The 54,163-nt window shown below is 41.5% G+C and overlaps 3 protein-coding genes across 3 annotated transcripts in view; 2 read left to right on the forward strand and 1 right to left on the reverse strand.

The window, feature by feature from the left end:
- Window positions 1-2,701: 2,701 nt before the first annotated feature.
- frem3 (Fras1 related extracellular matrix 3) lies at window positions 2,702-36,923 on the forward strand. The gene is made up of 24 exons (XM_087841707.1): window positions 2,702-7,855; window positions 8,692-8,781; window positions 18,821-18,967; window positions 20,805-21,035; window positions 21,111-21,236; window positions 21,472-21,723; window positions 27,080-27,229; window positions 27,315-27,524; window positions 27,964-28,161; window positions 28,274-28,438; window positions 28,816-28,998; window positions 29,091-29,221; window positions 30,849-31,007; window positions 31,137-31,440; window positions 31,521-31,652; window positions 31,741-32,072; window positions 32,700-32,892; window positions 32,983-33,087; window positions 33,408-33,535; window positions 33,626-33,760; window positions 33,855-33,981; window positions 34,077-34,264; window positions 34,365-34,511; window positions 35,244-36,923. Exons 1-24 carry the CDS (start codon window positions 2,839-2,841, stop codon window positions 35,799-35,801), a joined length of 9,408 nt encoding a protein of 3,135 aa, XP_087697833.1. The 5' UTR covers window positions 2,702-2,838; the 3' UTR covers window positions 35,802-36,923.
- A 237-nt stretch (window positions 36,924-37,160) lies between these two features.
- smarca5 (SNF2 related chromatin remodeling ATPase 5) lies at window positions 37,161-45,818 on the reverse strand. Its single transcript, XM_006796042.3, has 24 exons — window positions 45,548-45,818; window positions 44,446-44,577; window positions 44,193-44,359; window positions 43,997-44,097; window positions 43,565-43,665; window positions 43,279-43,458; window positions 42,148-42,303; window positions 41,915-42,046; window positions 41,727-41,795; window positions 41,528-41,637; window positions 41,183-41,409; window positions 40,907-41,028; window positions 40,645-40,797; window positions 40,409-40,541; window positions 40,112-40,260; window positions 39,898-40,020; window positions 39,690-39,797; window positions 38,863-38,976; window positions 38,651-38,773; window positions 38,407-38,539; window positions 38,197-38,315; window positions 37,626-37,838; window positions 37,393-37,503; window positions 37,161-37,281 (listed from the first exon to the last, which is right to left on the reverse strand). Exons 1-24 carry the CDS (start codon window positions 45,617-45,619, stop codon window positions 37,216-37,218), a joined length of 3,114 nt encoding a protein of 1,037 aa, XP_006796105.2. The 5' UTR covers window positions 45,620-45,818; the 3' UTR covers window positions 37,161-37,215.
- Window positions 45,819-47,776: 1,958 nt separating this feature from the next.
- The window catches only part of usp38 (ubiquitin specific peptidase 38), a 9,176-nt gene continuing 2,789 nt past the window's right edge, over window positions 47,777-54,163 (forward strand). The window contains exons 1-9 of the mRNA XM_006796041.2: window positions 47,777-48,134; window positions 49,338-50,028; window positions 51,798-51,933; window positions 52,301-52,430; window positions 52,574-52,675; window positions 53,078-53,236; window positions 53,417-53,607; window positions 53,696-53,789; window positions 53,893-53,999. Coding sequence (XP_006796104.2) covers window positions 49,347-50,028; window positions 51,798-51,933; window positions 52,301-52,430; window positions 52,574-52,675; window positions 53,078-53,236; window positions 53,417-53,607; window positions 53,696-53,789; window positions 53,893-53,999 — 1,601 coding nt within the window. The 5' untranslated portion in view covers window positions 47,777-48,134; window positions 49,338-49,346. The remainder of the gene's footprint in view (window positions 48,135-49,337; window positions 50,029-51,797; window positions 51,934-52,300; window positions 52,431-52,573; window positions 52,676-53,077; window positions 53,237-53,416; window positions 53,608-53,695; window positions 53,790-53,892; window positions 54,000-54,163) is intronic.

Below are 54,163 nucleotides of genomic sequence, written 5' to 3' on the forward strand. Positions count from 1 at the left end.
GCTAACAATGTGAGCCCTGGAGCGTGACTAAAACGAGGGGGTAAAGTCAACAGTTTGTGCTGAGAGCATGTCAAACTGTGAAACGTGTTTACTAAAGAGCTTTGCATTCCCTGTTCTCTGAACATGATGACGCAGACCAGGAATTGTGGGAAACTGAGGAAAAAAATCAGCAAATCCTGGATTTTGCCACCGTTGCTGTTAGGGATAAAAGGACGAGTGCTTTGTTTTCCATTTATCACGATGGCATTAGTGCTGCTGTCATCACAGGCTTCCCCCTGGATGAAGAGATGATCCTGGGCACCAGAGGCTGGCATTACACCAGCTTCTTTCTCTGTTTATCTTAGACACTAATTAAAAGCATGTCATGTCTTTAATGTCTAATTTGGAGAAATGCAAGTTAACCAGTTAACCAGCTCGACAGACACCTTAAGCAGCTGTCATCGGGTGATTTATACACGCCTGTTTCATCAGTCATGCTTCCAGCCCAGCAATCAATATCAGGCTTTTCTAACTATCTGAATGGGAAGTTCTTGTTTTTAAGTCTTCACTTTTTTCCTCACTATGGGAGGAACGTGGAGAGTAACAGAATATAAAAAGCTTACTGTGTTTGTTTCTATAGTTACACCATTTGGTGCATGTCCCATTTTTATTCTTGGCCAGTCAAGCGAGGAGGGCAAGATTTATTTAGAGGATGCAATGAAAAGTGTGATACAGAATGCTGGGATGCTTATGGCATCTCTGCTATTTGACCCACACTTAGAGGAAGGTTGCTGAGTGGTTCACAGCGTTGTCCTAAAAGCTTTACCGCCACCGATAAAAAAGCAGCACTTTTGCTGAATAATAATTCTAGCAGCTCTGAAGGTTCATTTTTCACTATATTGAAGCATAAATTGCACTGAAGTTTCCTACCTAGCAACAAATTCTTCCATACAGGCAACTCATTATCAGTCCTTAACTGGATAAATTTACTGGTGTGTTAAACTATTTAAAAAGAAGATTTTTCCTAGTACGTAGAAATGTCACAGACAGCGGTTACAATAAAACGAAACTCAAACATTTCCAGCGTTGCAGCTGGAAGGAAAGTGTGAAAATGCTCGAGCGCTGCACATGGATCACTTCATCAAGTGTCAGGCTCAACTTAAAAGATGACCCATAAAAGGCTACTAGGTATTTTTATCTTAACATGACCTTGTGCAGCATACTGAATACACATTCTCACATTCTCGCTGCATCCAGTGTGAGTGCTCGATGAGTCCACGCTCTGCTTTGTCACTGCAGAAAAAGAACATCAAATTTTCTTCACCTGCTTATTCTGCTGAAACTTTCTTTTGCGCACTCAGTTTGCCGAACAGCAGTGTTCGGTTGCATGAAATATGCAGATGCTGTAATCACAGAGGAGGGGACTTTCCCTCATTTGAATCTTATTTAACCTCAAAATACGCAGCCATTCATTGCAGAGGTTCAGTTATTACAAGCGCTTGCTCAGCAACTAAACTTTATGAGAAATGAAGCCAGAGATGTCCTGTGCTATATTTATGCGGCGTATTATATATTCATTTCCATCACAGGTGGCTTAGGTGGCATATTTTCAGCTGTATAATGTTTTCTCTGTGTGTGTGTGTGTGTGTGTGTGTGTGTGTGTGTGTGTGTGTGTGTGTGTGTGTGTGTGTGTGTGTGTGTGTGTGTGTGTGTGTGTGAGACCAAACAGTTTCCAACACCTGTTGTGCCAGCTGATGCCAGGTTATTGTCCCCATGTTTGGAACAAATGGCCCCTCCGGAGCCGAAAGTTGCCTGAACTTAGAGGCCCTTAACTCTAGAAAAGAACAGAAATATCTCCACACGTCATCATTCTGCACAGACACAGATACTAAACTTTATTCTTGTGATACTCTAAGAATCCTGTTCAGTGTCTGAATCCCTGCTGACTGGCTCATCTAGCATATAATGATAGTTTGTTTGGGCATATTACATTGCATTCTCTTAGTCCGCCCTCCATGGTACTTTAATAAGCAATTGGTCGATAGGATAGGTTACACCCTTAATAATAAAGTTGCATTTGATATCACACAGGTCAGTGATCAAACATCAGAAGACACTGTTCATTTCAAAGTAACTAAAAACAAATCGATGAAATAGCTAAAGAATCATTTTATCGCTGGGTAAAGGCTTTATTACTGTTTTTCTACTATTTCTTAGCTTTAACCCTTTTAAGGGGAACATTAACTGGGTTGCATTCTGACACATTTGCATATTCACACTTGTGTCTAAAAGAAAAAACTTGGAGGAACAAGATATCAAATTATATTCAGTTGATTTTTTTATTAAATGTATTTATAAAATGATGCATCATATGAAAAAACATGGATATCTATCTATAGTACATCACATTTCCTAACCTATACAGTATAGTGTCAGGGGTTTTAACTGTACAGATTCCATATAATCAAATAAGACTTGTTTTTTTTAATAGGATTTTATCCTCCAACCCCCACCCCAACACCCTTTTTTTAGTGAGAGAAGAGGAGAAGGGTAGGTGTTGTTTGGGGCAATCTTGTCCAATGGTCTTTCTTAAATTAGCTTTGGGGGCTGGAGGCTCCCCTCCCTGCACTGACAGAAGGAGGAGCCTGTGCAAATCACAGACTACTGTTTCATTCACCTGCACAGCCCTGCAGCATTCACCACACTTGGGTCTGTGCAGCCACACAAGAAACACACAGAGGAGATTCCAGCCGGCCCAAAGTTTCTTTTTTTATGCTTTTTTTTTCTCATTTAAGAAGCATCAGCCTCCTGCTGCTGCTTACTTGTTTTAACTAAATTACAAGGCAACTAGCAGCAGACATGGCTGCTTGTCTGCAAAGTTGCAAACTTTGTAAAAAGAGTTTCCTTCTTTTGGCTTTTTCTCTCAGCTTCTGTTTTGCCTCAGTATGTGCAGGGCCTTTTGATTCAGCTCACCTCTATCACCGCAGGGTCGGACCTAATGAAGATGATATCATTGTTGCTAACAATGGGATCAGAGTGCCTTTTGGGCGGTCCGTGTTTCTGGACCCTGTAAATGACCTGGTAACAGAAGTGCAGCCTGGTGACCGCTGCCAAATCACAGTCCTGGACAATGATCCACTGGCCCAGAAGCCTGGGATGCTAACCCCTAAAAAGTTTCCCTGTTCATTTGGATCTGAAGAAGTGAAATACACGCATTTTGGATCAAGGAGCCCCAGTAAGGATCGTGTGAAGCTGCAGCTTCGTTATGACTCTCACACAGACACAGTCATTGTCCCCTTCATGTTGGAAGTAGAGGTTGTTTTCCAGCAGCTTGAGATCCTCACCAGGAATATGCCCCTTAATGTTGAAAAGCTCAATGGAGAGAGCAATCCTATTGACAAAAAGGGCCTGGAGTTTTCCTATGAGGATGGTGTCACACAGTGTAAGATCAGCACTCTGGTCGGCGCTGGAGGTCTTCCCAGGTATGGCACTCTTTTGAACAACCCTTCCAATGGCCAAATGGTTGACTGTGATGAGTTTGTGAAGCAGGGTATTCGCTACAAGCACACGGCTAAAACCAACTCACCAAACAGAGACTATATTCCAATGATGGTAGAGCTGCAGGATAACGAAGGAAACATGATAATGCAAGAGCATTTCCAAATGATGGTTAGAATCAGAGAAGGTGCAGAGAACACTGCTCCCAAACCCAGCTTTGTAGCTATGATGATGATGGAGGTTGATCAGTTTGTGATGACAGCTATTACAAGTGACATGCTGTCAGCTGAAGATGTCGAATCTCACCCAGATGACTTAATCTTCAACATCACGTCTCCACTGAACCCTCAGCAGGGTTATATCATCAGCACAGATGATCAGAACTTGCCTATCACCTCCTTCTATCACAGGGACGTCAAAGAGCTTAAAATAGCCTATAAGCCACCCTCAGATGACTCAGAACAAGAGAGGATTTTTCAGCTAGAGTTTGAAATTGTAGACACCGATGGTGCAGTGTCAGATCCATTTGCTTTTATGATTGTGGTAAAGCCTATGAATACACTGGCTCCTGTTGCAACCAAAAATACAGGGCAGCTATTGTTTGAAGGGCAATCTCGAGCTCTCTCCAGCTCTCAGAATTTAGAGATTAGTGATGAGGATAACCTGGAAGACGTGAGAATCACAGTCATCGATGGTTTAAAGCACGGAGACCTTACCATGCTTGGCACACGCAGGAAATTCTTTACACCTGCCGATCTAGACGCTGGCATTGTTGTGTACCAGCATGACGGCAGCGACACCTATAGCGACAACATTATTTTTAGAATGACTGACGGCAGTAATGAAGTGGAATTTTTGTTCCCCATCACCATTGTCCCCACTGATGACGAGCCCCCTATTATTAATGCAAACACTGGCTTGGTGTTGTTCAAGAATGAAATCATGCAGATCTCTCCATTCATCCTAAGTGCAACAGACATCGATTCAGAAGACTCCACTATTGAGTTTGTTGTGGAGGCACCATACTCCACCATAGGGCAACTCCTGCTTAGGCAAGCAGAGCTACCGTCTGACCCATCTCTGTGGAAGTTCAGCGAGACGGATGAGATGTTTGAGCAGGTGGTGACTGAGTGGCTTCAGCAGGACATTCTGGATGGAAAGCTGTTCTATCGTCACATCGGGCCCCACAGCACCACCACTGTAACCGATAACTTTGTATTCCGGGTCCAGGATGATAACGATCCTCCCAATCAATCAGGCGAGCACACGTTCACTATCAAAATCCATCCCGTTGATGACCTTGCCCCAGAGCTTTTCCCAGGCACCACCCTTCACATGACAGTGCAGGAATATGAGCTCACATACTTTAGGAAGAAATTTTTGTGTTATACTGATCTTGATTCAGATGACAGAGATTTGAAGTACACCATTACTAAGCCCCCGACTGACACAGATGAGAACAATCCAGCCCTCTTGGGTGAAATTGTACTGACTGACAGCCCTGACACTGTAATTACAGAGTTTACACAAGCCCAGGTTAATCACCACAAAGTAGCTTATAAGCCCCCAGACCAGGAATTGGGCATCACTCCAAAAGTGGCTCAGTTCACATTCACTGTGGAAGACACAGCTGGCAACACAGCAGATGGACTGTTCACCATTTTCCTACAGCCGGTTGACAACAAACCTCCACTTATCACCAACACAGGGTTTACTGTTTTGGAAAGAGGTACATATGTCATTACCAGGAAGGAGCTGCACGCCACTGACACGGATACAGATGATGACAATATCATCTTCACGGTGACCCAGATTCCCCAGTATGGGCAGCTGCAGTATTTGGGGATTGATATGTCAAATGGCGAAACATTTGTGCTCGAAGACATCACAACCGGTCGTCTAACTTACATGCACGGAGGAAAAGAATCTCTCACTGATGTCATTAAGCTCTCTGTAAGTGATGGTTTCCATGAGGTACCAATTGCCATCAGGATCACAATCGAGCCAGTTGATGACAAAAGGCCCACGATTATGCTCCCACCCGGCCTGCTCGGAGCCTCCATAGATGTACTGGAGAATGGAGCCACGGAGATTACAAGTAACGTCATTCAGGGCCACGATGAAGATACAGATGACCTCATGCTCACTTTTATTGTTGAAGAACCTCCGAGACTGGGTGAAATCCTGGTTAATGGTGCTCCTGCTGAGAGATTCACTCAGGAGGACATAATTAACGGGGTGGTTGTGTATGCTCACACATCTGGTGAAATAGGTCCGACCAAAGAGCACGACTCCTTCAATCTTACTTTGTCTGACATGTCAGAGCAGTGGGTCGTTGGTGGCAACAAGATCCAAGGTGTGACAGTCCATGTGACAATCCTTCCTGTTGACAGCATCCCACCTGTTGTCAGCGTCGGCGAGCAGTTTATAGTAGTGGAAGGGAAGAAGAACGTCATTACTCTGGAGCAAATTCATGCCGAGGATGTTGACACCAACAGCGAGGATATCTTGTGTACCATCATTGTCCAACCAACTTCTGGTTATGTGGAGAACATCTCACCAGCAGCAGGCTCAGAGAAGTCAAGAGCTGGGACGGCCATCACCGCATTCGCCATTAAAGAAATTTCCCTTGGCCACATCTACTATGTCCAAAGCATCCACAAAGGGGTTGAACCTGTGGAAGATCGTTTCACGTTCCGCTGCTCAGATGGTATTAACTTCTCTGAGCGCCACTTCTTCCCCATAGTCATCATTCCAGCCAATGATGAGAAGCCTGAGATTTTTGTCCGTGAGTTTGTGGTAATGGAGGGAATGAGTCTGGTCATTGACACCCCAATTCTGAACGCAGCTGATGCTGACATCCCCAAGAATGAGCTGCACTTTGAGATCATCAAACCACCCAAGCATGGGACAATTGTTCAGCAGCTCAGCACTGGCACCATCCCTGTGGAGAAGTTCAACTTGGAGCAGATCATAGAGGCATCCAACATTGTCTATGAACATGATGATTCTGAAACCAAGGAAGACAGCTTTGAAATCAGGCTATCTGATGGAAAACACAAAGTGGAAAAAACAGTTCCTATCGTGGTCATTCCTGTTGATGATGAGACACCAAGAATGGCCATTAACGATGGCCTCGATGTGGAGATCGGAGAAACAAAAGTGATTAGCAACAGCGTTTTAAAGGCAACAGATCTTGACTCAGAAGACAAGGAATTAACTTATGTTGTGCGATACGGCCCTGGCCAAGGCTACCTTCAGCGTATCAGCAAATTTGGAGACGTTTTAGGAAATATCACCCTGGGAATGAATTTCACACAAGATGAAATTGACAGACAACTCATTCAGTATGTGCACACAGGCCAGGAAGGAATCCGTGACCTGCTGAAATTTGACGTCACAGATGGTATAAATCCACTTATTGACCGTTACTTTTACATCAGCATCGGAAGCATTGATATGGTTTTTCCAGATGTTGTTAACAAAGGTGTGACTCTCAAAGAAGGTGGAAAAGTAACTCTCACCACTGACCTACTCAGCACCTCTGACATCAACAGCCCTGATGAATACCTCAGTTTTAGCATCACGAGAGCGCCTAGTAGAGGGCACTTAGAGTGCACTGACCTCCCAGGTGTTCCTATTTCCACCTTCACCCAGTTGCAGCTTGCTGGCAACAAGATCTACTACATCCACACCTCTGATGATGAAATTAAAATGGACAGCTTCGAGTTTGAGGTGACAGACGGCTACAATCCCGTTTTCCGAACCTTCAGAGTGTCCATCACCGATGTGGATAATAAGAAACCTGTCTTAACCATAACAAGGCTAGTTGTGGAGGAGGGAGAATCCAAACTCATCACACCTTTTGAACTTACTGCTGAAGACCGGGACACTCCAGACCACCTGCTGCGCTTTATAATCACGCAAGTGCCGGTACACGGTTTGCTGCTTTTCAACAACACCCAGCCAATTACGACTTTTACCAAGCAGGACCTGAACGAGAACCTTATCAGCTATAAGCACGATGGCACTGAGACCAGTGAAGACAGCTTCTCTTTCACTGTCACCGATGGCACTCACACCGACTTTTACGTTTTCCCTAACACTGACTATGAGACACGCAAACCCCAAATGATGACTATTCACATCAATACGGTGGATAACGGTGTCCCCCAGATTTTGGTAAATAAGGCTGCCGCTTCACTGAAAGTCCTCCCAACTGGACACCTGGGCTTTGTGATCACCAGCAAGGTCCTTCGATCAGAGGACCGGGACAGTCCCCAGAAGGTCTTGAAGTACATGGTGTCCGAGGCTCCACTGCACGGCTTCATCATGAATACCGCCGTGGGCAATGACAGCATCAAGACATTCACACAAGGTAAGATGATGTCAAATTTTTAAACCTTGTAACAACGTTTTTCAAAGGTAAGATTTACTCATCAGTGTTTTAGAGTTAATATTGGATTAGAGTGGATGCTTTGTGTGGCACAAAGGAAAGAATTTTTCCGAATTCATGATGCCAACAGCTTTGAGTTAGTATAAAGTTGACAGAACGCCAGATATTCTCCCAGGATTTATTACAAAGACTTGTTCTTATAGAATTTATAGATGCATAGAAGCACACATCCAAATCCTGAATGTGTAAAACAGAAAAACAGCTTTTTATAACTGGTGAAAAACCAAAGAATAAAAAATATTCAAATAAATAATATTCAGTTAAAAACAGTTGGCTGCATTCTTATACTAATATAATGATGCTTAACTGGTTACTACAGACCCCATAAAACAATTTTAACCTCCTAGGACCTGGCGTCCACATATGTGGACATCAAATTTTGGGTTGTCTAGACCAAAATACAAAATTTTGCTCTACAAGGGCCTGATTTCCACTTATGAGGATGTTATGCTGCCTCTGTTCTGTCAAAATTTCCAAGCTAATGTCCTCATATGTGGATCTCATTTTTCTCAGAAACAAAAATCAGGAAGAAAAGTCACGTAACTCTTTGTTTTTACATTCATCAGGTCCCAATCAGCCCAAATGGTAAAGACAAATTAAAATTGCATGCCCTGAAAGGGTTCGGGTCTTAGGAGGTTAAATATATCTCTGTAAACTATATTTTCTGACTTTGTATTTATACAACCTTATAAAAGTGGTTTAGTCGTCACAGTTATCATTTTAGCTAATTGTTTCTCCATATTTTTTTATGCAAACAGCTGATATCAATGACATGAAGATCTGCTATGTGCTGTTGGATGGGAGCAATGCCACCAGTGATATCTTCTACTTCACAGTTGAAGACAACGGTAGGACCCCTCTAACATTTAATGTGCAGTGGCTTCAAGCCACTTTGAGTTTGACTTTTAATGGCTGCTTAAAATTTAAACTTCTTGCTCTCTGTCGGTCACCTAAGTGTTTGCATCACAAAGGCTTAAGGCAGTTGGCCATGACTGACACCCAGTACCGAGGCGCCGCCTCTGTTCGCCCCACTGGAAAGGGCAGCAGGTTTAAAGGACAGGGGTCAAAGGGGACTTAAGTCAAACACTGACTGTGGGATAGTAAAAGTAAAAGACTACCACATGCTCTCAACTGTATTGTTATTGAACAATAGGGTCCTTTCCTTTGGGGCGCTTCTCTGGGCTTTCAAACGTCACCTTTCATCATCTGCCTGAAGTGACACAGTGAAATGTGCATAGGTATGCATGCTGATATATCTGGTTCCTCTTACAACAAGTCTCACAAACGTTTTCTTTTATCTTTCTAAGTATCCACTATTCAATGACATGACTTGTGAAATAAAATCTGCAGAATATTTTGACATTATCAAGATTTTCAAATTAAAAGATTCTTAAATTTCTTTTTAATAAATAACCAATTTTATCCAAAATATAAGAACTTCATATTTTTTGTTAGCTAAATTTCTTTCTCTCTCTGTTTTTACTCGCTTACTCTGACATAACACTGAAGCACTGAGGCTTTCTGTAACACTGCCTTACTATTAAAACATTATTTATATCCACCCCAAGCATAATGCGACAATCTGACAGCCGACATCGTTTACCCTAAAGAATTCTCTTAAATGAATTGGATATGCGTGGTATATGATGGGTCAGGGTATAATAAAATCGCTCGTTGCCTCGTCACCGCTAACAGCATTACATATTTATAGCAAATGCAAAGCGATAAAATGCAGCAGGTGGGTTTTACTATTTTAGCATTGGCTGTAAAATATGAAACAAGATTTAGAAAGGCAATCAATGCTGAAGGGAAAGTTTAGTCTATAATTATGCTGTTTTGGAGGGACATGCTCCACCTCCTAACACCACCATCACGCCCATTGAGAAAAAGGAGGACGTGAGTTTGTCTGTTTTCAGTTTAGCTTCGCCTTAATGCCTCCGTATTAACTCTTACCCTCAGACTGTGAGTGATATATTTATTTTTAATGAGAATCAGTAGCACTGACATTAATCAACATAGATTAGATAAAAGTGCCTTAATCCTATAATCTTAATTTAGGCCAACATTTTTCCACATGTGGTTTAATAAGATGCCTAAAGCAAAGAATTTCTGTCTTTAAGTGTGGGTTTTACCACAGGAAGGGAACACAAGGGCTTCAATTAGCTCAACGCTCCCTTTTCTGTTTGCTTACACACTTTATTTAAGCTTCCAGCCAACTCAGCTGAACCAGGTGCGGTGGAGCTTATACTGGGACATAAAACCAGACCTTATTTCTACATAACCACGGCTGACACGTGTGGCAGCCCCACATCATCCGTGTGATGAACTGCATCTGTATCACTGCACTTAATGGATACACTTATTAGTAAAATCATCACCATACGTATACATAACTACACACACAAATACAAAGACACGTCCAGGAAAAGATCAAAGAGATAATACATGAGAGCGAGTCGAGCCAGCTGGCGGCCCACTAATGTGAAGTGTTGAAGAGGTGACCCCTGAGGGATGTGGCTTTATCCTGGACATGTAGGGGCATGTGAGTGGAGAGCACAGTGATGGTCAGGCTCTCTGATAACAAATCTCAGTGGGTGAGCTGCTTGTGTGAGAACCGATGGTGGGTCAGTAGAGATTAGCACCCAAGATAATCCATTTTTCACTGGCCTCAGGGAACAAACTTTTGTACTTAAAAAGAAAATCCAAATGTGTCTTCATTAACCTAACCTAAGGTTAAATAGAAATCTGTGCTTAAACACCACAAAAACACTATTAAACTTCTTTATAATGAATTCTAATCTAATCAAAGTAGTTCTAGATCCAGACACATCCTTTCAAAATCAGTGGGTTTTGAAAACCTCCTTTGTAAACTCCAGTAATTCTTAATTCTGAATCGAGTGTAAACATACCACTTCTAAGCCTAGTAAGTTTTACACAAATACACACAATCTGAATGTGGCCTCACGCCCCGGAAATACCCCTCAGATGCACTGATATGGGAAGCTCCCTAAGGGTCTTAGCAGCCTTTAAAAGATACCTGCCACTACATGCGCTCCAGTGATGCTTCTTCACGAGCAGGTCAAGAATACACACTCGGATAATTAACATATCCTCATGTGGAACTGAAGCAGTTTGGCATTCCTCTATAAGCCGTGCAGGCTCAAATGTTGCAAGCATACATGTACATATGTAACTGTGAGTCCGTGTATCTGCTGATACAGAAAATTAAGATCTTAATCAAAGATAAACCAATAATGTGCAGACCAGTGACATTGTGTGTGTGGGTATGTGTGTGGGTATGTGTGGCCAGGCAAAGCTGAAGTATGGCTCTTGTAAGAGCATGTGTGTAGTAAGAAGTCAGGAGCAGACGCTCGGTTTGATTTCAGGGGTCTCTGTGAGGATCAGGCATTAGCATAGAGTTAGCATAGCAGTGAGTTGTTACAAAGAAACCCCTCCTCTGTAGCTAAAAAGTTTAAATCTACAGTGAAAAACATCTAAATTCTACATTTGATCTGTGTTATCCGTACTATATGGTGCATAGTTTGTTTCTTTTTTTAATGTCTTGTGATTCCATTACAGTTTCTGCAGCCTCTGGTTCATTTGAGGTATTCTATACATGTTTATATCTGTATATTCACAAGAAAGCTATTATGTAACATTAAATACTAAAGGTGTAACAGTTTTTCAAGTCATTGGTTTACTTTTACAGCACCTCACCTTGCTACAAGTTTAACAATAAGAAACATTTTTTCAAATGCTGATTTGAGCAATAAAAATCTTTTAAAAAGATGACAACGTCATCAGTACTGATTGTCCACACCACTGTCCAGCCTCACTGTCACTCTCCTTCTATGCATCTTCTGTGTTGTGGAAAGTTAAATAGGTGCAGAAAGTTGCTTTAAAGTCAGGTGGAGACTGGAGGCATAAAGAAAAATCTTAATCACAAAATTTTGAATGTCTTGTGATTATTTGCCAGCAAATCCCATCTAAAGTAGAAAGAAAGCAGTATAATTATCATTTGCCACTGCTGTCATTTTAAAAAACTAATGGCTTCTTACTAAGTACTCAGAGTACCAGACTTAACAAAACTGTGATGATGATCTTAGAAATAAACTAGGATTCAACTTCCTCACACCGTTTGCAAGCAGTAACTTGCACTCAAGTGACCAACTCTGGAATTTCTTACAGCCTTTCAAAGAGTGGGATACTGAAGCAGTAAATACCTGTAGTGACACAGCTCACATATATCCCCATCCATCAGGAATGGGTCCAGTGAGCCACGGGCTAAGAAAAGAAACCCTTTTGTGTCAGACCTGTTAAACCTTGTAAATGTAAAGATTTTGGAATGTTTTGGAACAATAATTTTAAAAACAACAACAACAACAACAACAACAACAAAAAACATTTAATTCTTCTTAATCTTTGGTGCAAGTCAAAGTGCACCCCAAACAGAAGACAAAAACCAAAGACAGAACAAATAGCTTTGCATTCAGATAAGTCTCTGTGGGGTTTTTTCTAGTTGCAACAATATAGTCTCCCAGTTCTGCAGGGGGATCATGGGCCCTGGTGGGTCGAGTGTTATGTGATCATTCAGAGCCGGGGAGAGGAATGCACTTCCTATGGGACTCCAGACTCCAGGGCCACAGACAGAGCAGAGCCTAGAAGTGAGGTGGTATCCCAGGCAGACAGGTGTGTACGTGAGAGTGGAGGCTCCAGAGGGATCCCCTTTCAAAGCCTGTGGTCACCCCACTCCCAGCTCCGCAGAAATCTAACCCAATCTCAGATAGCCCGATAACCCACAGATTTCCAACATAAGAGGTGCCTGCTCTGGAGGGGGCAGCTCCCCAGAGGGGTGCAATGATATCAAGCCAGAAGAGAAAAGGGGAAACTGAGGAAAAGGAACTTGAAATATTTTTAAAAGGGCAGCATTTTGGTCACATTTCTTCAGTACTGTAAGGGTACCCTGCTGCATGTGGACTGCAGGCTGGCCGACATGGACATGCTAAACCTCTGCTCCCTAACAGTGTTTTGGGATCTTACATGTCACTCGTGTCAACAGTCACCGGGAGATTTACTGGCTAATGGTGCCACTGTCGGGGCCCCCCGCGACTTAAAGAAGCTAAGGCCTCTCAGTCCTCCTCCACCGCACCCCGTCCTGTTCTCACTTACCCTCCTTCCCCTTTCCTCTTCTCTAAGAGCCCTTCAGGGTATTACTATTCTTTTTTCTTGTTTCTATCTCACGTTTCCCTCCGGCCCTTTCACTGAACTCTGCTATTCCCTCATTCTTTGTCTCTATTTCTCTTTTTGTTCTTTATCTTGAGCCTTGATTTATGGTGACTGGTGGACTTCTGGGGTGCAAAGTTATGATGTATAGCTAGAGCAGTTATTCTTATCTGCTCCCACATGGCAAAGCTGCCACTGAGTTACTTGAACTCTGTGCCATGTTTTTTTTTTTCAGCCGCACTAGTGACTTTGCTGCAGAGAAGGAAACACTGGTTTGTTGGATTGTTGGTTTGTTTATACATGAATCACTGTGGTCTGAAGTGAAATGTCTCAACAGCTTTTGAATGGATTAGTTTTGGTACATTCATGACACACCAGGAAGAGTTTGAACTTCCTGGTTTCAGTCGAGGTGCCTCAAAAGATTAATCAGGTGCAATTTTTCATAATTTTTTGACTCAGTTGTCTTAACCAGAGCTTCTTTATATTTCAGCATTACACCTGTAGCTGATGCTACACCTGATGCAATTTTCTTTTGGTGCCACAAGGGACCATGTATGAACAACAGGGTGGAGGGAAATGATGTTCAATGCAGGGAAGCACTGACTGTATGTGCACGTTGCACCAATACGGGAAGCTGCTGATTAGTGCTAAGCAGCAGACCAATAAAGAGCTAAAAGTGTAGGTGACAAAGCAAGCCACATTATTTATCACATAATTGCATAAAACAGCTAAATCACTAAAACCCCATATGCAATCAAGGTACGCCGTTCAATGTCATTCAGTCATTGTGATCACACCGAACAGGCATTTAGTATTTAATGCATTTAGTTAAAGAGACTGATTTATTAATGTATTAATACAATTTAAGTAGATATGTCCATGTCATCATAATAATGTTGGTCCACGATCAACATTGCAACTGACTAAGTCATGTTGTGTTAGCATTAGCAAAGAATTTGGTGAATGCTATTAAAAACAATCACTAGCAAACCAAAATGTTAACCAATGCCCAATTATGGGCATTGAATAAGCCAGTCTACTGGTATTTTTCCGTGCTTTCACACTGGTTTTATTTTTTGTCCCCAGAGGCAGCGTTCCAACATTTTAGCCTGAAATATCCTTCAGTACAGCCTTAATCTAGATTTAGATTGATCAATAGTGTTGTTTTGTTCATTATTTTTGCTTTTGAACTTTTTGCATGATTTGACATCTACATGTGAGTGCTAAGTTGGCTTGTTTTCGTTTTGTTGTCCCCGCCTACTGGCGCACATGGGTCAAAGCTATTTTTAACTTCCTGCAAAAATGTCCTTAATGTCCTGATCAGATGCTGTGATGCAGACACTTTGATTCGTTGATTCATAGCACACACTGAAACTGAATGATTAAAGTCATCATTGCGTCTAAGAAACCTAAATTTTAGATGAATCCTACCTGATCTCCTTTTTTGTCTGTTTACCCAGATGTTTGACATCCTCTAGATTTAACAGACCACACTTAAAGCCAGTGATATTAAATGCTGAGCATAGCTGGCAGGAATCTCACCAGTATTCATATGAACTGGATGATTGATGACGAAATGCAATAACGTGACGGTTGTCACTCAATGAGGATATTCTTAGAAGGTTGCTCTTCCTTGCATCATGCTGGTGAGCTTCATATTGACCTTCCTCTCAAGTGATACCTCCAGCCTGACCCACTGTACCACTGCATCTATGTATGGTTCAGGCAGTGCCGCTGTGTAAATATGAGCTGAGGGAGAATGCGCCGTTAAAGGACGCCTTTGCAGGGAAATTGTGAGGCTGCAATGTCCTGTAAATAAGCCATGATGTTGTGCTGAGTCATCCTGTTATTCTGTAACTGCTCTGTGTTTTCTGATGCACATTCTTAGTGCTTGTTAGGAGTTTGTGTCACTGGGCTCGTATAACAGAACACATTTCTTTAGTATTCTTTGCCGTCCAACTGGCATCAATCAAAGTGAAGCTAATTTATTAGATGGCTGCTAACAGGAAGGTTTGGAAATTCACGGAGCCTATAAAACATTTCATCCCAGCAGAAATTATTATGATTGTCAGTTTAAAAAGCTAATGGAAATGTGAGCTTAGTGAGTCAGTCGCCGAGTGTATTGGATTTGATAGCCAGACTAATATAGCGTGAGCGTCATAAAAATTGCAATAAATCAGACCGACAGTCAAAATTATTAATCATAAAGCACAGCAATCTGGCTCCTATGTTTGCAGCTACTTTTTGTGCAGGTCTTTCTATTTTGGGCAAAGCTAAACCATTTTCATTTATTTCTGAAGAGCTATGTGCACGCCTGGCATCCCGACTCTTGATTTGCTCAGCCTCATGCCAGCCGGCCTCAGCATCTGACAGCACGCACAAAAGAATTCAGAGAAATGTGGAGGCAGGCAGGCAGGGAGGGAGGCACGCCATGGCGGCAGATCTGGCCCACCCAGACTGCGGCCTGCTGTCCTTCTCAGTTGTTCATCCCCTTTTTGCGAACAAAGCCGACACAGGGAGGAAGGGGAACACAGAGGGGGAGGAGGTTTGTGGAGTACATCTGTCACTCTGCTACACATAATCTGGGAGTCTGGCGGGAAGGAAGGTTTTGCGAGACAGGGAGGGACAGACTGACAGACTAAGGGAGATCTTCGCTTTGATGTTCTTAGCCAGAAAACAGTAGTGCCGCTTTCTGCTCCTCCTGAGGAGGTGTATATTATAACAGCAAATCACATTCTTCGTACTGTAGGAGTGAGGTGCAACGGAAAAAGGAAGATGTGAAACAGCCATTTCAAACAGCAGTGACAGCTGTTATTCTGGATAAAAAGATTATTAAAAACAACCGTGGATCACGCTGTGTATACCAAGTAGGCAATGCCAGATGTAACTCTGTGGTGGTGTCTCTTTATGATTGTAAATGCAATCATAAAGAGACACCACTATACGTCCCCAGAGCAGGGCTGTGAAACACACACCACGACCGTTATTCGGCTGTGTAATGGGGCCTGTTGTTTTAAAGGACAGGATTTGCATTTATTCACTTCTGCAGGTTATTTACTGTTGGAAAAATGAAAAGGTAAAATGTAAAAATGAAGCTAGAATGTTTGTTACTTATGATGGCAAACACATCATGTCAGCCCATAATGAGCAGCAACATGTGTAGTGTGTTTCAGATAGTAATGTAATAAGATATAAAACATGTTACATTTATCCCCAGCTTTCCCCATATATGTACAATTATGTTTATATCTAGAAACAGTCACAGAGGTGTCGTAAAATTTAACTTTTCAGTGTCATTTGAATACTGTAGAAATATGTTGTTGCAATTTTGATGCTTGTTATTCAACAGCCTGTGAAATATCAGCCCAGCACTCTTGGTCTGATTCATAAAAAGCCCTTTGTTTTACTCATTGTAGTAATGCAGAAACCTAAAGCTGCCTGATTGCTTGGTGCCAAAACAATAGCAGTTTTTTGTCTTTGCTGTGTTCATTCAATAAGTCCTGATGAGAGACTCTGAATGAGCTTCTCCTCATATCAGCTCCAAATAGGGCCAACTGCCAGCAAGCACTTTTTTTTTCCAGCACAGAAACAATCTGATGATTCAAGTCTTTTTTCTGTGTGACTGTACATCAGGCTGGAATTGGTGCATTTTCCTTCTTGGGTGCTGAGAACAAATCTTGTCTTTAAGAGTTTTGCTTGTTTAGCAGGTACGGAGTCGATTCTGCTCAGAACACAACAAGTCGAATGCTTTCAAAAACCCGTTATTCTATTAACACTTGAAGAATTTGGGTCAAGCAAAAACAGACATGATACTTGTTTCCTGTATTTTTAGCCATGGCTGCGGGAAACCTGAGCACGAGCCTGGTGCAGAGTGCTCACCAGGCATTGCCGCTCCATTTTCGCAAGAGGATAGCCTGCATTCATGTATCCATCCGTGTACGCTAAACAGAATAAGACTCTTTCTTTAACTTGAACTCAGTTGTCCACAGTCTGTTTTCGAGAAAGAAATGAAAAGTGATTATTTATGTTTACTATCCCACATTTTCCAGACAGTCATCATTACTCAATCAAACATCAGCTGAATCTGATCACGCTTCTGCCTTTTGGTCCATGTGGATCGTTTCTATTGTGATACGACCTGGCTTGGCTTCAGCGCTGACATGTGGGTTCGAGGAAGCGGCCCCCTTCCCATCCTGAATACCCACACTCAGCTCCCCAGTGTTTTCATTCTCCTCGGTCACATAGCATAAAGACTGCAGCCCCTTTCTTCTTCACTGAGGCAAAAATGAGCTCAATGGTGGTTCAGTGTGAGGACAAGGAGAGGCTCCTTTCTATTGTCCTGTTGTTTGTTTTTGTTCATGCTCCTTTGACTGGTGTAATGTCTAGTTCACATTTGTTTTATTTTTTCTGACACCTGTATCAAACCTTTAAAAAATCTTCCCAAAAACCTCTGCTTCTTCTCATTCAGTAAAGTCCTCTCACTCCTCTAAGCAACTTTTTTACAGAGTTAGGTCAGCGGGGCTGCTCTCAGTGTGACCAGCCGAGCAAAACTAAAGCGAGCCAGTTGTCTCTAACCTCTCTGATCCAGAGAATCCGCCAAGCCTGACCCATTTCAAAAGTCACAGGTCACCAGGCTCGCCTCACTCAAGGATAAAGCATTAGGCTATTTTACCGCCATTGCTAAAAAAAATATTCCAAGTATGCTTATTCGCTGACATATTTCTGAAGCTGTCTGCATTAAGTCAGTGATAAAAACCAAGCTGGCAGTTAGAGGGATTACATGAGTCATGAGATTGTGTGGATTAAAGACGGGATCTATGACTCTGAGCTTTTGATATTTCATGTCAAATGTGTTTCACTTTTGGAGGATAGCCTCTTTCACTCAGTATTTACTCAGGCTCATATTGTGTGCAGCCACACATTAAATCATCGTTAAAACAGGGGCAAGAAATTAATATTCCCCAAGGGGCCACATGAGAAACTGGGACTGTTGTGGATGGCCGCACCCATAAGTAGCCCTCCACAACAGTCCCAGTTTCTCATGTGGCCCCTTGGGGAATATTAATTGGCTGCTCCTGGCTTAATGTATGATAAAAAGTCAGAAATTAGTAGAAAGGGGTAATTGTGCTCACTTTTTTTAAAACCAGAAACATGTAATCATTTGTATATGCTCTTTGAGGTCACTAATAATATCCGACTCATCTCTATGTCCTGGAAACACCCCACTCCACTTCATTATTTTCAAAAGGGAACGCTACAGAGCATGAACAGTGCATGGCAAGTTCAATAAAGATAAAACTCTATGAGTTTTTCAAAAGCAGACAATTTCCATTTTATCTGAGTTCGCAGGCATCCTACTGAGGCCTGCGAATAAGAGAGAGCTGTAAGTAGATATGGATAAGAATCCATTGAAATAACAAGTAATGCAACTCCTCCTGGTGAAGTGAGCTTTAGAGAAGCCCTGGTATTAAGTTATCATGTTTCCCTTCCTAAATTAAAATATCCCTTTGATTCCTTTTATCCTTGAGCCCAGAGCAGATTGCAGTTTATATGCCTCAGTGAGTCCCGATAGGAACAAAACAGATTATTGTAGTCTCCATCGGAAAGAAGTTTCAAATGAAATGCTAATGCGTTAGGTTCTTTTTTCCCCCTGCCTCTCTTTAGGTGGAAATAAACTAAATCCCCAGCCATTCCGACTCAACTGGGCCTGGATATCTCTGGAGAGGGAATACTATTTGGTGGATGAAGATGCCAAATTCCTCGAGGTGACGCTGAAACGCAGAGGCTACCTGGGAGAAACTTCTTTTGTCAGTAAGTGCTGACAAGTCATTTATTTAGCTTCTAATTAACTGCAGGAAACCTAATTATATTTGTATGCTTTAGAAATGAGTGAGTTTTTTGTTTGTTTTTACAAACATAATGATTGCTTTTTACTATAATCTGCAGACATTTTTGTTTTTCATTCCTGATATAGGGCTTCCCTGCGTAGAAACGATAGCCGAAGCCACTGAGACATCACTCATCTGTTTGTGGCCTCTAACTTTAAAGTCAGGATTGTAACATCTAGTTTGTTTGGAGCCAAAAGCTACAACTGAACAAGAGGATAAGTTACCAGCTAAAAGCTGAACGCCTGATTAGCAAGCTTTATCTATAAACTGCATAGATGCATTGCAGGCACAAAAACACCTGCTAATTAAGCTAAATAATATATTATCAGATAACTGAATTAAATATGCTTAGAGACACCACAAACATGGTTAACATGGTTAAGTCAGTGACTAAAATAAGCTGAGGGTGTCCCAAAATAACAGCTAGTAAACAGGTTTTTATGTGTTATGCTACTGTCTGCTTCATATTTTGGATGCAAATATTGTATTTTCTACTCCATAACATTTATTTTAAAGCTTCAGTAGCTTATTTTGGAGATACGTTGACTCAAGCTACCAATATATAAGTAATTAATATCAACAGCTGCAATGATCCAATAATATAATGGTAACAATATAATGGTAAATGGACGGGTTAATGCTTTTCTAGTCTGGTTGAGCATTCAAAGCACAGCATGTCTCATTCACCCATTCACAAACATAAGAGCTTTTTTGTCTCAGTGCTTTCTATCCAACATTCACGCTCCAATGAACGCATCAGGAGCATGGCTCAGTATCTTGCCCATGGATACTTTGGCATGCAGACTGGAGCAGCCAGAGATCAAACCACCAACCGTCTGAGTAGTAGATGACATGCTCCACCTCCTGACCCACGTCCTCCCCAGTTATATGAAGTGCCATCCTCATAGTTACTTTAGCTTCTTTAAATATACAATAAATACATCCTGAGCTACGTAAGCTGGATTATAACTTTCACTTCATTAAAAAGTCTAGATACATTTTTTCCACATGACTAAATTTAAAATCTTTCCTGGAAATGATCCTGAGCATTGTGGGATTCACTCGTTTTTAGAGCCAGCTTCAAGTGGCCCTTCAAGAAAGTGCAGTTTTTGGTACTCCCATAATGGCCTTATTTTTTAGCTCCTAAGGGGCCACTTGCTTGTCACTCATAAAAAGATATGATGGATGATGATACCACACGACCCTTTATTAAACTGACATTTTAACAATGAATTATTACCCACTTTTAAAAGTCTCTTTAGACTTTCATGTTATTTATGTGTTTTTAAAGGTCAGACCTGCAATAAAGCATGACCATAGCTGCCTTTAGTTAAAATTTCTAAACATTCCTTTTAAGGCTGAAGGGCTTATCCTCAGCTTATCCCTGCAGCCAAACGAAGAAAACCTCCACACTCACGCTGCAGACATGTCCCCAAAGGAGCAAAGCTTTTGTTTTCTTGTTTGACTGCTGCTCCATTTCCTGTCCTGTCTGTGACAGAGGTTCAGTTGAATTCATGTATGACATTTCCTAGTAAGGCTTGCATGCTGGCCACTCACTCGCTGTGCAAAGGAACGTAAAACTCAAACGATCTTTTTCTTATTCTGCGGTGTCAGCAGACAGAATATTCTACCTGTTATTGTTGCATCAGATTGAAATTATCATGTGTACTGTTCAAATATGAAAGCCTGTACTTTGACATAAGCCCCAGGAGGAAGCACTGGGGTAAAATATTGCTGCCACTGGCACTGCTTTTCCTCAGGTATTGCCACTAAGGACGGCACAGCAGAGAAGGACAAGGATTTCCGTGGTAAAGCCCAGAAGCAGGTTCAGTTCAACCCAGGCCAGACCACAGCGACCTGGAAAGTGAAAATCTTCACAGACCAGGACTTTGAGACCTCGGAAACATTTGAGATACAGCTGTCAGACCCTGTCATGGCTGTCCTGGAGTTTCCTGACGTCGCGACGGTGGAGATTGTGGACCCTGGCGATGGTAAGAATCTGGTTATTTTGAGTTATTTGAACAAAATTGTTGTTCTTGGCCTTGATTTGTTTTCCTTCAAAACAGAATCAACCGTCTACATCCCTCAGTCAGAGTTCAAGATAGAGGAAGATGTTGGAGAGCTGTTGGTGCCAGTGCGACGGTCAGGAGATGCCAGCCAGGAGCTCATGGTAGTTTGTTACACTCAGCAAGGTGAGATCTGTTTTTATCAAAACACAAATAAATGAAATTGCAGGAGTGGAACCTTTTCTTTCATTACTTTTGACTATTGGTGATATATTAGAGCAAACATTTCTATGTTCATGTGTAGGGCTGATTATTTAATTAGTATTTATTTTGTGTTATTTTTATTTTCCCTTTTTACTCCAATGACTTCCTGCTGTTAGTTTCACTGCAAACTGATCTTTCTGTTCCCATAATTCCTCAGGAACAGCCACCGGCACCATACCCAGCACAGTCCTTTCCTACTCTGACTACATCACCCGGCCCGAGGACCACACCAGCGTGCTGCGCTTCGATAAGGATGAGCGAGAAAAAGCCTGTCGCATCATTATCATCGATGACTCCCTTTACGAGGAAGAGGAGAGCTTTAACGTCAGCCTCAGCATGCCCATGGGGGGCCAGGTGGGCGCCAACTTCCCGTCTGCCAAAGTCACCATTTTGGCAGACAGCGATGACGGTGAGTGGGAGCGTTTGATCATTTAAGAAAATAATGATGAATGTATGCTGAGCTGAGCTCGTTCTTTTTGGACCCGCATCAGACCCGGAGTTGAAGATGAAGAGAGGGATCTCCATCAATCATCTGTTTACAGACAGAAGGAGGGACCTCGTGAAACTATTGCACGTACAGTGTGGAAAATTATTATCTGATCCCCTGCTGAATTTGTAGTTTTACTCACAAACTCACAAATTTTATGCTAGTTTCATTTTAACTCAGAGAGACAGAATATCAAAATCAAAAATCCAGAAGAAAAACACATTACATAAAAGTTATGACCTGATTTGCATGTCATTGAGTGGAATAAGTATTTGACCCTGAGCAAAACACAGCAGTAAGATGCTTCCTGTAGTTGGTCACCAGGTTTGTTGGTGTACTGGTAAATGATAAATACCCCATTATGAACAGTGAGTAAATACCATACGCTGACATCCTTTGCTGCAGTTAGAGAGCCACAGAGGGTGGCAGGTGTGCTTGATCCTGTTGCTTACAGAGTCTCTTTGCTCTGTGTTTGCATTTGCGTGTCTGCTCGCTATTAATCCACCAAAGGTGCGCAGACAGTCTGATCACCACAATCACCAAAGCCTAAAGACCTGGATGCTGCGCCTGCATCAGCAGCTCGACAGTATGGCTGTGTTTATGCTACAGTTATCCACTATACTCAGCCTGTCTGAGCGTCAGATACAAGATAACAACAGACAGGTGCTGAGTGGGAAAAAGGCAACCTCTGTGAATGTTATGCTACACTGTAGCCCGACAGATCAAAGGACTTTAAATCTCACCGTGCTCCGTGGGCGACCCTCACCGGCATTTAAGAAAGCCCAGGGGGAAACAGAGGGCACCCCTTTGTCTGAAGGGACTAAAACACAGGTGGTAAATGGACTGGTTCTTATATAGCGCTTTTCTACTCTTTCTGAGCACTCAAAGCGCTGTACACAACTTTTACATTCACCCATTCACACCCATTCGCACAAGCACATTTTTCTAAGTGCTTTCTAAGGTAACATTCACACACACACATTCATACTCCGATGGATGCATCGGAGAGCAATTTGGGGTTAGTATCTTGCCCAAGGATATTTGGCATGCAGACTGGGGAAGCCAGGGATCGAACCACCAACCTTCCGATCAGTAGATGACCTGCTCTACCACCTGAGCTACAGCCACCCCAAAGGTGGTGGCTATTATGCAGGGAATCCAAATGATTGGCATGTTTTCCAGCACTATGTCGTCTGTATCTCTAAGGAGTCTCAACATATTAGCTTGAGAAAGAATCACAATTCTAACATTCATTAGAGCCTCTTGTACTTTCTTTTCTGAATCATTGATGACAGATTTATTTTCCTTTCTCACATTTACCCCATCTCTCGCGCCTTTCACCCGTTTCTCGCACTTGCTTGGAGTTTAATTGATCTCTATATAAATATAACCATTGTGCATTCCCAGACACGTGAAGAGACATAAGAAGAGTCTTTACTGTAAACCTCTATTGTGATCCTTCTTCTTCTTCTTGGTGGGTCCTGAAGTACCACCACGCCACAAATCTGCTTCAGTGCCTGTAATGTGTGCGTCTCTGTTAAACAATCAGCCCCGCCTGAGTAAACTTGTGGTTTGGGACCTTGCCAACAACGAGCCTCTATTGTTACTGTTTGTCTGGATCTTCCTCCCACTGATCTTAAGGTTACCATGTTGGCACTCACTTCACCCTCTCACCCTTATTTTGGTGCTAAATAGAAGCCGGAAGGCGCTGAATGCATCCCAGCAACCATTCCCTCAGCTTCAGTTGTCTCACGCAGCATACATCGACTTCTAAGTAAACTTTAAGAGCAGATCTGCCATTTCTCCTCAAGTAGTAATTACTGAGAGGGAAATTATTGAGACATCTGACATAGTGTCCCGAAATGTTTAACAGATACAGGGATAGATTTTTATTGACTTTTGTTACGTATCAGCTCTGGTCGGATGTCTTCACTGAAAGCTGTGGGCTAAACTGCAAACACTAATCACACAAAAGCAAAGAAGACTGATTACAGTACTTGACATGAAATGGTCCATTTGTAAAAATAAGAATATTTTACTGTTATAAATGTTTCTCGTGCAGTTTTGTCAGAAACCACTAGCACTCCCCAGATGCACCTACAAGATTTCTGATACCAGTAATGCAGCAGCTGAAGCAGTACTGAGAGCTCAAGGCAAAAGTTCCTCTTTAAAGCAAGTGACAAAGTCTCTGCAAGACAGCAGAGCATGTGGCAGTGGCATGAACCACAAGTTTGTCAGTGGGGAGACTGTAGCTCATGTCCCAACTTTGTGGCTTGGACCATGTTTTTACTTTGTCTTTTGTTTTTACTTACTGCCTGGGAGTTACACAACAAATTCCTTGGTTAGTTTTGGGTTACATTGACAATGCATACTGAAAAATGATGCTTGGGGTGGTAGACAAGCATGTGTAACGAACAGCTAGTGACACATGTTCAATATTGCTACAACCTCATGTGGCAGAATCGAGGCATTGACGGTGAAAATGGGCTTCTTATTTTTTTTAATTTAAAAGAGAAAAGAGTTTCACTTTAATAGTTAAATTCTTAGTTTTGGAAAACATGCAAGAATTTTCACTTATACTACCTTCTTGGTGGGAAATGAAGCTAGCAAGCACTTTGGTGACAGTGGGAAGGAAAAACCCCTTTTAACAGGAAGAAACCTACAGCGCAACCAGGTTCAGGGAAGGGCCGTCAGTGAAGTGGGAGGTGAGGGGAGGGAGATGGGACAAAAGACATGGTAGTGTGACAAGTGGTGTAAAACACACGAAACACCCAGTGCATCATGGGAAGCCTCCACAGGTCAAAGCAGCGTAACTAAGGGAGTAGTTCAGGGTCACCTGATCCAGGGCTAACTATAAGCTTTATCAAAAAGGAAAGTTTTAAAAAGGGACAATTTCTGACAGGTGCAACAAAATGCTTTATTAATGCTTGAAATGTGTGTTAATATTGTATAGATCAGTTAGAAGACATCGGTATGAAGATTTGACAAAACAAGCATTTAAGATTAACTAAACAAGTGGTACGACAAAACAGCTAACGCATTTAATTATTGAAATCAAGCAGCAGACGAATATTAACAGCTGCAGTATTAGAAGACGCAATGCGATTTTTCACAAGCTGGCAACTTGACTTGGCTCTGTGAAGTGCATTTACGAATGTTTATGTCCTCGAGTTTCTGCTGAAAAGATGAACCTCTATATCTCCACGTCTATCTATAGGTCAGATCTCTAAGAGCGCTGGCCGGACGCAGTGTGTTGAAAACCTGCTTTATACACAAGTGAAGAGAGATGAATGTGTTCCAGCGGTCTGAATTCTTGCCCTCTGTCTTTACAAAGGAGACGGTTGCCTCTCTGTCTCTGCCACCACACCCCTCCCCTCCTTTACCATGCTTCTTATCAGCTTCTCTGTCATCAGACTCCAGGAACGTCCCTTCGCTTACCCATCATTGCCTGTGCACATACAAGCACACAGCTTATTCATCAGGTGTACCCTCAACCCTTTGGCGTTGAGTTCAGAGAGAGCTGTCGGGATTTAGATAAGTGGGGGAGGAAGGTTGAGGCAGGATAAGATGGATGACAGCTCTCTTCCTGTTCTGAGTAAAAAATGGGGGCATTTTGCTCAGCTATTCACTTCAATCTGTCCCTGAACCTGAACTACAAAACATGTCTAAATATCCTCACAAATTAACTGCCAACATCCAAATGTCTGGGCTTATGCTGTGCCACAAAAAGATCTTTGTTTTAAGAGCCCGATGAGAAAACACAGATTACTTCCTTCACTTTATGTGGTTTTGGAAACTACTTTGTCAGAATATTTCCATTAAGAAAATACTGACCGCTGATCATGGCTCAATTATTTACTAGAGATGGACCGATCCGATATTACGTATCAGTATCGGTCCGATACTGACCCAAATTACTGGATCGGATATCGGCGAGAAATAAAAAATGTAATCCGATCCATTAAATATCAAAAAAGCACCTCACAAAACTTGCTACACGGCGTAACTCGGCTCATAACCGTATCACGTAGGAGCAGTGTGCATCACGTGATAGAGCGGCTGTGTGTATTTGTAGCCTTGCTAGCAAACCAGCATTTCATCTCCGAGGAAGTTTTCCCAGAGAGAAGTAAAGCAAGTGTGTAAGTTCATCTCTGAATGTCTGTAAAGCATTCCCACGTTAAGCTTAACAACAGATATATGGAGGGATTGCCTCTCTCTCTCTCTCTCTCTCTCTCTCTCTCTCTCTCTCTCTCTTCTGCTGCTACTTCAATCGTGAAACTGCTTAATGATCAGCTGATCGGCTTTTCTGTCGCAAGTCCGTCTCTCTTCTTTGTTTTTGGCTCACTTCTCACCAGAAAGAGGAAACCAGCGGCTGAACAACAGCAGCACGTTTAAACTTGATCAGCTGTTGTTAGAATTTATTTATTAATACTTTCTACACCAGGATCTTTTTCTACATAGCTGACGGCTGGTGCAGGGGCGGATCTAGCAAAGTTTAGCCAGGGGGGCCGATAGGGCATGAACAGGGAAAAGGGAGCACAAAGACATACTTTTCTTTCTTATTCTCATTTAAAATGTCTAGCTTTTAATAAATAATTATCTGACTCTTACAGCCAAAGTTTTAATCTGATGTAAAATATATAGAAGTCCATTACTGTATATAGTAACTGTTAAGTCTAATATACCCTAGTAAGCTAGTACTTTTTCCTTTGGGAAGATACCACCTGTGCAGTCTGCAATTCTGTTGAAGAAAGATGTTGAATCTATTTAATTATTCTTGAAAAATAATTTATTTTTGTGCATTTTCCCCCTGCATCAAATTAAATTTGATTACATCGATTAAGCATCATGAGGAGGAGGGTGGTTCCCTATTTTTTTTTTTGCTGGGAGTTTGCAACCCTATTAGTTAGGTTGCTTAATATTTCTGCTAAGTACTCTTTAAAATACCAGAATAGGGAGGATGGAGCAGGTTTAAGTTTATTAGATTGATCAGTGTTGCTGAACTATGAAATATTTTGGGCGCAGTGTATTTTTTACATACAGGTATAACAGAATAGCTTTAGTGTTGTTATTTATTTAAACTTGAGTATAAACTTATACAAAAAGCAGCAAGATATTAAAAAAAACGTTTTATTGATTAAAAAACACACTATATCGGATTCATATCGGTATCGGCAGATATCCAAATTTATGATATCGGTATCGGACATAAAAAAGTGGTATCGTGCCATCTCTATTATTTACTAATTTTTCTTCCTAATATTCCCAACTCTCACAGAGCCTTCACTGTACTTTGGTGAGCCTGAGTATATCGTGGATGAGAGCTCAGGCTATGTCGAGGTAAAGGTTTGGAGGACAGGCACTGACCTGTCCAAAACCGCTACCGTCACCATCCGCTCCAGGAAAAGCGACCCCGTTTCTGCTGAAGGTAAAATCAGGCGTTTGACAGAATCCACAGCACTCAGTCGCATTAAATAACAGCATCATTTAATGGCTTCTTCTCTGTCTGCCAGCTGGACAGGACTACGTTGGCATTAGCCGCAACCTGGACTTTGCTCCAGGGGTGACAATGCAGACTTTTAGAGTAACCATCCTGGATGACTTGGGCCAGCCGGAACTAGAGGGACCCGAGACCTTTGACCTTGTGTTGCGGATGCCCATGAATGCGGTGCTAGGAGAACCAAGCAAGACGACCATCACCATCAATGATACTGTCACTGACTGTGAGTATCGGGTTTAGAATTCAAACCAAAGTACGGATTTATAAATCTGCTAAGCTTTTTTTTTTACTCCTTCCAAACAAAGAGTTGCACTCATAATCTTTTCAGAAGATATTCTATATTCATATAACTTATATAAAAGTTCATTATCAGTAAATAAACAATGACTAAATGGTTACTCTGGCGCACTATTATGTAGCTTTAAGGACAAATAAAGACTTTCTGAATACAAATACTTTTGATGTAAGATGTCATATGCAGGCTCTTAACTATTATACATATGTACATTATGAAGCATTTATTAAATGTTTTTACACATAAATTGTAGGTCAAAGAATATCAGATCGCTTTAAAAAAATATGGATTCTTCATAGCATGAAACACTATCTTCTTTTAAATTTGTGAAGACTTTCTTGTAATTGTTTGCTTGTTGGCTTCTCAGTGCCTAAGGTTCAGTTTAAGGAAGGAAGCTACAAGTTGGATGAGTCTGATGGGGAGGTAACAGCCACAGTGTACCGCAGTGGAGACATCAGCCTCAGATCCACTGCACGCTGTTACACTCGCCAAGGCTCTGCTCAGGTCATGATGGACTATAACGAAAGGCCCAATACTGATGCATCAGTCATCACCTTTCTGCCAGGTGACACCCTCCCTCTGATTTGATCTTTCATGTATCATTTGAGGTGTATTTATACATATATATATATATATATACATAATATTTATTCTCTGTACCCTAATTTTCTCCCCAGGTGAGAGTGAAAAGCCGTGTGTGGTTACCCTGGTAGACGACTCCATCCATGAGGAGGATGAGGAATTCCGCTTGGTGCTGGGAACTCCTAAGAGCAAGTCTCCTTACGGAGCCTCTATCGGGGAGCAGAAGGAAGCACTGGTCACTATCACAGATGAGAAAGACAGTACGTGTTTTCTGGAACTAAATTTATTGCAAATAATAAAACAACATTTGCACAAGTGGGAAAAAATGTATCAAATATCATGGCTGAGGAAAAAAAAGATACCCCTGGCCCAAGCCAAAGAGTGTGTATTTGTACTAAGTTAGCTAAAACTGATGTAAATAACTACAATAGAATAGCTCAATTATTTTGCTGCGTCTCATAACATCTGCTAACAACAGAACATGAGAATCTCAGTACCTTTGCCTTTTTTAACACTTCTTATTCCCATAAACCACATTATTATTTGTTAAAATCTGAGTTCAGATCAAAGATGCTCAAAAGAAAAAAAACATGTTGATTTAAATGTTTATAGTACGTGAATAAAATTTTTCTTCCAGAGCCAATCATCCGTTTCTCTGAGATCAAGTATAGTGTGCGTGAACCCCAGGTGAAAGGCGAAGTGGCCACAGTGAAGATTCCTATTCTTCGTTTTGGTGACACTTCAAAGGTTTCAGTAGTGAGGGTGCACACAAAGGATGGGTCTGCAACCTCTGGAGAAGATTATAACCCGATGTCAGAGGGTGAGAACCTGAATTTAGCGGCTACACAGTGACTAAGTAACTTGCATGCTGCCTCCTGGTATGACTGCACACGTCACTGTTTGTGTTTTAAGATGTGGAGTTCAAGGAGGGCGAGAAGGAACACTTTGTGGAGATTGAGGTCCTGTATGACGGTCAGAGAGAGATGAGAGAGGCCTTCACTGTGCACATGAAGCCTGATGACAATATGGTGGCTGAAATACAGGTGAGACAACGGCCACGTGGGATGCACGAGCAGATGCGCATAAACAAATATAAACCCAGAAGAAGGTTGTGTATGTGCGGGGTACAGTACTGCAGATCTACACAGGAGCCCTGTCATGTCAGCCTGTGTTAAAATAAGCAGGCAGCAGCTGGCAATGCTGTCAGCACGCCTGAACCACAGATATATAAAAAGCAGGAATGAGATGCTGAGGGGAATGTCCCAGCAGAGCCAAACAGAAGACAAACCTATAAACAGAACGGCGACATTCTGCCCATATACTCTACAGCAGGCATGTACAGCTCACGTGACAGAAATAGGTGATTACAGTACAATTTGTGTGTTGAAATTACACAGAGGATCACTTAAAATGACAATGTTTTATTTCGGTGAAATTAAACTAATCTCGAGGGCTCCACGGCAGATATTATAATACCAATGTTTTGAATTCACAACTAATTTGTTTATCATGAGTTGATTGATAAACATGTTTAGGAGCAAATCAAAATCCATTGTGGCATAACTATTAATCTCCAGCACCCAGTGTATTTGCAGTATTACTCAGAGTGTATTTCTTTGTGAACAGTGCATTGAAAAGACAATTTTATGAAAACAGATGAGAATTTCTTCCAGCTGGCTTTATTCAGATACACTCATCAGATATTTTAACAAATACACCCGTTCAACTGCTTTTTAACACAAATATCTAATCAGCCAATCACGTGGCAGCAACTCAATGCATTTAGGCATTTAAACATGGTCAAGACAAACTGCTGAAGTTTACACCGAGCATCAGAAAAAGGATGAAATTTGATTTAAATGACTTTGAATGTGGCATGGTTGTTGGTGCCACATGAGCTGGTCTGAGTACTTCGGAAACTGAAGAGCATCTTAGGTATGCAGAAGACCACACCAGGTGCCACTCCTGTTGGCTAAAAACAGGAAACTAAGACTACAATTCATATGGACTCTCTTGAATGAGTGTAATGAGGACAAAAATGCAGACACAAAGGCAGACAAAGGGTTAAACAGAAAGCGAGCCCTTCGAGGCGTTGGAACAGATACAAACGAAGATGAAAACCCACAACATAAACGGGAACCTACACTGGGAATAACAATAGGGAAACTGGAGCACAGAACAGGGATACACAATGGAGGACATCCAGGGACAGGGAGAATGAGAGAGAATGACATGGAGAGGACATACAAATGAGACCAAGACAACTTAAAGGGAACTGACTAAACATGTAACTAATAACTAGAAATACAAATGATTAAACACACATAGGGAAAGTTGCAAAGGACTAGGTGAAGAAGAATCGCAGTATAACTACATCATTCAATTTGGAACGTGTACCTAATAAGGTGTCCAGTGACTGTACACCAAATTGTGGTAATGACTAATCACACTCCATTGTTTTGAACCAAAGCATTCAATGAGATAAATATGTTACTTCTAAACCTTTGCCACACTAGATTATGAGTTTGAGTATGTGCTTTTTACACATGGATACACATTAATAATACCCGTAATCTAATAGTCTAAATGGCAGAGCTATAGGCTTATTTAAAGTGTTGGGTAGTTGTTTAGGATGACAGCCAGTTAACTCTGCGTTTTCTCGTTTCCTAGATGAACAAGGCCATTGTTTACATTGAGGAGATGGACAGTGTGGCAGATGTTACTTTCCCTGCCATCCCCCAAGTGGTTTCCCTTCTCATGTATGACGACACATCTAAAATGAAAGACAGACCCTACCCACCCAATGGATACCCTGTTGTTTGTGTGACGGTGAGTGAGATGCTGCTTTATTTACTCTAATATAAAATCAAACAAAGCACTTTTTCAGTAGTAATTATTATATAAAACATATTGGTAATACTGTTTTTAAAAATGTAAGGTTTATCATATTGTTTCTAGGCCTGCAACCCTAAATATCATGACTTTGATAAAACGGGTTCCATCTGTGCCGCGGAGAACATCAACGACACGCTCACTCAGTACCGCTGGCTCATCAGCGCTCCCACCGGATTAGATGGAGTAACCAGCCCCATGAGGGAAGTGGACACTAACACTTTCTTCACCAACACCAAGTCCATCACCTTGGATTCAATCTACTTCCAAGCCGGCTCCAGGGTTCAGTGTGCAGCAAGGGCTTTCAATGCCAACGGAGATGCTGGCCTGGAGCTTGTCAGTTCTATAGTTGTGATCAGCAAAGAGGAGGGTAAGAAGAAGCCAGCAGAGATTTACAGATAAAATACTGGATGTAGAATGATCTGGTTTAGCTGACCCTACCTTTTTCAGGTATGTGTCAGCCTCGTGTCCCAGGTACTGTTGGAGCTGAACCATTCTCTGCAAAGATTCGCTACACGGGTCCAGATGATCCAGACTTTCCCAACCTCATCAAACTGACAGTCCACATGCCTCACATGGACGGTAAGCCCTTATAAGCCCAATATATGCCCTTATATAGCCAATGTGTGTGACAAAAAAAACCAAAAACAATCTTTTGCCTGTTCATCAGGAATGCTGCCAGTGATCTCCACAAGACCTCTGTCCAACTTTGAGCTTACCCTGAGCCCGGATGGCACACGTGTGGGCAACCATCGCTGCTCCAATTTGCTGGACTTCAATGAGATCCAAACTGGCTACGGCTTCATCACAGACGCAACAAAGAACCCTGAAATAATTGGGGAGACATCGCCCTATCAATACAGCGTTGTCATGCGTTCAGCCAACTCTCTGCGCTTTTACAGGAATCTCAACTTAGAGGCCTGCCTCTGGGAGTTCACCAGCTACTATGACATGTCAGAGCTGCTGAACGACTGTGGAGGATCCATCGGAACCGATGGACAGGTAGGAAAAAGAGCTATACAAAATTAAATAAGTGAAGACGGTAAAATGTGTTTTAAACTCACCACATTAAACTCAGTCTGAACATTTTTTTTAAGTTTGTAACATTTACAGGAGGCCCAGGATCCAAGGTTTTCCAGCAGAAAGCTAGATAGTAACATTATGAATGAGATATTGCGATTCAACTGGTATTAGCTGAATTGCCTGGAGAGCCTGTTGCTAGCTAGCTTGCTAGCAGTACCCCATGAAGTTGATTGTGTTCATCTGGAGGTCGCGTTATTCATCCAAGTGACCGGCTGACTAGAGGTTTCTCCAACCTTATAAATGATACAACTGCATAATGACTGAAGCTCGGGCTGTTAGCTCAGTTTTGTTAGCCAGTGGTGTTAGTTTTGGTCATTATTGCAACTGTAGCATTTGTAAGGTTGGAGAAACCTGCAGCCAGCTGAGATTGAAGAAGTCACTTGGATGAGGGACAAAAAGTTTGTTTCACTGAAAAAGTCCAGATGAGCAGAATCTTCCTGGGATTTTCTTACTTGGATGATTAGGCATGCATAAAGACACTCGCTAGCATTAGTTCCCAAAGAAATAGTTATTATTCACGACGGTGCCTTTTCCCTGCCCATTTAGGTGCTGAACCTGGTCCAGTCTTATGTCACCCTGCGTGTTCCTCTGTTTGTGTCTTACGTCTTCCACTCTCCGGTGGCTGTCGGAGGCTGGCAGCACTTTGACCTGCAATCAGAGCTCAAGCTCACCTTTGTGTATGACACAGCTATTCTGTGGCAGGATGGCATTGGCAGCCCACCTGAAGCTGAACTACAAGGTATCTTCATAGCCAACGCTGTTAGTCTTTACTGAGGAAAAATGTAAATTGGTGACGCTCATTGGAAAACGTTCCCCTCTGTACTCGTAGGAGCCATGTACCCCACCAGTATGCGTATAAATGAGGAGGGCCGTCTCGTTGTCAACTTCAAGACCGAGGCACGCTTCAGGGGGCAGTTTGTCATGTCTCATCCAGGTATGCATGTACAGTGTACACATCCTAAACCCATCTTGTGGGGTCATTCTGTACAAGCCGCCTCCTACTGGATTACCCCGTGGTCCACATCCTGTCGTTATCTATTTATGGAGTTCCACCTCAGGGGTCTTCCTGTTTGAAAGACCCAGAGGTCATTCAGCAAATGTCAAAATGACCCAGCAGCGTTTACTTTTAGGCAGCAAGTAGCACAGGCAGTGTGAAAGGTCACTCTATAAATAAGGAGGTAGACACTGTTACTAGCTTAGGTTGGGCAAATTCCGTTTGTGAAGATTTATGACTGTATACATGTTTGTTTTCAGGAACCAGCGTGTCATCTATGGTGATATGTGCTGACCACTCTGGGCTGACGTTCACTCTAGCCCTGGTCAGGACTGAGCCTACATACAACCAGCCCATGCAGCAGTGGAGCTTTGTCTCTGATTTTGCTGTGAGTCATTTAACTGTGAAAGCATCCTTCAACTGGTAAAGAAATAGCAAACCAAACAGCCCCATTCCTCAATGTCTGTCCAACCTCTAGGTACGAGACTACTCCGGGACTTATACAGTGAAGCTGGTCCCCTGCATTGCATCACCCAATGGGGAGTTCAGCATCCCTCCTGTCTGCCACCCAAGGGAGCCGCTTACTTTTGATATGGACATTCGCTTCCAGCAGGTTAGAGCGGATTGCTCTTAAAGGCTTTTTCAGTGTGTTGTATTTACACTTTGGTGCATTATTTATTGCCTTTTTAATGATCCTTGCTCGGCAGGTGAGTGACCCGGTGGCAGCCGAGTTCAGCCTCAACACACAAATGTTACTGCTGTCCAAGAAAGAGCTGTGGTTGTCCGACGGCTCCATGGGATTTGGAGAAGGAACCGATGCTGCTTTTTCAGAAGGTACTACACTACTGCCATCTAGTGGTGTTAAGTAACATCACAGTGGGAAACCATGACCCACAGGCAATGTCATGTTTCATCTGTACTTCAATCAGGCTCCATGATTTATGGCCGTGTGATGGTGGATCCAGTCCAGAACCTGGGTGACTCCTTCTCCTGCAGCATTGAGAAAGTCTTCCTCTGCACCGGAATGGACGGTTACGTTCCCAAATACAACCCCACTAACAAAGAGTATGGCTGCCTGGCAGACGCACCCTCTCTACTGCACAGATTCAAGATCCTGGTATGATGCAATGGATCACAAAGTATGATTGGATATTGTGGAAGTGAAAAAAGTAGATGGGGTTTCTGATTTTTCTGTGTGTGTGTGTGCCGTTCTGCAGGACAAAGCCCAGCCAGAGACTCAAGCTACATCATTTGGTGACGTTTCTTTTAAGGCCACACTGGCGCAGGACACACCAGGAGCTCTGTCTTTGATCAGACAGCCAGGCACAGACGGCTTCACACTGTCTTCCTCTCCACTTTTCCAGGTCTGCATTATTCACAGATATAATATGTTCATCTATGGGAGCCCAAAACTGAAAAAAAAAGCAATAAATAAATAAATAATTTAAGTAAATATGGTAAAAAAATAAACATAGACATGCTTTTCCATGTTGATCCTTTGAATGACAGCCCCCTCATGTTAAAGTAGAAATTGATCAAAAATAAAGAGATAAAAATCAATAAATACACATAACGTAATAATACAAAACTGAATGTTAAGTGGTAATGATAATAAATGAAATAAAGCGATGAAATAAACTAGCACGGCCTGCAATATTTTTTCAAATTCTTCTTTTCAAAGTCTTCGTTTCGCATTTATCAAACAAAATTCAATCAAAGACACAAGCTTTGGTTACCATAAAGCTACAAGCAACATATGTTAAATGTGAAGGGTGAAACGAATTTAAATGGAAATATAAATGTTTTTAAAAACATTTTGATATTAATAATCGCTGTATGTGTGACAATGTTTGTGCAAAGTATCGTTGTGATTGGCCCACCCGTTAAGAACGAGGTAGGATACTTACAGACATATGTGCATACATATGCTACAAATATTATAGTAGGATTAATGGTAGTACATTTAATGATAAAATACTTTATTTATTATTATTGTTAAATAGTTTTGCTTTTTTTTAAATTTGGCACTTCTGGTCCTGCGTAGATGTTTTGCACAGGCCCAGACTTAAAGAGAATTACACATCTTGTGCTTTCAGGTGGCTGCTGGTCGAGAATGGTTCATCCACACCATCTACACTGTCCGCTCCAGAGAAAATGCCAACCGCAACATTGGCAAGCGCAGTGTGGAGTACCTCCATCACAGCATCTCCTCTGTTGAGCAGCCCCGCTCCTCCACCCGCCACCACCGTGCCGCCCCCTCTTTCTCGGCTCCTGCTGTAGCCCAAGACATCGGTATCGAAAACAATCGGGGCACCAACATCCAGCACATCGCCCTGGACCGAAGAGACCGCATTGTGGTCAGCCAGCGCCAGCCTTGGCTCCCTAATCGTGACAGTTTCTTAGAGCGCCCCCTGCTGGAGAGTTCAGGCAGAGAGCTGACTGATACTTCCACTATACCTTTGCTGGTGGGCGTCGCAGGCCTGATCCTCCTCACATGCGTCATTGCCACCGTTGTCATTCTCCTGCTGCGGCGCAAGAAGCGTGAAAAGAAGAGCCAGTACCCTCCTTACGCCATCTCCTCTTCTTCGGCCTACAACGGTTATAGTCACAGCCCAGCAGGCATGTGGGGTGGCTCAGACAGCTCAGAGGTGTAAATGTGGGCCCAGCTCCAGTTCAAACATCTGTCCCCTATTAAAGAGACTTTGATAAGTCTCCTCCACCAATGTGCCTTCGATGCCAAACTTGTGTAGCACTGAAAAGAGCCCAGAACAGTCTGTGGACAGCAAAGGATGTCAGTACTCGGGGCCCACAGGCAGTGAATGCACCAGAATAATGAGGCTTGCTGATCTCTGATAATTGTCTTTAATTTACTGTACGTTCGTGCCTTTATTACAACCTATGCAGGATCATGGATATAAGTAGAAGCCCCTCAAAATATAGGTTTCATTTAGGTTCCAAGTTGTAAAATATCACTCTTTATCCAGTGTTTGCAAATGCATGTAATGTAGTAACTCGTGAGTAAATGGCATCCTTGTTTAAATCTCATAAAAGCAAATTATTTTCTATTCACAAAGTCTTTTTTTTTTTGTTAATTACTGTATTTCACCATGTTCATTATGTTTTTTTAGTGGAGAGCAAAAAGGACTGAATGTTAGTCAAAACTGACCTTAATGAATGATGTGATTCTTTTTCCTTCTATAAGAAGCCTGCAATACTACTACTGATAAGAGTACTACTGTGGTGTCACTGAAAGGGATTGTAAATGTTATTTTAGTCTTTTGAGAATGCAGAAATCCACTTTTTTTTTTTTTTACATTTTCTAGATAAATGTGGCTAAAATCAGATGCACACCTATCCGTGTACATATCAATGTAGGACTATGGGTAAAAGGAAAAAAGTATTACTACACCCTGGTGAAACTTGAAAAAAGAAAAATCTGTCTGGTTTGTTGATCAAGGCCTGAAAACAAGTGCAGTATAAAAACGATACTTTTTCCTTCTACATGTGACAGCATATTTTAATGTGCCAACTATTAGTAGACTTTTATGGCTTATTAACTTTGTGAAATTTTTCCAAATACTGGATGTATGTAAACTTAAGCTGCCAAACTGAAAAGAAATATTTTATGAACGTGTCATTTATCAGCTTTTTTGTTTGTTTTTTTAAAAAAAGGGGGGAGATTTATTTGCGATGCTCAAAAAGACATTTTCTACAATATAAGATACAAGAACAGATGTTTTCTTAAAAATAAAAAAGGGTACATATTGTTTGTTTCAAGCAATGGAATGTGGTACAACCAACAGGCATAAATACACATATTTCAATTAAGTACTAGTAAAAAATAAGGACTAGCGAACTAAATCTAACCCAGCACAGCTGCAGTGTTTAGGTAAGTGACAACAAGGCAGGCTTGTAAAGAAACACTTCCTAGAACCTAAAACAACCATATCAGTCCGTCAGGGATTTTACACAGTACATTATCACAGCCTGCAAACAAACACAGACACTAGGACTAATGATAGCTGGCTGCCGTCTTTAATTCTGTTAATGCGGGTTTTTCCAGCAGCTTCACAACTTGAGCTTTTTCCTTCGTCCTCGACCGTCTGGAGTTCCCTCTGACTTTCGTTTCTGCGCCTGGGACGGGAAAAAAAATGGATTAAAAAAATAATAATAAAAGGATGTTGTCCTTAATAGACAGCTTAAAATAGTTTGAATTGTTTATTATGGGATGAATTCGTAGCTTACTGAGCCGGTCTTTGGGCCCCGTTTCTTCTTTTCTGCCTTCTCCCTCTCCTCCAGCTCCATGTTCTCTCTCTCTATCAGGGTAATCAGGGTGTTGCATCGCCTCTGGAGCTCCTACACGATAAATGGGGGGAGAAAAAAAAATTGCATTTTTAATTATTAAGACAATTTTTACAATTTTTTTAAATAACAGAAGAAAAAACCTGAGATATAAGAGTGAAGTAATCCAAACTCACCATTGCAGTCCTAGATTTGAGGAACCAGTCGAAGCGGAACTGTGGTGAGTTGCGGATGCACTGGCGGAGCTCGTCGTACACGCTCTCCTTATCAAAGCCGAGCTTGTGAAGCATACAGATGAGGAAGCGGTCTTCCTCCTCTGTGTAGTTCTTGCCTTTGTTAGTGCCGTAGGAGATACGGAGCTGATGGAAAGGAGCCTTGTAGCGGCCAATCTAAAGGAGGATTTGAGAAACACATTGAAGGATAAACACAACGCTGAATGAGAAATCTACTCAGCAACTTGCACTACAAAAAGAATTTTTTTTTTTTTTTTTTTTTTTTTTTTTTGAGAAACATACTATATGATACGGGGCGATGGCGCAATATGGCAGCCTCGCTTCTGTCAGTCTGCCCCAGGGCAGCTGTGGCTACAACTGTAGCTTGCCTCCACCAGTGTGTGAATGTGAGAGTGAATGAATAGTGGAATTGTAAAGCGCTTTGAGTGTCTAGAAAAGCGCTATATAAATGCAATCCATTATTATTATTATTATTATTATTATTATTATTATTTCACAGTTGACTGACTGCTACCTTTGAGTCCAGTGCTTTCTTGATGCTGATCCTCCTCTGAATCCTGGCCTCTCCTCTTTCTATCTGGGCCATGATCTTTTCAATATCCTGCAACTCATTGCAGCGCTCCCAGAATACAGCTGCAGGAAAGGACACGAACATGAAGTCACACAATAAATCAATTTAAATATCTGGGTTTGCTTTCCACAAAAGAAAAAAAAAATCCATTACCAGAATATTCCATGACTTCCTCCGGAGTTTTCCCCTCAACCTCTCTGGCAATGTTCTCAATATCATCTCTCCCCCACTTCTCGTTTGCTTTGATGAATTGGTTGAAGTCACGTTTGTTCCAAATAGTAAATCCCTGCGACAAGCATACAGTTGATCAGTTAATGCACAATTTAGAGAAATATGCAAACATTTCATTTCCTGTATATCAGCCACTGGCTGCAAGTCAACAAGAAAAATAATCCACCTGTTGCAGAAGGGTTTCCTTCTCCTCCAGTTCCTCCTCTGTGAGGGCCTCGGCCTCATCGATCTTAGCCTGCTCCTCCTTCTGGACCTGAGCAGAGTTTGGTATGTCTGGATTGCGAGGAACCTTAAGAGACAAAGCCACAGATCCAGTTAGAGTCTTCTCAAAAGACAACAAAATTTGGACAAATAGGAATGTGTCTGATCTCTTTGAACCTTATATCCAATGGTCTTTCTGTAGAAGAGAATTTCCTTTTCTAGAAGCTCAAAAAGACGTGGAGGGAAGAACTGGAAGTCCTGCACATTTGGCTGCTTAGGAGGACGAGGAGCCTGGCAAAAAAAAAAAAAAGGCAATCCAAAATAAGTAATAGGGACATGCACAACTAGTCACCTAATCATCGCTATTGTCACTAGTTTGTACCAAACATATTCATTCAGTCTAACTGGTTTACAATTTAATTGATACTCAATGCAGTAAATAGTTGTTTCCTAAATGTTATGCCGCCACCTGCCACCAGATGGCGCATCACTGCCGAGAAACGCCATAAATCGGTTAATCTAGGCCTGATTGTTTTGGTAATAGTATAATTGTTAGTTTTTTGTGTTAGTTCTTTAAAAAGGTGAAAGACTGAGATCACAGATAAAACAATGTTTTGTAATAACATGTTTTCATATCATATTTAACATCAGTTTATTATACATGTTTTTCTTAGTTGCCTGTTTGGAGAATACAATGCAATGTCCATAATGCACAACGCAAGGTGGCACACAGTTAAGCGACATGATTCATTATTGAAGAATGTGATTAATGGTATCACATGGTTTTCTTTACAAGGCTTTTGACATTGTATATTAAACGGTTAACAAATTTAACTTAATAACCGAATGTTTCTTAGTTTTACACTAGTTTGCTGGACTCATTTGAGTTTTTCCTTGTTTAGCCATCAAAGAACTTAGTCAAATCCCCAATAAATAAACATTAAACATCCTGCTGCTTTAATAGATTCTGTCTGTATGATGTTTGTACAGTGATGGTTTCCTACCTTTGGTGCTTTGGGCTCACTGACTCGCAGAGCTTCTCTGAAGTAGGCATCCACCGCGTAATTGGCTTTCCTTTCTCTCTTGGGCGGCTCGATCCAGTTTGTAATGACCTGAACGGAAAAATGAAAATCACAAGGTAAGGATTTAAGTCTTTTCCCAAAAGAAAGGCAGTCCCAGATTATAAATACTGATGCTGGCCAACCTATTTACCTTCTTCTTCTCTCTGTAGTCCTCTCCTTCGAAGGTGTACACGCTGGTGTTCTCCGTGTCCATGGTGAAGTTTCTCAAAGAGCTCTCGCCCAGCGATGACATTCTCTCCTTCATCTCCATAGTCTGGTATACAATCATTTCAAAGTGTTTGATTTTTTTAAATTCACACAGTAATTTTCAATTGATGCTTTTCAGCTAATGCAACCAGACTCACCTTCCTTTCACCTCTCTCCAGGATGGCATCGATGTCATCATCTGTGATCTCGCTCTCTTTGGAAGCAAACACGTGTGTGGCACCGTGGCGGATGATGGAGAGCATCTCATCCTTACCCAGTTTGTTTGCACTCGGATCCACAAGTCTCCCTATTTTCAAAAAATAAATAAAATAAAGTAAAGTTTATTTCGCAATTTCCAACAAGTACCACTATGTGAACTTCATATTTTATTTCTTAACAGCATGCAGGACACTAAAACAAGTTTAAACAGGCTGACTTTAAGTGAGATGAGTTACCTTGCTGGATGACGATCGAGTCCAGGCGCAGTTTCATCTCGGCCCTCTCCACAATCCTCTCCTCCACTGTGTTTTCGGTGATGAAACGGAAAACTCGCACCTGCTTCTGCTGACCAATCCTGTGAGCTCGGTCCTAAGCAGAGAAAAAAAAAAAAAAGTCAGGTAATCTGACCGAAACACTCAATTTTCATTGGTTACACCCGTGCTCAGGTGGATCATCATATTAGACTACTAACCATGGCCTGAAGATCGACTTGAGGGTTCCAGTCTGAGTCGTAGAGGATGACTACATCTGCTGTTGCCAGGTTAATACCCAGCCCTCCAGCCCTGGTGCTCAACATGAAGATGAACTTTGAGCTGTTGGGCTCATTGAAAGCATTGATGGAGATCTGTAAATACACAAACACGTGAAAATTAAGTGTTTTTATAATCACACTCTCAATACCAAACACTCAGGAATTGCTTTTGGTTATGGAAGACGACAAATCCACATCTCACCTGTCTCTCCTCGTGTGGAGTTTGCCCATCCAGGCGACAGTAACCGTAGTTCCTCCACATGCAGTAGTCCTCCAAGATGTCCAGCATCCTGGTCATCTGACTGAAGATGAGCACACGTGAACCTACAAAACAGGGATGTGGAGACGTTAAGAGACGTGATTAAAATAATTTTGCAATTCTACCAGCATTTAAAAATGTATATGCAAATGGGAGTGTGAGCCCTCCCGCCGGTAACAAAGAGATAACTAAAATACTGGACAAAAAGAATCCACACACCCTGCTCCTTTAGCTTGGGCAGCAGCTTGTCTAGCACCACCATCTTGCCGCTGTTCACCGCCAGGTGGATGTCTGTTGTGTATGGCGGGCCGGGCTCAGCCCCATCAAACAGGTAAGGATGGTTGCAGCATTTTCTCAGCTGCATGAGAACGTTCAGCAGACGCATCTTGTCCATTTTACCCGCCGAGTTCAGAATGTCGATGTCCTTCATCAGAATCTTTGTATACCTGACGGGTAGTAGCACCCAACAACTTAAGTTCAGCATCCACAAATACAGCAGGGGAAAACACAAAAACAGCTCAGGTCTTGTTTTATAGCAAATCCATTTTAACTGGGGATGCTTACCACTCCCGCTGCATCTTACTCAGGCCAACGTAAATCTTGATCTCCTTCTTGGGGAGCAGAGTTTTCTCCACGTCTGCTTTGATACGACGAAGCAAGAAAGGACGCAGCACCTACACACAGGGAGCCCATTAACCCAACTGAAATATAACACACCTTACAACGTACAGCAGCGTGCTGGATAGTCGCATTAAATACATACAGTGTGAAGACGTTCAACCAACTTTTGATCACCCAGGCAGTTATTTGTGTCAAACCAGGAATCAAAGTCCTGAGAAAAAAGAAGAGAAATGAAATTGGCACCTTAATACAGAAACACTTCTTCTCTAAAGCGTTTTCAAGACTTCTTCTATAAACTACTGATTTTGTGGTTTTCTATAGAAATCCTACTTCTGATGAGTTGAAGACATCAGGCAGCAGGAAGTTCAGGAGAGCCCACAGCTCATGGAGGTTGTTTTGCAGGGGTGTTCCAGTCAACAGCAAACGATTGGTGGTCTTAAATTCACGCACGATTTCTGATAACTATGGGGAAGCAAAGAAAACCTTAGCGATCTGACCATCTCACAGTACTAAAGGTTAGGTGACTGACATGTGTAACTATCTTGTTTCAGCAGCTGTCTGACCTTTGACTTCTCGTTCTTGATCCTGTGAGCCTCATCAATGACCAGGTATCTCCAGTTGAATTTTTTGAACACCGCCTTTTCAATGATGAGCATCTCGTAGGATGTTACGCACACATCCCACTCTCCAGGCAGCAGCACATCTCGGATCAGGGCAGTCTGTCATTGAAGCAGAAAACTGTTTTTACCAGAGTTCTACAGATTAATCTCAAAAATATATGTCTACAATACATAAAAAATAATAATAAAAATATTGACAGATTCGGAGTGTATTTAAATGCAGAAAAAAAATCAAATTGGTGCTGCATTTTCTGGCGACTGTGGCTCAGGGGGGTTGGGAAGCGCATCTGCAACCAGAAGGTCGCCGGTTCGATCCCTGGGCTCTCTGTCCTGGTCGTTGTGTCCTTGGGCAAGACACTTTACCCTACTGCCTACTGGTGTTGGCCAGAGGGGCCGATGGCGCAATATGGCAGCCTTGCTTCTGTCAGTCTGCCCCAGGGCAGCTGTGGCTACAACTGTAGCTTGCCTCCACCAGTGTGTGAATGTGACAGTGAATGAATAGTGGTATTGTAAAGCGCTTTGGGTGCCTTGAAAAGGGCTATATAAATCCAATCCATTATTATTATTATTATTACTCAGTACCCTGTATACACTTCCTGGTTTCTGCCTGGCTAAACAGCCAATTATATTTTATTTAGCCCATTCTTGTCTTGTTGCTAGCTATCTGTTCTGAGCATTCTGTCCCGAGAACAATACATGAGTGTTGTCGGTTACACAATCTTTTCCTGTGTCACAAACAACAAACAATAAATTATTATTCAAAAATAGATGTTACCTGTTATTTTAACAATCTAAATTGCAGTCATAAAAACCAACTACTAAGAGCCTACCTCCCACAACATATGGCAATATAAGGACTTTTTAAAGACTGAATTAAGACATTAAACAACAATTAAGGCCTTATTGTTTAGATTGCAGTATTTAACACCTTTTAAAACTTTTTAAGTGCCTGTTGGAGTCACACAAAAAAACCCCAACATGGAGTCCACCAAATAGAACTGGTGAGGGACAACCAAAGCATCTGCAAAAATGCTTTGATTTTCACACCATTGATACATTTTTGACACAGCTTACCCGCTCATCTCTGTCTCCGATCAGGCAGACAGCACGAAGGGAAGGCACCCATCTTTTGAACTCATTCATCCAGTTGTAAAGGGTGGACTTGGGAACCAGCACCATGTGAGGACCAGGGATGTTTCTGTAGTGCTTCATATAACCCAGCAGTGCAATAGTTTGGAGAGTCTTACCCAATCCCTGACAATAAGAAAAGAAAGCATGAATGAAAAAACAGCATTATGACACGATAAAAATATCTGGAATTTAACTCCATGAATAAGTAGAAACGTGAAAAAGTGCTGACCATTTCATCGGCGAGGATACCGTTGATTCCATTCTCGTACAAAGAAATGAGCCAGTTCAGACCGCGGACCTGATAGTCCCTCATCTTCCCCGTTTTCACATCTACATTATAGACAAGAAAACAAAATTCTGTAAGAATTGTTTTAATTTTGTTTTGCCTAATAAAAACTCCCACCACTAGCGGGAGTGCTTCTGCTGCCTCTTATTAGGGCAGTAATAGATCAACAAGTGCAAGTCAAGTGAAATTTGCTTAGGACGGCTCCTAACTGAGTGAAGTGACACAGGCTGAATTCTGCTAAATACAAAGAAAATGTGCTTCAGTGCCTCCTTTATTGGCTGTATCAGGATCAGCCACATATATAAAATATATATTTGTTATTTGCTCATGCTCAGTGTGTGCTTTGAGTCCCCATAAAAACAGGTCTTTACTTACAGGAGGGAGACTCGTCAAAGCGAGTGCACACATTTGTGGTCTTTGTGCTCTCGTTAAGAAGCTCTTCATCCTCTTCTTGCTCCGTGCGACGGTGGCGGTTGCTTTCAAACACATAAAAGACATTGTTATAAATCACAATGGGAGAAAACTTTCTAAATGGAGGAAAAGAAACTGTGCTGTAGGGATAGATACTCACTCTCCAGCTGAAAGCAAATTCTGTTTCTCGTCCTTCTTGATACGAGGACGTCCCGGTTTCATCTTGAGCGGTGAGGTGGGCGTCTTCTGTGCAGCTGGTTGGATGAAATGAGCAAACAGCTCTGTTTGCTTCAGCAGATACTCAAATCTGTTGGTCCGGTCTGTTTGCTGCATTACACAGAAAGAAAGTCCCATTCATCTTCCGACCCTGGAGTACAGTGGTGAGCCATGTAATGATGGAAGAGAGGACTTACCACTTTCTCCTCATAACCTGGAGTAGAGTCTTTAGTTTTGGAGGAAGATGAGGAGGAGGAGGCGGCATCTTGTCCATCAGCACCTGCATCTGAAGAGGACTCTTTTCCAGCATCTGAAGAGTCAGACTTCTCCTAAGGGAGTGTATGGTGAAAACAAACCAGTCTTAGTGGATGTCGTCCTGATGTTTACAACAACAACAAATGATAGGAAGAGATGAGCTAATTGGCTTAAAAACAAGCCAAAGGGCAAACCAAAATTTCAAGGTGCATCTGTATTCACATTTGCAGAAAACAGGGCATGTATTGACTGAAATACCGTCAGTTCTTCTAATCATATACTGTCACAGGAAGGTACTTTTGATAGCACATTTGCGTCACAGAAGAAATCAGTCTCTTTTACCCCTCTGCTATCAGACGTGCTGAGAAGTACCATTAAATTTGTGAATTTAAATCTCTATTAAAAGGAGAAGAGGTGATAATGATAAGACTTTTTGTGGAGAAAAAATGTTTCCAATACAAAGCAAGGACTGTGTTTTGGAATTTCAGCTTTTTTTATGTGGGATTTTTATATTGATATAAGTTTCAAATCATTTAATGGCCGAGCTGTAGGCAGCCAGCGAAGCAGCATCCTTCCCCGGTCACAACAGCCATTGCTACGCGGTCTGCTCCGAAAACAAAGGGGCAGACGGTACAGCTGAGAGGACTGCTTCTGCCCCCCCAATTTGTTTTCACTGGGTTTTCTAAAAGCCGGCTCACTGTTATAAGCGCCCCACTGAGTGAACCAGGTCTGAGAGCAAGCATAGAACAAGTAAGGACTTCTGGAGCGATATGAGACAGGCAGCTAGCGGGGCTAAGCTAGTAGAGTGGGCGCTTATGAAAACGGCTGGCCTCGCTGCTGCGCTGGTGGATCTGGCTGCTGTCGTCGGGAGCTAATGGTAGCGCCGCTGCTAGCTAACTGGCAAACTGAAAGTTTCACACAGTCGATTTCGAAAAATGCCTAAACAAGAGATGGACATTTTCGGAGTTATACATCTGTGTATCGGCTTTGTGAGAAACGAAGTCAGCGTCGAAAGGACATAATTCCCATTTTGAAACATCTTACCTCCGCTCCTCCGGCGTCTTCAACTTCAGCCTGCTCTTCCCGCTGTTCCACGCAGTTTGCGCTTTCGGACATTTTTGTCGATTTTCCTTTTCCGTTCAGGTATATCGTTTGTTATTAGGTGACTTGTGTAATCCCGTTTAAGAGCCGTTGAGAATTTTCGGAACTTCCTCTAGGTAAATAAGGACAATCCTGTTGTTTTTAATGAAAGACACACCGGTTGGTCGCAGGCAGCACGTTCGCGCTAGCAAGATTTTTCTCGCGCACCCGCGTTCACATAGTTACCGGGTCTGAGCGCGCTATCGCGAGATTTTATTATGCTGCCTTCGCAGACTGTCGAAAGTATTTGTTTTTGTTATGGCTCATATGACAGTTTCCAGTCATCTCCAAGGTTACTATAATTAACTAAATCTAAACTAAAGCCTTTAAAAAAATTAAACTTAACTGAAACGATTTTTAAGCTTGGAAAAACTGCAACAATGTATGGGTTAATATGATTAGTTTTAGTATTTGCTGGTTTAATAAAACACTTTTATTATAACTTGATGGTTTTGCTGCTTATTGAATCTCTGGATGTCTGCAAGACCGGGACTCACCTTCTTTTAAAAGTTTTCTTTTTTATTGAACTACCTTTACTTATTGTTCTGAATCTAGCATCTGACATATGCCCACCATGCAATGAATAATTAAAAAGACTAACACAAAAACTAATAAAAACAAAAATAAATAATGCATTTTCAGATTTTTTTTTAACCAGACCTGACATATATATGGATACATTGATATGTTTCTTGCACTTCCAAAGTTACATGCTTTAATATTATAACTCATGTCTGAAGCCAATGACACTAGCATCACCCCCTTAGGAAGTTTGATGGGTTTCACTGATTTGAGAAAAGACATAGCCAAGTCAATATTTGTGATTGATAGGGTGAAATATTACAGTAAAGTAATATTTCAGTCCCACTTGTGTTTCCTAAAGTAACACGTTTTCTGGAAGTGGATGATGCAGTCATCTATGTGCTGCAGAGAGCTTACTCCCCATCTATAGAGTAAGAGCTGCACTGTGAGGATCAGCTTCTTTGATTTATCAAGTGCATTTCATACAACTCAGCTGCTGCTGCTGAGGGAAAAGTTACAGGAAATGTCAGCAAACACATCAACCATCTCATTGATTACTGACTGCTTGACAGAGAGACAGAGAGGCTGCGGTATGCAAGACTGGGCAGTGCTCAATCTAATTTGTTGATGTGCAGTACAGGAGCTCCACAGGAGACTGTGCTGTCTCTACACCTGTTCACTTTGTACACCTCAGACTTTCAGTACAATTCTAGGTCATGGAACCTTTAGAAATCCTCTGACAGTTCTGCAGTGAGTAGATGTATTAGTAATGGGCAGTAGGAAGACTAGTGAGCACTATAGTGGATGCCTTTGTGGAGTGGTCTGGGAGCAATCATCTGCTTCTGTATGTGAAAAAGACCAGCGAGGTGGCCCTTGGAAGAAGATGGCTACACAGACATACATGCACTGTACCTGGGTGTCAATATGGACAACAGGCTGAAATGAAAGACCAACACAGAGGCTGGGGATGAGCAGGCTCTATTTACTAATGGAGTCAATGTGTGCACCAAATGATGGAAATGTTATGTTATTCTGCTCAGGAGTCTGCTGGGAGAGCAGCAACAAATGCGACAAATGTGACAGCTGCTGCTGTCACATCTGTTGCTAGTTGTATAAACTAATCATTAAGGCTCAGGGACTGTCTGTAAACTGGACACATTGAAGCTGAGGTGGAGAACAAACTGTTAATACCCTTACTGGATACCTTACTGGAAAGGCATTTAATCTATTATTATTATTAGTAGTAGTAGTATTAAAAAACGCTAAGTTTTTTATTATTTTTTTAAAGTAGATGTACAAACAAGATTACATATCCTACTGGGCCGAGAAGAAAATGCCCCTATCTCTTGTTAAATTACACATACCTAACTCTTCCATTCGTATAACAAACAACATCTCCTTAATTCAGTGTGCAAGTGCAAATGGATACAAAAATTTGAAAATAAAGTCTTTGATAATCACAATTCCAAGATGCAGATCAATCTGGATGTTAGGTGGAAGCTGGGAGGTTTCCATCTGTTCATGATTTGTTTTTGTTTTGTTTTTTTTTTAAATCGTAGCGTTATCCCAAAAGGGGCAGATGAACGAGTAGTGGTTGAACGCAACACACGAAGTGTACAATAAAATGATAAAGGTTCTCGAAAATGCTCGCGGAAACGCAGCTTCGTTTAACTGGAAGCGTGTCAAACGGCCAGCAGCGCCATCCGTGGAAACCCACACGACTGACCGTTACACAAATGTAACAAAAGAGGAACAGGCAAAGTTAAGAGAAAAATAGCTTCACCCCAAGGGTCCTACCGCCGTCTCTGTCCATAGGAATGACGTCGCTGTACGGTTAATCAGCTGTTTCCGAGCGAGGAAATGAACCAAAATAAATACACATAAAACTGTTTTATCTCTCTGAAGACATTTAGCTCTGACCGACGGCAGAAGCTACTCTGGTCGGACGCTGTTGACATGCTTTATTTGGGTAAGCACACATGTTGGATTATTTGAGTTACATGGTGGCATTTATGCTAAGTCAGTTTGTGGGCTAACGGCAGGCCTCTTCGGCTGTTTCTTTCTTCTTCTTCTTTTAAAAAAAATTTTTTAATTTTATTTTTGTGGGGGGCAGATTGTTAGTAAAAACTGCCGCTATGGAGAGGTCAGCACTGTTTCTCAGGTTTAGTTTTAACGCTCATTCTAGCCGTACTTTAGTTACTAGACATATAGAAATATCTGCTAACTTTACAGCTAGCTTTAGCAAGCTAGTCGGCTATCTGTGTGTATCCCCCACAGCAGCAGCAACACAGAGCGGCAGGAATCAGAGATCATAGGCAAAACACGTGTGAAGTGGCACATAGTAATGTAATGTGCAGTCTTCAAGGCAGATGGCCACTACATTAAATTTGTTTTATTACGCTGAACTTGAAAAAAATAATGTATAGCAAAGTCGTGCGTTATATTTAGTGACAGATCCACTGAAACCACCTTAAATGCCCCCCTTCCCGTTAGGGTGAAGAAGTTCAACTACACCTTTTAATCCGAGAGGTATCTTAACAGCTATATCGATATCTACATCGATATCTTAAAAGAAGTGTCTTTCGTTTTTACTACATGATAAAGAAATGCTACGGTAGTAAATGAAAGAAATCTGTCAGCGCCGCTCTTTGGGCGTAAATTTTAAGAAATGTGTAAAATTACGGAAAAAGTCACGGCATGTCATGTAGATCGCGAAAAAGCAACCGTTCTGTCATTTAATTGTTAACTACAGTATTACTTAATTATTTTGGTGTAAAGTTGTAAGACCTGTAAAAATACAGTTAAATGTCCAAAATGCATGCCTTCAATCCCACTTCCCAGAGCCATCCAGGGGGCCCCATTGGAGTCTGTGCCTGGCCAATTGTAACCTTGCATTTCTAACTTTGTCTCCCAAACTGCTCAACATGAGCGGTGTCGCTGATATTGTGATTTCTAATCTAATAATTTTACTGTTTACACCACTGCTTTATTTAGAGTCATAAGTCAAAATGTTTTCTGTGACGTGTGTGATCACAAACAAAAACGGTGACAGAACAAATGTTCAGTGCACCATTTAGACTAGTGTGACTGCAGATGTTTTCTGACTCTCTTTTTATTTATTTATTTTTTTTTTAATGGTTCAACTAATTACTTTTTCAATTTTCCTCTACAGATCGACATCATGGACAAAATTTTGGAGGGCCTGGTGAGCTCCAATCACTCTGTTCCAGTGAAGAAGGCCATTGTGAAGAAGGTAGTGGAAGCAGCTGAGAGAGAAGTGACAGAGGATCAGTGTCAGGCACTATTCACACTCACCACCCGCCTCATCTTGCTCGGTGAAGATGCTTTCCAGAAGCAAATTGGCTCCCAGGTTCTTGAAGCCTATGCACGCTACCACCGCCCAGAGTTTGAGCGTTTCTTCAGCAAAGACTTCGTCCTCAGTCTGCTCCAGCAGGGCTATGGCCAGCTGGACCGCAAAGACCCCGCCATAGTAGAATACATTCACTGCTGCCTGCGGCTGCTCATCAGCTGCCCCTCGGTGCTGGAGATTTTTAGTGTGATCCAGGTGGAGGTTTTAAGGATGGTGTGTGAACGACCTGATCCCGCTTTCTGTGCTCGCCTGAGCACTTTGCTGTCAGACTTTGTGCAGTGCATCCCAAGAGATAAGTCGGGTATTCTGTTCTGCCAGCAGCTGGTGAGGACCATCAGTTCCTTCCACTGCTTTGCTAGCCAAGAGCAGGAACTGAGAGAGTATGTTGGTCAGGTGACAAAAGTTAGCGCGCTGCTACAGAACATCTGGAAGGCTGACCCAGCCACGCTGCTGCCCTCACTCCAGGAGGTCTTTGCTATTATCGCCTCTACAGGTAAGACTCTTTGATTCCATATAAATTGTGCCTTAACGCACCGGTCCCCAACCTTTTTTGCGCCGCGGACCGGTTTATGCCCAACAATATTTTCACGGACCGGCCTTTAAGGTGTCGTGGATAAATACAACAAAATAAAACTAGTACCGATACCGAAAAAAGAAGATTTATTCATAACACACGTGAAAAGACCCAGGAAAACTGAGTTAATGATAAAAGCGATAACAAAATAACGTTGAAAACCGATAAAAACCCTGAAAACCATACATTTCACACCTGAGCCTCAACTCTCGCGGCCGGTACCAAACGACCCACGGACCGGTACCGGTCCAAGGCCCGGGGGTTGGGGATCGCTGCCTTAAAGGAACAAGAAAGTCATTTCATACGTGATTACATTTTTTTTTAAATGGGTTCAGTTTTGAGACATTTGTTGTTATAGATGCCATTAAAAAAATAAATACTCAACATAAAGAGCAAATTTGGATTTTGTTAATAGTAGCGTTAAGGATGGGCATTTCAAACAGAAATATTATTTGATATTTACATCTCTTCCTCAGAGATTGCCCACAGCTCAAATGGTCTTAAATGACTTTCTAGTTGTGCTTATGAACCTGATTACATTTATTTCCTGAAGGCATTTCACATAAGACTTTCCGATGGCTGTAGTCCTTGTTGGTTGGACATGTTTCTTCTGTTTACAGTAGAATGTAATGTTAAACGTGTTAGGGTCAAAGGTTTAGACCAGATTGACTTTGTCACAGTAAGAAAAGGGCCTCACATTGACTGACCAAACAGAAAAAATGTGTTGAAATCCATGTATTTTAGTAGATGTAACAAATTGCTTTAAATCAGCTTGGATCATTATTGTAGAAACCAAGAACTTTATCATATATTCATATATATATAGAGAGAGATAGAGATATAGATATATAGAGATATAGATATCTATATCTATCTATCTATATATATATATATATATATATATATATATATATATATATATATATATATATATATATATATATATATATATATATATATATATATATATATATATATATATATATATATATATATATATATATATATATAGAGATATATATATATATATATATATATATATATATATATATATATATATATATATATATAGAGATATATATATATATATATATATATATAGATATATATAGATATATAGATATATATATAGATATATAGATATATATATAGATATATAGATATATATATAGATATATATATATATAGATATATATAGATATATAGATAGATATATATATATAGATATATAGATAGATAGATGAGGGAGTTCTAATAGTTGGGAGAGTTTCAGCTGAAGTCAAAGTTGCAGTAGCTGATGGTAAATGTTATTGATGTTCTGGGTTTGAAGCAGGAAATTGTTTCAAATATTATATGGACAGTATGTGTTTGAGCTCTGTGAGCAGATCCGCTTTGGATTGAAAGGTCCCTCGGCCTCCATTTTATTGATATTGTTCAGGCGAACAGTGCCCCTGGAATGCTTTCCTAATATCCGCAGAGCGTCCCCCCTCTTCATAGAGGATGCATAAAGCACCATAGATGATTGTGATCGTGTTTTCATGATGATAAACCTCTACTTTCATATTGTTCAACCTTAGTGTTTTTTTCTTTTTCTATTTTCTCTTACAGACTGTAAGTGTAATTTGTATCCCAGCACGTGTCCGCTGGAACACAAAGAAAAGCTAACATTATGTATTTGATTGTCGCAGACCCTTCCTTTGACCCATCCATTGCACTGGCCAGCCTGGTTCAGCATATCCCTGTCCAGATGATCACAGTGCTTATCAAGAGCCTCACCACAGACCAGAACGTCAGAGACGCAAACATGACTAAAGCACTCTGCAGGTGAAATTGCACACTGAGCCCTTTGAGTTCAAAAGAAGTGCCACAGTATTTAAATACAAGAATAGAATAGAATAATCCTTTAATTGTACCACAAGGGGAAATTTGGTTGTAACAGCAGCCAGAAAGACACATATACAAACAAACAGTACACAGAACAGAAACATACACAATTTTTCTTACATATTTACATATGGACAATGGTTACTATAAACAGAGTACTGTACAACTGGAGAAGTACAGTTTTTAGGACACATGTATAAATGGCTTGAACATTATCTTAACTGAAAATCTGTGGATCTATTTAATAAGAGTGGGTGGGTTTGTTCCAGTCATTTGCTGTTAACATATCCTTTTTCTGTCCATCTAGGATGATTGACTGGTTATCTTGGCCTCTTGCCCAACATGTAGATACCTGGGTCATCGCTCTGCTGAAAGGCCTGGCTGCTGTTCAGAAGTTCACTATCCTCATAGATGTCACTCTGCTTAAAATTGAACTGGTTTGTAATGAGAACTCTTCAGTGAGTTTCTAATAGATGGAAATTGTGTGCATTTTACTGAAGCACCTCTATAAATAAACATGTTCGCAACAGATGATTTTTTAAAATTTATTTACTTTTTTTTTTTTTAACTCCACCCATAGGTATTCAGTCGTCTGTGGTACCCCATTGTGCGTCAGGGGGCACTGGCTGTGCTCTCTCACATGCTGCTGAGTTTCCAGCACTCTCCCGAGGCCTTCCATTTGGTAAGGGGGTCTCTTGTGTCCTCACAGCCCATTTCCCTCTCGTATGGCCACTTTATTGGTTTTCTCATTTTCGTCTCTTCTGGCTTAAATTACTTCAAAGCTGCATAGACGTCTTTTCCCAGAACTCTGGGCTTGGCACCACACTCTCACTAATGATGTGTGAAGCACTTAAATGCAGAGCAATAGCCCTTGAATTGGCCAATTTCATTAGATTCTAAAAACATGAATAGGCTCAAAAATACTCTGCAAATGAGACCTCTGTGGGGTTTCTGATGTGCAACCACCCCGTGGCTCACCGCACCACAGATATTTATGATTAATGTTAGCTGTACCTTCTGCTGTTTTCAGCGTTACGGTGTACTCAACATTTTTCTCTTCTCTTTATTCCCTTCTCTCTCCTAGGTTGTTCCACATGTAGTAGATCTAGTTCAGTCCTTAAGGACAGATGGGCTTCCCACTAGCAAAGCGTTCCTGCTGCAGTTCACTGAGCTCATACACTGCATGATGTACCAGTACTCTGGCTTCCCTGACCTTTATGACAACATACTGGAGGCCATCAAGGTAACCAAGTGGGGAGAACACTTCTTTCTGTAGTTGGATATTTCAATGATAACAAAACACGTTTTATTTATTTGGATCATTATAAATGAAACATGATATGCAATGAGGAGCTTCAGTTAGACTTTCTGTTACTTTTACTTTGCATTTTTACTGTGTTAAAGACGTCTCTTTTCTTTTCAGGATCTACCAAAATCTGCAGAAGAGAAGATCAAGCTGGTGTTGAATCAAAGTGCCTGGACGTCTCAGTCCAACTCGTTTGCCTCTGGTCTGCTGAGGCAAGCTAAGTCTGAGACGGGCAAAACAGGCTTAGTCAACTTGGGGAACACCTGCTACATGAACAGCATCATCCAGACCCTTTTTATGGCCACAGAGTGAGTCTTTTTGACATAAAATCTGTAAAAGCAGGTGTTCTTGTTGTGAAATGAAATATGAAACCAACTTTTCTTTCTCTTTCTTCAGTTTCAGGAGGCATGTTTTATCGTTGCATCTAAACGGTTCCAACACACTAATGAAAAAGCTTCAGCTTCTCTTTGCGTTCCTCGCACACACTCAGGTTAGTGTTGCCCTGTTAAGTAGCAATTACAAGCATTTTTAGTGGAGAACTACAGCAGCAGATATTAACGTGTTTCATTCATTTGTGTTTATCTGTCCTACAGAGGGCGGCCTATGCTCCCAGAAACTTCTTGGAAGCGTCCCGCCCCCCCTGGTTCAACATGGGTTCTCAGCAGGACTGTTCAGAGTACCTCAGATTTCTTTTAGACAGGTATTTTAAATTAATAGCTTGTCCATCATTTGCATTACTGAAAGCGGAATGGAATAAATGTTAATGAATATAAAGCATTGTGAGTGCTAACTGTGTATGAATACTGTTTATAAACTGTATTTAAACAAAGACATAGCCGTTGCACTAATTTGTTTGATTTTCCA

This window comes from Neolamprologus brichardi, chromosome 6 (genome assembly GCF_056152115.1).
Source record: "Neolamprologus brichardi isolate AB-2024 chromosome 6, ASM5615211v1, whole genome shotgun sequence".
In the NCBI taxonomy this organism is placed as follows: domain Eukaryota; kingdom Metazoa; phylum Chordata; class Actinopteri; order Cichliformes; family Cichlidae; genus Neolamprologus; species Neolamprologus brichardi.

Excerpts from the sequence above, each read along its gene's own strand:
- smarca5 (XM_006796042.3), bottom strand. The coding sequence starts at position 45,619 with ATGTCCGAAAGCGCAAACTGCGTGGAACAGCGGGAAGAGCAGGCTGAA. Across the intron at positions 40,261-40,408 it reads CTCGATCGTCATCCAGCAAG|GGAGACTTGTGGATCCGAGT; the intron begins GTAACTCATCTC and ends TTTTGAAAATAG. Across the intron at positions 38,316-38,406 it reads GGAAGTCATGGAATATTCTG|CTGTATTCTGGGAGCGCTGC; the intron begins GTAATGGATTTT and ends CCTTTCCTGCAG.
- frem3 (XM_087841707.1), top strand. The coding sequence starts at position 2,839 with ATGGCTGCTTGTCTGCAAAGTTGCAAACTTTGTAAAAAGAGTTTCCTT. Across the intron at positions 21,724-27,079 it reads TTTGGCAGACAGCGATGACG|AGCCTTCACTGTACTTTGGT; the intron begins GTGAGTGGGAGC and ends CAACTCTCACAG. Across the intron at positions 31,441-31,520 it reads TGTGATCAGCAAAGAGGAGG|GTATGTGTCAGCCTCGTGTC; the intron begins GTAAGAAGAAGC and ends TACCTTTTTCAG.